This window comes from Anguilla rostrata, chromosome 8 (genome assembly GCF_018555375.3).
Source record: "Anguilla rostrata isolate EN2019 chromosome 8, ASM1855537v3, whole genome shotgun sequence".
Classification (NCBI taxonomy): domain Eukaryota; kingdom Metazoa; phylum Chordata; class Actinopteri; order Anguilliformes; family Anguillidae; genus Anguilla; species Anguilla rostrata.
Genome location: NC_057940.1, coordinates 26546557 through 26597309, shown reverse-complemented (window position 1 = coordinate 26597309; position 50753 = coordinate 26546557). Strand labels below are relative to the sequence as shown.

At 43.8% G+C, this 50753-nt stretch overlaps 5 protein-coding genes across 8 annotated transcripts; all 5 read right to left on the bottom strand.

The window, feature by feature from the left end:
• Window positions 1–10432: 10432 nt before the first annotated feature.
• On the bottom strand, window positions 10433–18214 carry LOC135261280 (uncharacterized). The gene is made up of 11 exons (XM_064347415.1): window positions 18059–18214; window positions 17909–17970; window positions 17549–17684; window positions 17306–17388; window positions 16580–16727; window positions 16183–16303; window positions 15973–16073; window positions 15467–15561; window positions 14146–14257; window positions 12937–13093; window positions 10433–11785 (listed from the first exon to the last, which is right to left on the bottom strand). The coding sequence occupies exons 1-11, from the start codon at window positions 18108–18110 to the stop codon at window positions 11029–11031; spliced, it is 1824 nt and encodes a 607-aa protein (XP_064203485.1). The 5' UTR covers window positions 18111–18214; the 3' UTR covers window positions 10433–11028.
• Window positions 18215–18864: 650 nt separating this feature from the next.
• On the bottom strand, window positions 18865–27494 carry LOC135261281 (V-type proton ATPase subunit B, brain isoform). Its single transcript, XM_064347416.1, has 14 exons — window positions 27298–27494; window positions 25901–25956; window positions 24947–25045; window positions 24490–24583; window positions 24312–24389; window positions 23937–24076; window positions 23414–23515; window positions 23100–23197; window positions 22595–22718; window positions 22334–22484; window positions 21890–21972; window positions 21671–21775; window positions 21158–21287; window positions 18865–20721 (listed from the first exon to the last, which is right to left on the bottom strand). The coding sequence occupies exons 1-14, from the start codon at window positions 27434–27436 to the stop codon at window positions 20585–20587; spliced, it is 1536 nt and encodes a 511-aa protein (XP_064203486.1). The 5' UTR covers window positions 27437–27494; the 3' UTR covers window positions 18865–20584.
• Window positions 27495–28019: 525 nt separating this feature from the next.
• On the bottom strand, window positions 28020–35021 carry stambpb (STAM binding protein b). Of its 4 annotated transcripts, XM_064347418.1 has the most exons (11): window positions 34712–35021; window positions 33769–33832; window positions 33038–33267; window positions 32745–32820; window positions 32422–32517; window positions 31410–31788; window positions 30928–31052; window positions 30546–30683; window positions 29978–30090; window positions 29567–29666; window positions 28020–29400 (listed from the first exon to the last, which is right to left on the bottom strand). In XM_064347418.1, the coding sequence occupies exons 3-11, from the start codon at window positions 33238–33240 to the stop codon at window positions 29344–29346; spliced, it is 1287 nt and encodes a 428-aa protein (XP_064203488.1). In that variant the 5' UTR covers window positions 33241–33267; window positions 33769–33832; window positions 34712–35021; the 3' UTR covers window positions 28020–29343. The 4 variants fall into 4 exon arrangements, with proteins under 4 accessions (XP_064203488.1, XP_064203489.1, XP_064203487.1 ...); XM_064347419.1 differs by lacking the exon at window positions 33769–33832 and having other exon boundaries at window positions 34697–35021; XM_064347417.1 differs by lacking the exon at window positions 33769–33832 and having other exon boundaries at window positions 34712–35020.
• Window positions 35022–37063: 2042 nt separating this feature from the next.
• LOC135260338 (RNA/RNP complex-1-interacting phosphatase-like) lies at window positions 37064–40866 on the bottom strand. Its single transcript, XM_064345577.1, has 9 exons — window positions 40233–40866; window positions 39923–39998; window positions 39637–39768; window positions 38971–39094; window positions 38505–38565; window positions 38323–38369; window positions 38120–38195; window positions 37461–37579; window positions 37064–37341 (listed from the first exon to the last, which is right to left on the bottom strand). The coding sequence occupies exons 1-9, from the start codon at window positions 40505–40507 to the stop codon at window positions 37064–37066; spliced, it is 1188 nt and encodes a 395-aa protein (XP_064201647.1). The 5' UTR covers window positions 40508–40866.
• A 1504-nt stretch (window positions 40867–42370) lies between these two features.
• Window positions 42371–45613, bottom strand: tgoln2 (trans-golgi network protein 2; the record flags this gene model as incomplete). Its single annotated transcript, XM_064345576.1, has 4 exons — window positions 42371–43865; window positions 44131–44214; window positions 44494–44720; window positions 44926–45613. Coding segments are annotated over 4 exons (1005 nt in total), but the record flags the coding sequence as incomplete, so codon positions are not given.
• Between the last annotated feature and the right edge of the window lie 5140 nt (window positions 45614–50753).

Below are 50753 nucleotides of genomic sequence, written 5' to 3'. Positions count from 1 at the left end.
TCCTGCCGGGAACTTGACGACCGGCCGACAGACAAGCAGAAAGTTTCTTTTCTTGTTACGTTAATTAACATGAGGGGCATATGCACATCGCCGGATGAACCATGGCTTGGAACGCCAGTCAGCGCTGGACGAAGCCGGCCGTATTTCACGCAAATCTCAGCTCGTTACAATCCCTATGGGGGTGTGTGAACTTGACTTCTGTGAAATCTTGCCAACAAGACTTTCTTCTGTGTTGACAGAAACCCTAAACGAGAGAAACACTAATGTTCTATTTGTGATTGTTCAGTCAATACCTACCTGAGAATGTTATGTCTAACTTGTACTTGGAGGCGATAACAAAGAAGAAAAAAGAAAAGGAAAAATCAGCTGACAATGAATCGTGTACCGGAGTGAAGTCAGCAGGCAGTAAGTCCCGACCATCCGAACAGGTGAAGGCAGGCACTGCGGCGGTAACCGAGCTGAAAATAATGTGTCTCTCCAGAGGACGGCGAGTAACGAGCGTGCATTTTCTGCTCCGGCTGCGCGCCCCTTTGTTGGAGCAGCCCGGGAACGGCACCTTTGGCGATAAGCGCTCTCCCGTTCCTCCCGTCCCTCGCCGTCATTTCGGCACAATGGAAGGGAATCGATAGCAGTTTTTTGGTTCGAGGAAAATTTGCGCCGGCAGTTATTGCCCAAACAGTGGGCAGCCTCTAATAGCCGGGAGCCTCTCGATTCAGACAGCCCAGGGGATCCACCTCGCGGGCTTTCAGTTCCGACTGCGGCCGGGTGGGGAAGGCACACCAGCCGAAGGCCCCGGCGTTCTCTCCGGTGGAAGACAGTCGGCACAGGACTCCAACGCACCTCACTCAGCAGGCCACATACCTGACGTGTTCCTATTCAATTCGTGCCAGATTACTGAGGCACTCCAAATCCCGGTGTGAGAGGGAAAGGCTCGAGGAGCCGGTAGGCAGAGAGAGGGGAGGGGGGGGGAGGAGTGGGGGAACTATACCAGCCAAGTGCTAAATGGCTCCATCTTCCCCATCTGGTACTTGAGGTCCATAACAAAGGCGGCAGAGCTCTCCAATACACGGTGGTATTAGAGGGAGGGCAAGGACGTGCTGGAGATCCAAGCACGCCATTGTGCTAAACAGGGGCAGAGAAGAACAGGAAAAAGAAGAGAATGGGCGACGGGACGGGGAACGTCACCAGGATTCCGCAAGAGAGCGATGCTGGCACTGAGCTGGAGCGCACAGACAAAGCGCCAGAAATGAAGGATCACATGACCGCCGTAATCCACACAGCTGAGGGGACATAGAGGGGGAATGCCTCACGGTGCCAGTCAATGCGCTGTAAAGCAGAGTAAAGACACGCCGCGGGTTCCCCCCCCCACGGGCCTTGCTTTGAGAAGCCTGTGGCCCGTACCCTGGTGAAAAAAATCATTTTTGGTTGATTTCTTCCTTCTATTAATAAAGACATACCGAGGGTCCCGCGGCTCGTGAGAGATCGAATGAGGAAGCAGGCAAACGCATCATCACCGGAGCTCTGGCAGCTGGAACGCGGGTCCCGGCTCGTGGGGCCGGCGGCGGGCTAACTTCCTGTCAGGGAGGGGTTTAAACGCACTCTCCACAGAGAGGCTGCGGGACCCCAGGGCTCTCTCCACTGGATCTGCAGGGGCTGGCGGAACAGCCCGGGAGCTCTTTGTCTGGGGTAGGAGGAAGGAGGGCACGGGTTGGGGGGGGAGGAGGGGAGCTGGTGTGTGTGAGCTAGTTAGCTTTATCAGCCATCTGCTTGCCCCCACCCCTCACCCCCCACCTCACCAATAGCGCTCTCCATAGCTGGGGCCTTAATCCGGCTCAGGCTAACCTAGCATGATGCTCCCGTCAGGGGCTGTGCAGAGGGCCCTGCGACGCTATCAGCTCCCTTACATGCGGACCCGCTTAATCCCCCCCCCTCCCCGCCCCCCCCCCCCTCGTCACCGCGGAAGGTTTCATTAATGAGGAGCCGCTCCGCTCCCCGCGGGACCGATTAGAAGCACGGGGGCCACGCGTCTAGACGCTGGCCTCGCACCTCTCCCTTTCTCTCCTCCCTCCCTCTCATCCCTCTCTCTCCCGCCCGCGCCGCTCTTTAATTGCCGGGCCCTTTGAAGGCCCCGCGCGCGTCGCCCCGGATTAAGAGCGGATGATCGTTAACGGCTTAGCTCCGCGACGCGGCCCCGTTCGATTCCGCTCCGTGACTTTCGCCGCTCGCTTTCGATTAATCCCGTCGCTTCGCTTGCTCGCTCGGAGACGAGCTGCGAAGAGGCAGATCTGGTGCTCGTACGACATCTTCACGGGCATTGAGCTTAGAAAAAAAGACAAGAAAACAAATGTGCGATTCACTGGGGCAGATCTGTAGATGTCAATGGTAACGCTATACAGCAGTAGCCAGTAGCAGATCTGCAGATGTCAATGGTAACGCTATACAGCAGTAGCCATGAACAGCACACAGGCTCTGAGTTACATCGTCTTCCACTGTCGTGGATGCTCAATCAGGCTCATTGTCATTAGCTTTGTTCGGCTCTACAGCTGAGTCTAATTGACTTCAGCTGGCTCTATTGTAATTCCAGCTGTGCACACTCAACCCCCCCTCAGCCACCGCCACCACCCCCGCCCCGGGTCCCAAACTGATTCACTAACTCCAGGCAAAAGCTTGACATTGACAGGCACCAAGACTTCCTGTTGAGGACACAGCGCCACAGCTTCCAGACTGACAGGTAGAAATCTAACCTTACCCTCCCCTTCTGAGATCTGAACCTCACTTTATCACAGCACCAGTGATGATCTGCAGAGTGGACTGGCCCGCTCAGTGACTGCAGAGTGAGATAGCACTGTGAGTGCGTGCGTGCGTGTGTGTGTGTGTGTGTGTGTGTGCGTGACAGACATACTCACTGTCAGCCTCGGCGTCCCTGAACATCAAAGTACGAAGGAAAGTACAATAGCGCCACGCTAGCAATCGTTCATTCATGTCAAAGAGAAATGAATTATGTATGCTGTCAATACGGGAGACAAACAAATCCGGTCCTGTCATAGACACACTGCATTGTACAACGAACAGCACAGCTGTAAAGTGCACCTGGATAGCAGCGTGTCTTGTCACTTGGAGCAGTGCATCAGGGGATGAGACGCAGGGCAAAACTCAGGGCAACACCCCTGAAACGGCAGTTAAATGCCCACGTTCCATTATGAACGAGGGAGGTGGAAAATCGAGGGAAGATGAGGAGGAATAAATGAAGGGACAGATAAATGAATGGCCGGCGCCGTTACGGGGGAGACGCCTGCTATTCAGGGCGTAATTATCCCTGCGACTGACCTTCTCATTTACGGACCGTCATCTGCAGCTGATATCGCAGCGCCTCTTTATTAATTGATATTGAACCCTTTTGTCAGCTCCGATGTCGCCCGACCCAGCACCCGTGTATTAGTGTCGTACCATTAACCGCGGCACCTGTGTCATCCCCGAGATCCGCTGCAATGACTGTCATTATCCTCTCCTTGAGCTGCATTATTGACAGCTCCCAAACCGCTCAGGAACTGATGGGGGGGGGGGGGGGGGGGACACGGTGAGGGCTCAATGAGTCTTTTCAAAAAGACCTGTGAAAACTCCCGGCCATCGCTCCACACCTGGAACTCCAGCCAGCGCGACTGGCCGACTCTTGGGCGTCTTCATTTTTTTACAGCCTGGAAATACTCAAAGCACACGAGGTGAAGAAACGTGAGCTCTGGGCAGGAAAATATGCAGGAAGACAAGGAAAGCGCAGAACAGCGACATCTAGTGGTCAAGGAGGAGAAGCTGCACCCGTAGGTCACCGAAACGGACAGCTCCCTGCTTTGTTGTTACCGACGCTTATCGACGCCGTGAAATATGTGGGGGGAGAAAAGCGCTGGCGTGTGCTGGTGCGGACGAAAGAACCGGCCCGATGCCGCTGTGAACATTAAAGCAGACACACCCGCTTATCCCCGATAAGCCTCTCCTAATGTATTCTAAGTGTTTTGATACAGCTTTACTAAGTGATGAGGGAAGCAATTAAAAAAGTAATTGTATAAAAACCCAATGACTTTGCACAAGGTCTTAACAGCCTGCCCAGGGTTGATTAGCCGGTGCAGGCTTATTTCCCCCCGCCTGTTTATTGATCTCTCCGCAGAAACTGCATTCTGTCTCGGTGTCTGCTCGGCCCTCACCTCTAAAACCATCCCTCTCAGACTGAGGAAGAGGCTGAGGGCGATCACTCCCAGGTTAACACGCAAACGCAAACGCTGGTAGTTCTGCATTTGCTCGCTGAACATGCAGCAGACTGCAATTCCCTGTGCCGCGGGGTCCTCTAATACAAAACAGGTCACGAATCAATAGACAATCGATAAGGAATGTTTTGTAAAGATTTCCAAGGCATGACAGAGGCAGTCATGCTTCCCGCGTGCGTCTCTGAGGACAGGGGGTTTCCAGCGCGGCGGGCTCTTCACACCCAGCGCCTCTGAAGCTTCGCCCCGACTGAAAATCCAATACCGCGCGCCAGACAAAGACAAACAGCCACGAATGCGCAGGACTATTAAGTGGTTTAGTGAGTCATTGTGGATAGATTTATACGGACCCCCGCCTCCCGCCATTCGATAAATAATCCAGTAACAGCTCCCTACATTTCTTATTGGCACGTATTGATTGCCGGCGCTCCGTCGCCCCGGTGAGATAATCTTCCATTACTTAAGGAGAGCGGCGCCGCGCGAATTTAAAAACGTGCGAGACCGGCGTCGGCCGCGCGGCGCGGCTCGGCTCCCTCCGCCTCGCTCCCGAAACACAAAAGGGACTCAGTCCCTCACACTGAGCGCGTGCGGCACCCTCAGCACCCATGCGGGGGGGGGGGGTCAACTCCTTGCCCTCCCACAACAGCGATGTTCCTCCACGCCAATTACCACCTCAGCGAAGGAAACGGTTAATCGGGGGGTGTAAAACAAATACGGTTCCGGCAAAAAGCGTGGCCTTTTAATATAAGGGAGGAGGGGTAAGCTAATGAGCCTCTGACAGCTGTGCTGGCCAACCCCAGGGGACGCCGATTGGCTGACATCAGAGAGGGGAGCCCGGGGAGGTATAAATCATTGGGAGACCCATTCATCACCGCGAGCGCAGCGGCCCTCTGCCACCGCTGCTAAATCAGATAATAAGGTGATTCAGCATCTGCTTCCTCAAAGTACACGGGCCTTTCTTTTCCTTCGGTGGGGGGCCGCTCATTAGCATTAGCCCCGCCCACGACGCCCCCGCACCCTCTCCTGCAGAGAGAGAGAGAGAGAGAGAGAGAGAGAGGAGCCGCTTTCGGCTTTAAAAGGCCGTCCGTCCCCGCGGGGGCCTCCGAGAAAACAAGGCCGCTCGGCTGGGCGAGACGCCTCCGACGAGCAGTTTGTTTCCGACGGCGACGGCGGCGTTCAAAACGAGCGGCGCTCGCGCGAGGTTCCGTCTCGCCGCCGGGGGGGGGGGGTGGTGGTCTGATTAATGTCCGCCGCTTTCCTTCGAGGGAAGAAAACCGCGGGGGGTTCGCATTTGCATACGCGGGCAGCTTCGCTGGAGACGCAGGTGGAGATTACGACCACGAGAACCGTAACTGCGGAAACCAAACGCAAAGGCCCGATTCAGAAACAAGCAAAAGGGCACGGCTATCAGTGATTAAGCATCGCCGTACCCTGACAAATCCACCCTGCTTAGCATTCTACTCGAGCACACCCTTCCATGCTTGCGTTTTCTCGTTTACCGCCAGAATAGCAGGCACGGCATCCGCCAAGTTACAGTTTAGCAGGACACAAATTCGAATGTACCATCCCAACCGCATTTATGTTAAATTACATCAAATTCAACGCCCACAGTCAGCGAGTGCATTCACACTGACACTCGCGCGGCAAAAGCAATCTCTTAAGCAGAACTACTCCACGCGGCTAGAGAAAATGAAGCAGAACAGGCCTCCTCCGCACACTTGTTTAATTACCTGGCCTTCTTTAACGGCACAGACCAAAATTAGAACATCACAAGGATGACGGCTCTTAAAACCGGCGAAGACACTCATTAAACGCCTTGGCTCCTCTGCAGTTACTGAAGTCTGTCGAGTGTTTTCTCCCTCCAGAGCGTTTCTCATTTGAAGGCAACAAGCGGCGCTAGTCATTTTCCGATGACAATTTTCAGAGAGAGTTCATAATTAGGCTGAGAAGGCGAGGGCAGCGGTGCCTTGACTTGACTTGAGCGGGCTAAAAGCGGAAGGCTAGATTGAATGTCCTAGTCCAGTCGAGTAATGATGGAAACGCTGCTATTCTACACGGCTGGCTCTTCAGTCTGAACGTGGAGGGAAATCGGTAGCATAAGGATTAATGAGCAGTCACTAGAATTTGTTTCAACAGTTCCAAGCCATTATTTAAATTTAAAAAAATATCATATGACAATTTATCAAGTATACAACTGTACAACTAAAATATATTTTTTAAACATTTAACTTCACGAAGTGTCAAACACCAAAATAGTGCGTGGGATTCCCATTTAAATTTTTACCCAGAATGCTCCGCGCGTGCAGAGAATACATTTTTAAATTTGATGCACCGTTGCTGCTCATCTTAGCTTCAATACAAATACCGCGCAAGGGAGTCATGAAAAAAAATCCCTAAAACTCCACCACAGATTGGGGGGTTCCCACGGTGCCCGGGTGTCCCTGTTAATTTACTGGCGCACTGCGAGTGGGGGCGCTCGTCGTAAAACAGTCGCGGTCGGGGGACAGGCCCGCGCTTCACGTCCCACACCTGGACGAGCTGGCGGGGGTTTGGAGAGCGTAAGCGGGCGGGTTCCACGCGTAATCCGCCTTACGCGGTTCCCCGTCCGCCCCCCCATGCTTAATGAGATGCTAATTTCGAGCGAGACTGACGGGAGGAGAATCTGCAGGCGGTGGGAGTCGCCGGCTCTCAGTCAGTTTTTTGTAATCCTCCTTCCCCCAGCGTTTCATTACCTCCACCGTTGTTGTTCTCTGTACGTCAGGGGAAAAAATGGCTTTCGGTTTTAAAAAGCAATTTGTCAACAGAACACCGCTAGAAGAGAAGGCCCAGGTGTCTTCCAGGTAGGCTCTGCTATCCCCCCATTTCCTTTCTGTTTTTTTTTGCTCCATTTGTCATCAGATCTGTCCATTCACTAACACTGTCATGACTCTGCCACTTAACTGTAAGAAAGATACATTAATACAATTTAAAACGATGGGTTTCTGCTGCAACACATGCGTTTCCATGGCGATCAATTACGATCCTGTTTCTTGGCATCTGCGTTAATCCGAAGCCAAAAGACAGCGGCGTCAAATTGTTTCATACGTTACACGTTAGCCTCTTATCATTGCGCCGAGCTCTTCGGCGTGAAGGTTCTTTGACCTGTTAGCTCCATCTAGTGTCCGCAGCGGGACATCGCAGCGCGCTGAAAAATCAGGAGCGGACCGACGGCAGCGGAGACCGTGACGGAAAATAAGCCCGCCGCGGGCGCGGCCACAGAGCCGTGGCGCATTTCAGGAGCGATGAGCACTTTGCGAGCCATCGATTGAGCCGCTCAGCCGCGTCCACGGCAACCCCGCTCAGCCGCGTCTCACGGCAATACGGTAATCCTGACCTTATAGGGACCTTTAATGAAAGAAACAAGCTGGCGCCGCCGCGCAGAAGCGCCGAGGACCGATCAGCACAGCCGCAAATTTCACCGTCTACTTCCAAGGGTGATTACATCGCGGCGCAGAGCTCCAATAGGACGCGCCACCTGCGGCGGCGACGGCCTCGTGACTCATTAGACGCCCGCCGCCAGCGCGCCGTTAGCCGAAACGCTCGGCGAGGGAGCGTCCGCGCGGCGTGCGAGTCGCGGGCGCATCCCGCGTCCAGCCGGGCTCAGCCAATCGCGCGGCCCGAAGGCTCGGCCAACCGAACGAGGGCTCTCGTCCAGCAGCGCACCTCCTGCCGTTAAATCTCCATGTCCGAAATTGAATTCTGAAATTATTCTCTCTCACACACACACACACACACAAAAAATCATGTTCACTGAAAGAATGAAGTCTTCACAGCAAAGGCTGAACACAAACATGTTGGAAAAAAAGAAATATATAAACATTTAAACAATACCTTTATGTATTTATCAGGCACTGTTATCCAGATCAAGTAACAAAGCTATCATGATTAATATTAACTGAAGAGCATCAAAAAAGAGGTGTGTGTTCAGGCCTGTGATTGAGTATCAGACTGAAAGCCAGTACTCTGATATAATACAATTACATACACAACCCAGTAAAACATCACCAATCCTGACTACGTAATGACAACAGGACCAGGGAAAAAGCAGATAGGACATGAATGCCCTCACTAATAATACAGGAACTGCAGCCTAAACAATGTTCAGTCAGGCCATCAAACACAAAGCACAGAGACAGCGCACTGCTGCCAACCTCAGCGAAGGCTCGGGCGAAATGATCAACTCGCTGCGATTAATACCCCGCGCACTCGCAGGAAGTTAAGCACCTTCAGGGCCTCGTTTTTCACAAAGCGCTGACGTGAAGGGTTTCGGAGCGTCGGAGAGCCTTCTGGAAACGGGGCAGCCTTTTGGCCGGAGGCCTAAATCATAGTGACAGTCGGGCTTTCAAGGCCCGCGCCCGGGAGGACGGGACGGGGCGCTCCGCGTCCCCCGGAGCACCACAGATCTGCACTTTTTTATGCCGCTCCGTGATATTCACATCCCAGTGACTTCAAATAAACCAGTGCGCTAAGCTCCTGTCAGCACTATTCCGCCGACGCGGACGCCTTTTCTGCTCAAACTGCACATTTAGACCCGGCGTAGGTATTTGACAGGAACAGCATTTATTTTCCTCTTTCCCCCCACCAAATTCGGCGTCGGAAACACAAGCCTGACGCCGCGCACACCCACACACACCCCGCCCGCCCCCGATTCTGTAATTCATGGTATTTTACCGTGTTTGCGACAAGACGCTTTCTCCTCCCTGCCACCGACGGGGCTGCTTTAGCAGCCAACCTCAATTAAAGTGTCCTTTACTATTAATAGCATAAGCTGCCACTTTCTTTTAACGGCAAGCTGAAAGGGAAAGGCTGCAAACATCAGCAGCGTGCTCCTTCTCAAATCTAAACCCGCTGTGGCAGACTCGAGTTCTCTTTACTTGCTTCATCTAGTCGCTAACAGAACTCCAGTACACTCCCCTCAGACTAGTAGTGCCAGTAATTAACAGCCAACTTGAATCCATTGCTCCATTCATAGACTTTTTAAAACATTACTTCAGTAAATACACATTGCTATGTTGGTGTACATTGCTATTATATATATATATAGTGCTATAATATACATTGTCATTTAAACTATGTAAATGTTTTTGGTCATCACTTGCCAATACTTGCCGAACTTCATACAAAAAAAGTAGTAATCGGAAAGTTTCACATTTCTAATTCTTTCTGCATGAAGTGCACACAACTACTTATAAAGGTTGATACGCCTTGGCAAATTGTTGACTATGAATATTTGGTAGGTGACTAGAAACACAGATCCTCAGTATACCATCAGGTCAGTTTCTGCATTCATGTTTTCAGTTTTCATCTTTATAGGACAAGGGTAGGCAACACCGATCCTGTAGTGTCCCCGCAGTTTCAAAGAAATTACGAAGAACCAAAAACATCTCTGGCTCCCCTGCTTCCTCCACCTTTATTAGGAAGTCCCAACACAGAGGGTACTGCAATACTAGCTGCAGATGTTCAGTCTTAAAGTCTTAACCCAAGCAACTTTGTTCATATTTATGAGTCAGCAAGCCAGAACACTTGGAAAATAGTGGATACAGAGCCTAAAATATTATCAGAGCTTACCATCTGGAAAAGGAGACAATCTGTGGCATCAGATGGCACGCAAATCACACAATGTTCTGTTCTAGATGATGGAACCAGTTTAAATGGGGTGAAGCTGAACGACTGCTGCATGAAATTATGTGGAGACCACACACTTTGAAATTCAGAATGAGGCAGTTTTTGCAGTTTTAAACCATATTTGCTGTACAAAACCTGAAAATGACTAGTTCTGTTAAAAGATCTATGACACCTCAAAGAGTTCACAGTGCCCAGGAAAGGCTTAAATGCTTTGGGAAAACTGCATTATTTTCTGAAGAAAATTTATGCATTCAAGACCAAATATGTAAAAGTCTAACTCTTTTTCAAAACTCTTTTTTTCTCCCCCCTTTTTCCAATCCCAGGCACTTCTGAATGATTAAAGTGTTTCAAAAAGATTTGTTCCCAATAGCCAGAACAACGTAGGCCTATATCCAACTCTAACATCTTTCACGAAGATGACGTTTTACATAAATCCCCTTTAAAACACTGGACAGAAGAAGCAATCAGCACAGCTTTCAAATTCATCTTGCAAAAAGTAAAACACAATCACACAATTCATAGAAAAATTCATTTATTGAAAACATTTCATCAAATTTAATAAAACGGTAATTATGTTTTAAATTACAACATCCAAAATAGAAAACAAGTATTTAACTATACATGAACTTTACAAATCAAAACAAATACAGAACATTCCAAGTTCAGCCATTTCACATTTCTAAAATCCATCAGACCATGAGTAAAAGTATGCATATTAAACTGGAGGTAAAATCTGACAGGAAAGCATATCGATTCGCTATACCTCCATACACCATACAAGCATAGTTTCTTCTTTTCCCTTTTTTTCCAGGCTCCAAACTTGGTTACATAATAAGGAAATCAAACAGAACAGAGGTGCACCGTGTGCTCAACCCACAGCTTGCAGCATAGAGACCAAGGGAAAAGGTGAAGTGCTCATCAGAAAACATTCAGCTGCTCTTCTGACATGTGCAGAGGTTTCAGATAAGAGTTGCCTGTTATTAGTAGCTCTGAGTATCAGTAGTGGAAGAACATATCTGAACAGAATATCGCTCTTCATTGACCACTGTAAGAACGGAAGGGGCTTGGAAACCGCACCAATCCACGTCCAGAGGAACTTCAAGATGGACGCTCAAAAACAGTGTGGGACCGAGCCTCTCTCTGGAGGAACGAAGGCAGGGCCTTTAAGACCGGGTTGGTTTTCGGGAAGCGGGCTGCCCAGCTCGGGCCCGTCCACGCTCTCCTCTAAAAACTCAGGATTGAGGACGCGGGCGACCTCGCTGGCGATGGCGGTGTGGGCCTGCTCTTCGCACGCTCCAGACGGGGCCGTGGGAGGCTTCAGCATGTCGTGCAGCAGGGAGAACTGCCCGTGCGCGCCCTCGGAAACGCCTTCGCCGGAATCGGCGCTTCCGAAACTCTGGCCACCGCGGTCGGACTCCAGGGCTTCCAGAGACTCGCTCCTGGGGTCCTGGGGGTTCTGCAGGGCGATTTTCTCCCCGCCGTTGCTGTTGGTCATGAACGAGACGGATTTAAAGATGGACTTGAAGGGCAAGGCGTTCTTCAGGTCTACACCGCTCCACCTGTCCCAGTTTAGGTACCGGAGCACCGGACTTTGGTCCGGCAAGTTGGGAGAGCAGTCTGATTGTAGAGAGGCATCGACCGTAACTCCATGGTCAGCTGGGAGGACCCGGTTCTCAGAGTTGGTCCTCAGATCATTTGAACCAGGTCCTTCCATGTGAGGCTGCCCACTGCTAGTGTCCGTAGCGGGTCCATCTGGGCATGGAGACGCATTGACCGAACGTACCAGGCCTTGGTCCAGTGGACTGGTGAGGGGGAGGGTGCTCGCAGTACTGCCTGCATCTCCGTCACTCTGTCCTTCATCCACTTCACTGCAAAGACCAAGAAAAACCCATCACCAATGTGCAGCAAGCAATACTGTACCTTCACCCATAGCCCTGGATAAAGTGGAATCATAAGCCATAAGCATGTTTGACTGGTAACAGTGACAGTTTAATAAAAAAGGAGTTCATTTTAAAATGGCCTGAATTTGATATTTGGGTACCATATACAGATTCAGAGTAGATCCATTACCTCTTCAGAATCATAGTTTGAGAAGGCTCAAAAATGTAGGAAACCGACAACCCAATATTTGTAGACTGCTGTAATCAGCTATTTAAAAAGGAAGCAATTTTTGCTTGCAGGTTGCAAAATTAAAATATCCCCAGAATATTGCATCGAGCATTGGGAATGCACTCATCTTGAAAAAAATTATCATGAATTTATGATTTACAGTAAGATAATGAACAGTCAAACACCAACTGAGTTCTCCATTCAGCATGGAGAAGCGACAAAACTCCAGCACAAACTAGTTTATTAAACCTTATAAGTTCTGGCACACTGACACTGCGGTTTATAGCCACAGTACTTCAGGTTTGAGTGCCAGCACTTGGCTTGGGACACACGGCCACTATGGGCTGCAATGCCTGCAATTAAATCCTTTAAAATTACTGAAACGATTACATAATGCCTCAAAGCAAAATAAAAAAGAAAATAAATAGTAACCCAACCGCAAAATAACAGTAGTTCTGTCATTTTCACCAGGGGAATGTCATAAGGCTTAGAAATACCATGTCAACACTACTGAAATTACCTTCAATGCCTTGGGGAGCCAAAGAGAAGAGCTCTAGGATTTCCACATGGATACAAAAGCAAATGCCACTAAATAATTATGAAGTCTACATATTTGTTCTAGATAAACCATTTACCCAGAGGTCTCCATTCAATGTCAATAGCAGCTGATGGAAAGGAAAAAATAGCTTAGGGCATGTTAACCGCCATACCCAAATGAGTCTGGGGAAAAAATAAAAGCGATCAATAGGCGGAGAGAAAAAAGGTAAGCCCTGATTTAAGTATTCTGTATCGTAATCCTTTCATCGATCAGATTTAAGTGCTTATTTCACAGGTCGCTGCTAAGCGCTACGTGCCACAGCAGAGCCTGGTTTATACACCGCCGGGGGTTTAGACGAAGCCGGGTCCTTACCCGTCTGCATCTCCGGTGTCCTGTGTGAGATTCTCCCGCTGGGGGGGGCTCTGGAGACTGCCCTCCCCAGGGCTGCTCCTCGGGGCGGGATCGTCCCGCTGAGGACTCGGCCCGCGCGAGCCGGGGTCCTCCTCCATAGAGCCGTCGCATGAGCCGTCTGCCAATCGGATAGCGGGAAGGGGGTGGAGCTATGAGAGACAAAGCACTAGGCCCTCCCTCCCCTCCCTTCAATTACATTTTGCTGTTTTTTTTTTGAGCAGGCCCTGCTTCACTCATTTTCCCATGTTCTTGCAAAGAGCAACATAAAAGGGGCACTATATGAACAGAACTGAGCGGAACAGCGCTGTTACCCCAGTGGCTGGATAAAGGAGAGAGAACCGCAGCTGGTTTGGAACATCACAGTTCCTTTGAAACTTTCAAAACACCTTTGTGAAAAGGAAGTGTCAAACACTCTTCAATTCACTCATTTTACAGAAACATGAGAGTTGCAGTACTTTAACAGGAAGGACTTCAGTACAAGGTGGTCACCCTGAGGCCTACACCAACACAGCTACCAGGCACTAGGAAGTTTGAATTTTACAGATGTTGCCAAGCATTGAAACCCTTACAACACACAGCTTCTCAATAAATCACAAATACCGTGCAGGAAAACAGAGAATAGGACAAATCAAACTCGTACAAGGCTTCTGTCAGCACGCATTCAGCCATAAGAGAGCACAGTGCTGACTGAGGAATTTGGGCAGCCCCTTGCTGATTATTAGCATTTTACACAAATGCTAATGACAAAGGAGGAGAGGGTTAGAACACAATGTTTTTACATTAAGCGCCAAGAAAAATGAGCCACAGCAGTAGAATTGTCAACACTAATATCTCATTACGGCATAAAAAGATGAACACAACGAGCACGAGCATCATTTATGCATTCCAAAACTGCAGAGAATTAATATTTTTACTAATTGCTAAACATTCCTCAGAGAGGACAATCTGAGAAATAGCTACACGCCAGCAAAAGCATGTGAATGGAAGTCGGAACCGACCTGCCAATCATGCGTCAAAAGAATCGACCGCTTCTATGTTTTCTTTATACGAATCGATAAACCATGTGTCCGTGCAGATGGGGATCAAGCCAATGGGACTGGCAGCGAGCAGCGGGCCCTGAACTTGAGCTGAACTGGCTGAAGAAGCCGAGCGCGCGACTCGAGGCTCTACCTGAGACGTGCTTGTCCGCGGACACCTTTCTCCTCTTCAGGATCTTCTGCAGCTCCGGCACCAGCTGACTCCCAGCAGGCTCTGCGCCGTCCTCGCCGGCTCGGAAGCTCTCCTGAAGACGAGCCGGACAGATCAAGCTTCGCAGAGCGCCCAACTCCAGAGCCCCAGGGCTAACTGGAACTCGGGTCCCCTTACACCCATATGAAAGCCGAGGGGGCAGGCGAGGCCGGCGCTTGTTTCCGAACCGCCAGCGAGAGGGTAAAGGGAAAGAGAGACCTCGGAACACCGCGGTGCAGGGGACAAAGCGGCGTCTTTCACATCGCCACATCAAGGCCAGCATCGCCACAATTAAAGGCTTAAGTCCTTCCTGTGAACGGCATGCTTGCTGGTTTACAAAGGCCTGATGTGGACCTGATCATTTTATAGCTCAAGATTAAAACGGGTAATTCAGCTACAAGCTCAATACCTGTGCCGACAGATTCTAGACGTGAAAAAACTTAATTGAATGCGTCAATTAGTCTTGGGGCTGGACGAGGATTAAAGAAATGAAGACATACATTTTCTGTGCATAGCTGTGGGCGACATGGAGTGAAAATGCCTTTGGGCCATATCAATGTCCATATTCACTTTCCTGCATTTTGCTTATGCAACAGAAAACGGTGTAACAAACAGTTAAAGGGAACAATATTTTGTGGTTTGCATCACAGCAGCCACTGCAAGAAAATCTAAACAAAAACCAACAATTTAGCAATTCGATATAAAATTGGCCATCAATAGCAAAATCATTCTACTGCCAGAAAGCATCATTTTAAAAAAAACTTCCATTATGTGAAACGTTTAATCACCATACTCAATATATATGGCAATTCTGGCTCCATCCTCTGTTTGTTTGTCAAATTAATTGCCATTGTGTCAATGCCTTATATGTTCGTTTTGTGCAAGAAAAACAAGTCTACAATGCTAGTGTGGAATGCCCTCTAGAGGCACACTTGTAATGGGAATACACAGAATGCATTTCTGCACTCTAGTAGTAACCGAAGAAATAAATCAGTTTAGTACAGGGAGCAGGGTGGAACAAAATGCACTACACGTGTTAGTGCTTACTCTCCCAGAATTTGAGATGTACAACCTGAACTGAAAACAGCACGGTATGAAAGACATCTTTTAAACCAAAGAAACCTATATACACACCACGTAACAGAAAAACAAACAGCCGACCCCACCGCAGAACCACACTGCCTAGCACAGAATATGATGGCCACCTTTAACAGGACGTTAGTTGCACTGCAGGTAAATCTTGGGCTTGAGAGCCGAGCCTCACCTTGTGCACCTGAATGACGTGTCGAAGCGAGACACCGTTGCGGATCATCTCCAAAACTTCATTCATCCCAGGACACTGGTGATTATAGGAAGCCTCTGACAGAAAAGGAAAACACCTTCAGATGCTAAGCCTGCTATATACTGACCCCTACCACATTATGCGCAGCTGCTACTATAACAAGAAGCAACTCCACAAGTTGTGGATTATTATTAGATCTCATTAACCATTACTAAGTCACCAATCATTCATACATCAAGAATAGAAACAATTCACTCCTACACAGCAGTTTTAACTGTTCCTGATCTTACGAGAAATAAATTATAATATAAATTATAACAGCAGCTTGTTGGTGGTTTCCAACTGGTATACAAACACTGCTATGCATTCAGAATGCCAATTCTAGTCCTGCATTTGCATGAAATAAAGAAAAGCTCAAGCCATGCCAGTATTTCATCTGAGGGCTTGATAAGATCTGGGCATTGTGCATGACAACAACACGACCGTACCAGTGTCCTCTGGGCTGCCAGGAAGAGGGCCCACGTCCTGCAGCGGGCAGATGTTAGGATCCCTGGAGTTTCTTCTTTTCTGGATTATTGTCAATAAAGCTCTATGGATACAAAATGCGACCATGATAAATTGTAATGTAAGAGGAGACAATTTGGCAAAATGAACGGCAGAGAGATAACTCTGGATGACAGCTGGCGAGGTGCCGTTACCGGAGAGGGTTGACGTGCGGCTGAGCTGGTGGGGGGAGTGGGGGCGGAGGAGGCGGGCAAAGGGGAGGCAGGTTTGGCAGCCGGTTCTCCGCTACCTGGAGGCGCTTCTGCAACACAGCAACTGTGGGGGGGGGGGGAACATTGCCAATCCCGCAATTAGCATAATACGCAGCAAACAAAATGAGCCACAAAGCTCCCCACCTCAACTGACGGCTCTTAAAATGTACCAAAAGCATATTTAATCACAAATGTGGGCTGAATGGCTGTTTCATTTCAACATCATAAAATCAGTTCTGCAGGAGCTGCTCGCGCAGGAAAATGCCTTTGAGTATATGGTTCCGCTCATCTCCACGACATTGGATGGTAGCACACGAGGGGCGGAAGAAATAACACCCACTTTCATGTCGAAGGTCTCGAACATTCTGATTGGCCTGGAGCACTTGAGCCTCGAGCTTTTGCTTTTCCGTCTGTGCAGTGTCCAGCTGCAGCTTGATTAGCTGGTAGTCCCTCTCGCCTTCTGACGATGGGACCACCGAGCTACCAACCTGAAAAATCATAAGGAATCAGTGGACACATCTGAACAACAAGGGTCATGTTTTAAATTGCCCACTATATAGTCACCGGTTATTAGAGCCTTCCATGAGCTAGTTGGAGGGGGGAGGGGGGGAAACAGGCCTGTGAGTAAATGTAATCAACCTTCCTTTTCCAAGAAAGACTTAAATGCAGTTATCTTAGGGGAAAACATTCGCATTTCAATATTCATGCAGTCAAACACACCAGAACACTCTCCAGTGCTGAACATGCAAATTCAGCACATTTCTGGACATGAATAAACAAATTCAATAAATTGTGTGCATGTCTGCTTTACACTGAATGTTTATAGAGAACACCAACACCCCATTCTGGTACAGCCAGAGTGTGTGTGAATTTTTATGTCCAGCACTGTGCAACTCCACCATTAAATCAACAGCTGTAAAAAATAATAACAAAATAAAGACCACTGCAAAAAAAAAGCTCTTTTTACATCTGCATACATTTATTCAACCTTAGTAAATGTATGCCTTTACAATTTTGCTTTTTGTCGTCGATCATACTGTGAGCCTGCACTCGATGGAACACTTACCTTGTCAACAAAGTCTTTCTCTTCAAACCCGTTCAAAGTTACTCCAGCTCTGATGTTTTGAGCATGTACGTGGTCTCCCCTGTCTAAAAAGTAAATGTATGCATGCAGACAGTGCATTTCTGAAAACTTCCGAGAACCAATACAAATAAAAACTAATCAGCACATCTCGCTGTGGGGTTTAATTTAGTGTCATTGGATTAAGACGGGAATTTACTAAAAGAAAGTGAATGGTGTAATTTTCACCTTTGATGCCTGTGTTTTGTTTCTGTTCAACGGGTGTACTGCTCAGAAACTCTTTAGTCGTCCTTTCCGGCTGTTCGTTTTGCCCACCACTTTCACGAAAATCGTTGACATGGTCGATATCGATACCGCTTGTACTCTGGAGACAAAACAATTGAAGGTTGTTAGCTAGCTAACAAACAACACACAATGTTAAAAATACAGGACAGAACACAAGTACAAATTTGTCCCTTAATGCATGCGGTAAGTGCAAGATACTTTGGTGTCTCGAATTAATTCACTGAACAATCCAGTATTGACTGTGCATTAGCTAGCATAGCGTTGCTATCTAGCACAAAAACGGAATGTAACGATCTTGCTTACCGGCTGAAGTGACACGCCATGAATTTCTTTGCCTTTTTGTTTTGATTTTGACAGATGTTGGCCTATTAAGAGAAAAGTGTGAAACAATTTACTAAAGCATTTGGTGTCTAAAGCCGTTATTCATTTGAGAGCTAAACATATAAAACTAACCTCGTTCTTTCTTTTTTTGACAACAACTAAAACGCCAAATCTTCCCCGACATTTTTAAAAAATCACACAGGTAACGAAGAGTGCGTGCCCGCGCCGTTCTGGTCTTCTACGTAATGCCCGTAATCAGTGACCAATCAGCGACCAATTACAGGGTTTCCGGAGTTAAGTTTTTTTTTTTTCTGCCTCATTATTTATTTTATTTTCAAAATATTTCATGCTCTGTATGTCTGATTTGAACAATGGGTTGTTATAGTCCTCAAAATACATGTTAGAGGCAACCTTATTTGCAAGTATATTTTATATGCTACACTAATTAGAACAATATGCTATTCCTTGGCCCTACATCGTACATCATATAAGCCTACCTTCTATTTAGAGTTAATGTCCTATGAAGGTACTGGTCTCACTATTTATAAAAATATGTATCTACCACAGACTTCTATCTTCTGTGGTATCTACAATCTAGTAGCCTAATACCTAGTGTCCACTACAGTATTTACGAGCACTTAGAGAGCACCGAGTTCTGCAACCAGTTTTAAAGTTTTCATCCATCATTCATCAAGTTTTCATTCCACTCGGTATAATTTTTAAGCAGGCTTCTCGTCACTATGTTAAAAATGAAGCTTCAGTTTTCCGTCCATATAATCTAGTCCGTCAACATTTATCCCCTACTTCGAACTGACGCCAAGGTGGCCTCAAAATATTTGTAAGCCAATTTCATTAAACCATGTGAAAAATGAAAATGTAGGTTTTGGCGCCCTCCAGTGTGTCTCACAACAAATGATCGCAACAAATTCCAAACTCTATTTCATTGTCAGAAGTCTTATTTATTCCACAAATAAATTCAGACTACCGATGGCAGGTTTACAGACGGTTTGACGAAGCAATATCATTTAAAGCAACAATGATAACCAATTCATATATCCCTGTTGTCACTACAAAATGTGGAATGAACAAATGGCACTCGGACACTTATTTTACAACAGGACTTCTAAGGAAGCATGCTTTAAAGCATCGATAAGACAGGAAATTAATGTAATACTAATGGCAACACTGAAAATTCAAAGTCTTCCCACACTCTTTAAGGGTGTACATTTTCAATCACCCTTATTTGTAAACAATGTTATGATTCTTCACATGAAAGGTGTATATCATGAAGTTTTTGAAAAAGCAGGTAAACAAGTCTGTTCTTGTGTGTCTGTTTATGAATGAAACATGCATTTCCTAATCTTTGAATCATCTGCATGGCTCATCCGTTTCAATGTGGCCACTAAATTAACCAATTTTCTTACTCCAAAATAGTGAAACTAGAAAAATGAACAATTCTGCAAAACATTCTTTTACATTGTCTCATAAAGGTGTTGACCTTTATTATGCACAAGCAAGTTTGATGATGTGCACATAGCATTCATCCCTCTCCATAACTATTGGTGATGATAATATTTAACTTCCTGAAAGCCAATAATATAAATAGAAAAGGCATCCACAATTAATGATTCCTGTAATCTGGCATCAGGAAACAACACTGCCTTCACTTGCTGTAGTAGAAATGAAAAAAGTGCTTAATTTCACATTTTTTGCCATACTATTGTCATTATTTCACAAAAAATGTTACTGTGTGCATTTGTATGAACATTCCTTGTTTCTGAAATGGCTTGTGTACTTCGGCCATTTTGAATTTAGTCTCGATCAAAATAGTACATTTTTTCCCCCACAAGTATCTTGGCCTGACATCTGCTGTTAGTGGAGCGTTTTCTTACAGATGCAATACGCATCTCTATGTTAAGTTATGAACAGCCAACATATGGCTTACATTCTCATTCAATTAATTGGCAAAACATAACCTTCACTGATAAACAAATAGTCACTACTGGTATGATATCATTTAGCTTCATTCTTCTATAACAGAAAAACATAATTTGTGCTTTGTGCACTGGTGTTTACCCATTGCCACAATCCATAAATTATCAGAAAAATGTAAAAGTCAAATGTGGCTTTTGACATCTTTGGTCATATTCATTCACCACTTATTGTATTTAATTCACTGCCCACTTCACACAGGTCTTCCCAGTTAAGGATACTGAGCAGAGCATACCTTTGACCAAGGTATGGCAGCAACAATTGTTTGTGTGTTTATGTGGATTTTGCCAAATTCATGGGTGTCTTCTTCAATTTTAACCTTTTAAATTCCTTCTGTTGTCTTGTGTTTGTGTGGCTGCACAGCAAAATTACATTTCTCACAGGATATAGCTTTACTGACTGATAAACTGACCTTTGGGCACAACACATGCACAACACAAAAGGCTCTGGCCTGGCCTACATGTTCCAGTTGCCTTTGAAAGCACCTACTGTCTAACAATCAACGTCTAACAATTGCCTGCCTTTCTCACTAGATATATACACCATAGCACAGGTACTATGAACTCTGTTGAGGCACAACCAAGTAGAAACACCAGTTACTTGCGCTATATTTTTAAAGTTGCTTAAATAACACAATGAAGGCGTGACAGACGAAAAGGGGAGGGGCTAGTGTTTGGAGTCTCGTGGGTAGAACTCGGCCAAGGTGCTCTGAGGGATTCTCTTCAGCATCTCCTTAGGGAAAATTCTCAAAAGCTGCCAGCCTATGTCCAGGGTCTCAAACACGGTGCGGTTCTCATAAGCACCTGTAGGTCACAGGAGAGAAGACGCACAGTAAGAAGGTACCAAACATTGAGCCACAGAACCACAGTTAATAATTTTCTCAATGAAGCATGACTGCACAATTATGCTTGTGTTTTAAGAACAATCACAGAAACATAAGCTGGGAATTTACTGAAAGGGTCAAGGAAAAAAAACTAATGAAATAACATTTTCTCTAAAAATACTGGGCTCTACTATATCTGAAGTGCAATACAATCTCCCCTTTGAGAAATTAAGTAACATGTATTGCTCTTACTTTTACATATCATATCAGACACTGACAAACAGGCAAATTAATAAGGAAAAAAACACTTTAATTTCCTCCAAGGTGTAAGGTCGAAATGCACTGCTGTCGGAACGAAGGGCCTTAATCTAAAAGAAAACAATTCTCTTCACTCTCACTTCACAACTGTTACTTACCCTGAGCAATGAAGTTTTTCTCAAACTTCTGCAGGAACTCCAGGTATAGCAGGTCATCAGATGTCAGAGCTTCTTCTCCCACTACAGCTTTCATGGCCTGCACATCCTTCCCGATGGCATAGCAGGCATACTTCCCAAACAGAAAGGCAAGCTTTACAAGCAGATCAGCAACCAACTGCCTACAAAGTGACTACCCTACAAAATCATTCCGAACATGGAGACTAAAATATCCAGGGACACTTGAAAACGATCACTGTTGGCCCTTCCCAGAATTAACTCCCACAAGTGAAATTGACAGGCACAGACACAGACGTGAGAGGAAACCCTGTAGAACTTCTTTGGAACCTTTCATTTGGTAAAAGTCAAAGGCAAAACTCATGGTGAACATTCAGGCACAAAATGGCTGCCATTCATCACTCAGGTAGAAGTAGCTCAAGTCCACCCTAAAGCGCTGAGATGTTGAAAGGCTCCATCAAAATGCAATCCACTGACATTATCATTATTAATACCCACCAGCTGGTTGGACACATCGGCATGGTCCTTCCGAGTCATCCCTTCTCCGATGGCGGACTTCATCAGCCGGGACAGAGAGGGCAGCACATTGATAGGGGGGTAGATCTGGATGGGAAACACACAGCGAAGGTAAGTTCTGACCACAACATGCAAACAACCACTCAGAAAGCATTACACAGAATGGTCAAGACAAATATTGATACTTTAGTAATGCTGTACCTGTCGGTTATGCAGTTGTCTTTCCACATAGATCTGGCCCTCTGTGATGTAGCCAGTCAGATCTGGGATAGGGTGAGTGATATCTGGAGAGGAGGACAGGGAAACATAGCTTTCAGAGACAAAAACTAAACCAGAAGGCTAACCCACACATCAGAGGCCTGGCATATCACAGGTGTCAAATCCTATCTATGAAGAGCTGGTGAAGTTTGTCATTTTACCCCAGCACTGAAACGCTTGATACAGCACTTCATGGTCTTCAATCAAGATGCTGATTAGATTAATGTTTTCATGCTGGGACAGGACAAAAGCATAGAGCACATCAGTGCCTCTGAGCTAAGACCGGGCATCCCAGATATAAATCCAAAGATAAATTAGGAGTAATGACTGGCCACAGGGGAACACTGCTGGAGTGAGTGAGAACAAAAACAAGCCAAAAGGCCTGACCGTCGTTGGGCATGGTGAGGATGGGGATCTGGGTAATGGAGCCATTGCGACCCTCCACGCGGCCGGCTCTCTCGTAGATGGTGGCCAGGTCTGTGTACATGTAGCCTGGGAAACCACGTCGGCCGGGCACCTCCTCCCTGGCCGCAGACACCTGAGGAGGGGCAGGCGGCAAGAGGGTCAGGGAACAAGTTTTCTCCCTTTTCTCCCTTCCAGGATGTGGAATAAACACACTGCAGGGGGGTGAAGGTCGCGGGGCCTAACCTCTCGGAGAGCCTCGGCGTAGGAGCTCATGTCGGTGAGAATGACCAGCACGTGCTTCTCACACTGGTAGGCCAGGAACTCGGCAGTAGTGAGGGCTAGACGAGGGGTGATGATTCGCTCAATCCTGCAGGTGGAATGACATCATCATACAGCATCTCGCCTACCTGCCTTCTAGCACTCCTCTTACCTGCTTTTAAAAATTACCCATAACAATAGATAGCCCTTCTGACTTCAGAAACGCTGTTTCCTCTTTTGTAAGATGCCCCAGTTACATCACTCACAAGTACACCACTGCTAAGACACAGTACAGTAAAAATGGTAACTACTTTTTTAAATTAGATTGTTGAATTAGATTCCTACACCACAAAATTATAGAAACATTGTTGTATGACAGTGTTTGAACAAGAAAAAAATAACTCACAAATTTAGAGTAAAAATAATATGATTTTAAGATATGAAGGGCATCCCTAAGCAGGTTTAACCGAAACAGATGTTGATCACTTACGTGGGGTCATTGGCCAAGTTAAGGAAGAGACACACATTGTCCATAGATCCATTCTCCTCAAAGTCAGACTTGAAGAACCTAGCAGTTTCCATGTTAACCTAAGAAAGCAAGCTGAGACATGAGTCTACTTCTCCGTTTTCCCACTTACTACATCAAAACTTTATTTTGTAGTAGTTTTTAATCTTATTGGTTTCTGCAAACCAATGCTCTCTTAAAAAATCAATAGTTCAGACTCAACAAAAAATGGTTAGACTGTATGAAGTGTGCATGTCTCCCAAAGGGGTATATTCAGTTGTACTGGAAAGTCTACTCACCCCCATAGCGGCAAACACAATGGCAAAGTTGTCTGCACTGTAATCCATCACATCTTTGGATTTCTTCACCAGACCAGCCTGGCGGCAGATCTGTGCAGCAATCTGTAATACAGACAGAGAAACTCTGCAATGGCCAAGTAAGGGAATGCTACAGGAAAACAAAAGCTAATCGTCGAGTTATTGGTTTTCTAAAACCTTCAAATGCATTATATTTAACCACTGTGCTATTCATCAATGTTCCTGCTTTGAATACTATTGAATATATCTGCTCAATTTAAAGAAGCTCACAAATGAGAGTTTCATAAAAGACTAAAAATCTATTTTTAGAAAATGAGGCAGACAAGCCACAATGTAAAAGAATCTGACCATTTGGGGTTTGGGTTCCAGAAAACCAAAATGGCTAACCACAGAGCAATATTACCTTATCCCATAACAGGCAAGGAACGCTGAACACTGAGAGACCCAACGTCCCTAATCTTATAGTATCCCTAAGAATAGAATGGGAAGGGGCTGGTCATGTTACCTCATTGTGTGGCAAACCAGCAGCAGAGAAGATGGGGATCTTTTGTCCTCTGGCGATGCTGTTCATGCCATCAATGGCGGATATGCCGGTCTGGATCATCTCCTCTGGGTATATTCGGCACTGTGGGTTAATAGGCTGCCCTGTGGGATATGAATGGAAAAACCCCCAACCCCAGCAGTGAGACATCTCATTTCCATTTGTGTATGAACTTAAAATACTAAACTTAAAATATGCTGCAGTCAACATTACCACACAGTCAACCATGCATCAGCTCACTAGTGCAGACTGTGCCTTTAAGGAATGCTCTAAATTGCGAAATCCCAAAGATGTTTACTGTGTACTGGGTGTTGTGGTTAGCTATGCCTAGTTCCATACCCATGATGTCCAGATAGTCTTCGGCCAAGACCATGGGCCCCCTGTCGATGGGTTTTCCTGACCCGTTGAAAACACGACCTGAAAGGCACAGTTTGTGTTAAGAGAACAAAAGTACTGCCAGACCAGCTCATACATGTTGAAACAGGACATAATCTTACCACAGCTCAGGTGTACATACCCAGCATGTCTTCTGATACAGGTGTGCGCAAGATATCACCGGTAAATTCACAGCTTGTCTTTTGGGCATCAATACCAGAGGTTCCTTCAAAGACCTTCAAAGGTAGATCACAGAACAGATTATACTGGTACCATTCTCTTTATGGTAATAGGAAATAGGTAATATAATACTGCAGTTCAGGGTGAACTACCAAGCCAGCACTACCACAGCTTATTTGAGAGTAAAGAACTGGTTAGGTAACTGCCCGGACCAGAAAAGCTGCTGGTTCAACTCACTGCTTGAGTGACCTTGAGCAGGACCCTGAACCTAATTGCTTCAGGAAAATATTCATGCTTTTTTATGCTTAAGATGTTTAAAAACAACATGGTAAATCACCCTGTATTTGGGCATTCACAAAGCCAAAAAATAATATGATGTGGCAGTGCAAAAGGTAGCACAAGCCACGTACTCATCTCACCTGCACCACTGCCTTGGACCCGCTGACCTCCAGTACCTGTCCACTTCTTTTTGTGCCATCAGGAAGGGTCAGGTGGACAATCTCTGCATACCTGGGGAACTGGAGCACACAGACAGTGGCTTTAAACTCACTGATGAAAAAGTTATGCCTATTGGCCTTAATCTCATTGGTGGGAAACGAGTATTGTCCTGTTGTTTACCCATACTGACAACATACAGGGCCCTTCTCCTTTTTTATGCATGTGAGTTATCCTCAAGAGTGATGAAAGAGTGGCTTGGGTCCCTTGTGTTTAATTTGTGAAAAAACTTGAGAAACTTGTGGTCGGACTAATGTTCTTGCAAGTTTTCCTGTGCCAGAATAAATGAGAAATCAGCCCATTTTAAACATTAACTGTCATTTGAATTACAAAATGTGTGAGAAACGGGAACAGGTCATTTAGCTGCAAAGGTGCATGTAGTCAGCCTGTTTCTTCCCTTGACTGCAGTGCGCAAACATTGCTTGCAGTGACTGTTAAGCAGCTGAACAGTCATGTTGTGCTGAGGCATACACATGAGCCACGTGACTAGGGAAAATTGTGTGTGTGACTGCAGCTCTTTTTAGTCATGGAGCATTCTGGTATTATTCACTGGTGAACACCATCATAACAATCTGAATGGGCAAAAATAACTGAGCAAAAAATGTAGTCAATATTGCAAAAACCCAAGCTGGCCTCTGTCACTTTGTATAATTTAAATTAAAAAAAAACATTTAATAAAAGTGATTGTAAGTGCAATGTGCCTTGTTCTTCACTTTGAGAAATTAAATAGCCTAGCACAATATTATGGAGGTCTGGAGGTCTCTGTAATTAGCATAAAAGTTCATATGAAATGTATCAATCTTGCTGGAAGATAGTACTAAGATGTAAAAACAATGCTCAGTGCAAAAAACAGAGAATGTTGAACAAACTTCACTGACCTTCACATGATCCAAAATAACCAGAGGACCATTGACACCAGACACTGTTTTATAAGCTGTAAGACAAGGAAAAGCAGTCAGTTGGGCTTTAGATAACATGGAATAGAAAAATGCATATCAGTGCTTAATTGCAGGAAACACACAACAGTAACAAAATAATGATTTCTATGCTGAATTTTAAGTCGAGTCATGACTATGTGAGAATGATTTCAACTCCTACACTCTGCATTGCGCCAATACTTACTGCCATCCCACTGATTCCTCAGAAATTTCCACTATGCTTAGAAAACTGGATGACTAGATTTACCCAATGAATACACTCATTTACAAACAATGAAAATTACAAGAGTGCCCTCAAACCAAGAGTGTGTGACCAAGGTAGATCTGATGGTCGAAAACAGGAGAAAGGTCTGGGCTATATGATCCATCTGCAAGTGGTGTGAACACTTGATGCAGTCTTCTTTTTTCCACGTCTCCTACAGAACTATACTTAGTAACATGCTGTTAAGTCTGATATTGCTTGGAGAAAGAGTTGCCTCTCCATCTGCTGACATCAGATCAAACCAGAATGAAGGGGGAACTGCGGTTTTAAATCTTCTGCATGCAATGGACTCAAACAGCATGATTTATGCAGCCAGTCACCTCCTCTACCAGGCATAGAGAAGACTGTTTGTCTCAAAATACCATCTGCGCCTTCTAATTAGTCATGTCCACCGTGAAACGATAGTATTAGCAAAACCTGTGCATCACGTCGCACCTTGCTGACAAACGCTGTGTGTGTTCGGGGGGGGGGGGGGGGTTCTCATGTTTTAACTGCAGTCTAAAATAGTGATTTCATGATCATTCTAATAACCATATTTAATACAGTGCCTGATCAGATAGCTGAAGGATACTTCCCAAACATGCATGAACATGCACGTATGTGAACGCTGCCACAGCATACGGCAAGCGAAGAAGTGCACAAAACAAATGGCCCCTGACAACAGGCGGTTGAGTTTCAGTGCAGGTATATAGTACGTTGACGTTATGTACTGCAGACTGTCAACACAGTGGGAACTATAGGGGCACAAGTCACCATCAAACAAGCCAAGCGCCAAACCTACTGTTTAATTTACAATTTGCATATATTACGGCGGAGATGCCTGATTCTAGTAATACCAGCTGGAGCTAGCAATAATCTTAGCAAGCATGCCGTCACCTAAACTGCGGCTAGATGTATAGTGAGCCAGGTCTACTTAAAGTAGCAACCAGCACACCACTCATTAAAAAGTCAAATGATTTCGTTCTCTCTAATGTAGGTGGATAGAAGTGAGACATCAACGTCACATCTAGCTAGCAGTTAAAGCTAGCTAGCCAACTACTTTACTGCAAACCAACAAACAACATGCCCAACTCACTGAGTCGCGGCTGTGATATGTAGTCTCGGCTGACGGCTTGTACGTGTTCACGAGTCATGGCAGCTTTAGTCCCACTGACAGCTGAAGAAAGCTCGGTCATGGCTCCGTCGACTATTCCTCTGATCGCCTTCATTGCCATCTTTACTACACTTAACGGAGTTCCTGCTTGAGGACCACGAGCAAGGCGCACGCGCGGCTTCAGCGACCCGGGTGTTGCCCGCTTACGTACACCACGCGTCCAAAACGAAGATAAGTGCTGAACAATGAACAATTCATTGGTGCTGATGATTGAACTTCTCTGAAGTAGGAAGTCATATATTTGCCTCGTTACATCAGTGTTCACGGCCCATCGGTCCCGACCACAGAACTGTTCTCTGGTCCAAACATGGTATGTACATGTTTACGTGAAGTATGTAGTTGTTCTCCTTAATTATATTTTGCATGATATAAAAATATTATACACTCTCAATCCAAAGAAGCAGTCAGTAGTAGCCACAATATCCGTTAAGAATTCTGATGATTGCATTGGCACAGAATAAAATATGTTTGATTCCATGAATCTATCCTGTGCCTCACTCACAGGGTCTCTGTATGTCCATGGCTTCTCTTCAATGATGTTACTGTCCATGGCGTGCATCTGCTTACTATAGGTTCTTAATCAATACAAAAACAGCATAAAATAACTGCAGAAAGTAAAACATTTCAAAGGACCACACAAAAAATAAAGATAGATATGTTGTATTTGGATGGTTACCATAGGTCCCAACTTCTCAGTTAAACATTACTATATACAGTATACTCCTTCACTTCAGCACACCTGCATTAACACCTGTATCTACCTGCCCAGAAGTGTAAGAGTTGGATATAATTTAACTTTTAATACATTTTTAGCCAGAGGGGAGAAAGGACAATTTGCTGAAATGTAAGGTATCATTATTACCAAGGGTCTTCTACAGTGGGCATGTTGTTTTACTACAAAATGAAAAAGTCAGGAGTACGCCCATTTGACAACCTCAACATCACAGTCACTACTAAACAATATAATATACAGACATATGCTCACACATCTACCATGTATAGTAAGTATAATACATGTCTGCATAGGCCACAAATTAAAGTTGAATGCTTTCTTGAGTGCTTGGTTTTCAGTGCTTATAGTATGAAAATGAAACAGAGTAACCAAAGATGCAGGTAGTGCTGAGGTTTCATAGTCACCCTACTGAGACTACATCTACTCAAAAAAATTAATTACTATGAATGATGCCTAATGCAAAGTAAATTAATCAGTTAAGGTCATGGGGATTTAAAACAAATCAATGTCTTTTGTGGGTAGTAATTAAAACAAGACACTCCATAATGTTTTTTCATAACAGTCTTACATTTATGTTGTTCAAGCGGAACATTAAACTGCAGAAGATATTTTGCAGAATGTTAGTGTCTCAAACGAACAAAAACTTAAAGAAAGCTTTTAAATACATTGATTCACCCTTTTTCCTTGAAGATAATGCTTAGAAATAAAAAAAACCCATTTGACAAACAAGCGGTATTGAGAAGAACCCCCTGAAGCAGAGATTCACAAGATCATGTGAATCGGATCTTGTGGGACTTGAGCAGACACCCTGATACATAACGGCTCTTATACAGGTCCAGGTGTTCGTGGGCACAAGCTAGTAGTTCATCTAGCTTTCTGACCATATGGCGGAGGGGGGGGGGGGGTGCTTAGAGTGCATTAAGACAACCAGAGAAGGCATAAGAGTTTCAAGATGGTCCCTGGAATCAGGCTCTCGTATCTCTGTACCTCTGGGCCCATTTCTTCTGCATGAGCCGTAGGGTGCGATTTATTTATTATTTATTATTTCTTTTTTCTGTTTTTGAGAACGTTTTTTCGAAGGCTGAGCCCTCGGCCTGACAAGCTGCCGAACCCGTCCGAGAAAAGAAGACACGGCTGTTATATGGCAAATAAAATCACTTGGTTTTGCAGTGGGGCCAGTCCCCACGTTGCGGTGGACTGGACGTAAAAAGGCACAGGGAGGGTGTGGCTATGGATCACCGCAGGTCCAGTACAGTCACACTGCTGTCCGTGATGTCCACGTGTCCTCCAGCCTGGGGACAAACAGAGGGTTGGGTCAGGGACATCTGGGATATAAGATGCAGGGCTGAATTCAGAAAGGGTAAGATTGCTGTGTAAAATGCTGGGAGTTTGAAAGTTAATTCAGTACATTGACACCATAAAACTACAAGACAGCAGTTGACGTGCTATTCTACTCACAGAGAACAGTGGGGGTTCTTTGGGGTGGGGGTGGAAGCCTTTCTGCTTGCAGGACGAGATCTCATCCATTCCATAGTCTGTGAGCCGGAAGTATCCAGTCCTAGAACACACACAAATGGAAACAAAAAGCTTACAAACGAGGTTGTGACATAATGTAACGCATACACACACGCACGCACACATGCTCACACCAACAAAGCAATGGTAATGACACAATGACGGATCAAGTAACAGATCTTTTTTTATCTTTAGAGGTCATGAATACCCTAAACATAAAATTGAAACTGAAATAGCATACTTAAAATTTCAGACAAAATAAGGTTTCATGCGGTTGCTTTCACAATGTAATAATCACAGTCAAACATCAAAAAAATGACCCTTTAAGTTGCAAGAACCCCTGATGGGACTCACTCGTTGAACTTTGGGGAGCAAACGATTGCAATGGATTCCGGCAGCATCATCTGGTAGGAACAGTGAGTGTGCAGGTCCACACTGGACAGGAAGGCAGTCTGTGTGGGGTGTGTCTACACACAAAAAAGGAAGTGTGTGGTCATCTTCACTGTCCTATTACATGGACAGACCTCACACTGTGTCATCTCCCATTCAAAGAGCCAGAAAGCACAAGGTGGGCACTGTATTTCAGAGTTTAATTTGTATTTCAGATTAGTATATAAGTGTACACTATATTTAATAAATTATAGGGTATCTTTAAAGTGTGAGTACGGTTTTGTATTGCATGTTCCAATACCACAAACTAAGGTAACAGATGTTTAATATTTTCAAAGGGTGGAAATGCTTGAAGAAGCTTTGAGTGAAATATCTGCTATGGTAGATAGTAGATATGGTAGATCATATGGTAGATATTCCACTAACACATGACCTAAATCAGGGATATAACTCCAGTCCATCTAAAAACTTCTAGGACCAGAGCTGCACAGCCCTGCCCGAATGCAAAGTAGAGAGCTGCACGGGGGCTCACATGGATCCAGCCCAGGGTGATGAGATTGTACTGATCCTGGATCAGGAAGAGCTCCTCTTCGTTCTCCGTGTCGCAGAAATCAGGCCCTCCACACTGTTTGGGCACGATCACGTGGGTCACCGTGAAGGCATTCTGAGTCTGAAACACGCACACACACACGCACACACACACGCACGCACACACCCACCCACACACCCACACACCCACACACACACACACACACACACACACACACACACACACACACACACACACACACACACAAAACTTAATGTTCAGTTCAGTCAGGCCTTTAAATGCACACATGCGCACACATTCTCTGAAGCCCAAAATACTTATTACTTGCAGGAAAGGGTGTGACTAAGAGACTTTAAATGCGTACCAGTTTACCGCAGAGGATGCCGCAAGTCTCCACTGCCCGTATTGTGTTGGCATCCGCCAGCTTAAGGAACTTCTGACAGAGCTCAGCGGGTACCACCAACTGCCGCAGTCCATCCACCATAACATCTGGAAGCAAGTGAACACACACACACACCGGTATGAGGCCCAGGTTTCAGTCAGTGGGACTGTTCTATAAACACCTGTTCTCTGTAATTTGCAACACAGCATCACCATTCAACAAATCCCTTCACCTCAGTCAACCCAGCAATGTAAATGTCCAAATAAAAGAATACAGTTACTGTACACATAGCCCACAGTTGTTAAAAACATGATTGCTATAATTAGGTTTTCCAAAACTGGACTTAAGCATGTCAGTTTCATCGTTAGTGTGATTGTGGTCAATTTAATTTTTTTTTTAATTGTGGACATTTGTAATGTGAGTCTAATTTGCACTAATGACAAACCCAAAATCAGCGTGCTTACTGTTTCCAGTGCTACCCAGTGACCCGGGCTTGAGAGAGCGGTCGAATATGGGGGGCGCTGCAGGGAGAGCCGAGGGGCTGGTTTTGGTGGGAGTGTTTTCTGGGCTCTGTGGGGGGGTGGGCGTGGCCACGATGGACTGCGGGGGTCCCTGGACACCCGGGAGGAGGGGGCCATCGATCGGGGGGGCGCCGGGGCCCTTGAACTCCTGGACGATCCGCTGGCGCTCCTTCTCCAACTCCTGCCGCCGGATCATCTCCTCGAAGGCGGTGAACTGCTCCTGCTCCTTCTGCCGCTTCTGCATCTCAGCCACCCGCTGCCTTTCAGCGTCCAGCTCCCTCTGCCGCGACAGCTCTCGAGCCAGGGCCGCCTCCTCCGCTTTCTATTACACACACGCGTGCACACAGACACACACACACACAGGTACAGAGACACGCACACACAGACACACACAGATACACACAGACACACACAGACACACACAGGTACAGAGGTACAGAGACAGACACACACACACACAGGTACAGAGACACGCACACACAGACACACACAGATACACACACACACACAGGTACAGAGACAGACACACACACACACAAACATACACACAGGTGCAGACACATACATACACGTGCATACGCACAGACACACACACACACATATACACACAGGTACAGACACACACATACACGTGCATACGCACAGACACATGCACAGACACACACACACACACACACGTGTTCAGGTTACAACAGGTTTGGCTCAGGACTTGCTGCCACTTTCTGCACGACTCTGCATTAACTCACATGTGCACTGATTTTTAGACTTGGCTGAAGGGGTTTGCTCTTAAATAATGTAATGTCTTCTATTGCAATGTAATCCACTATTACCCATCAATGTGCCCAGTACGTAAACTGTAGACCTGTCCACGAGAACAATATTGATAACCGCAGCAAAAAAAACAAGACTACTTCAATTGAGCTGAATATCTCCGCTCTGTGCCACGAGTACATACCCTTTTAATAAGATACTCTGCATACTCCTTCTCATACTGCTTCAAAAGGCCTTTCTTCAGCTCCTCAGCTTGGGGAAAGGCTACTTCTTTCAGCTTCTGTGAAGCGATAGAGTAAAACAAATAGAGCACATGTTGACCAAGAAACGTTTGCATATTTAGCGCACATACACTTTTTACTGTTCACTCGTTGATAAGAGACTAAGCACATTTCATTATGCAACATCTATTCCCATATCTTAATCGCTTTCTTGATGCACAAACGAAACACTGTGCATTTTGAGAGTGAAAATGTGCAGTGATGTAGGCACACTTGTTCCGCCCACCTTCATCGTGTCCTTCTTCTCTGGAATGTTGGCGGTTTTGTAGTCCCGATGCTTAGGAAGTTTCTCAAAGAAAAGCCTGGAAACAGAAGTCAAATCATTTTACACCGCATGATGGAAGTCACATTTTTTCTAGGGTCTCTTGTGGAAAAAAAAAATATATATTATCACCATGGCACTACCTGATAACACTAATTATAAATAAACTAATACAAAAAACATAACCGTAAAAAGACCCAAGTTGTTGGCGTACCTTGGTCATTTCTGCTAGAAAGCGGACGCAGGCAGTTACTTACGTGATGTACTTGTTGTAAAGCACAAAGGCGTGCTCTGCGTTCCCCTCCTCAGTGTACACGTTCGCCATGCGGATCATTTCCATGCCCGAGCGGAAGTAACGGCGAGGGGGCACGTCCTCGTTGATGTCTACCGAGCTGCCCTTCTTGGTGAGGGCACGCACCCGCTCCACTGGCAGCAAACTCACGTCGTTGTGGTCTGCCATGGTGGAAACCGATCCCTCGGTGACACCCTTTCGACATGGAACAAACAGAACTATAGTTTGAGCTGCATTAATAAACACCAAAGCAAGAACAGCAAAACAAGCGACCCACCAATGACCAACTAATATTATTCGCACTTGAACTTTCTACAGTTTGGGGAGAATTGAGGAGATCATGGAAGATGCGGAAGGAACATTTGTCACTATTGGACAGCTGCACAAGAGCCAATTAGTTTGGCAGTGGCTTTGTGACACTGGTGAGACTTGCTGATTAAAACACATCATGCAAATCAGAAATATTTTAGTTCTTATGCTTATATCATAACAATGGTATTTATGCATGTGTTAAAACTACCATGAGCCATATTTCTTGAATGTTTCTCACGTTTTAAAAAAAAGGACATTTCTACATAGTAATCCAACTTTTCCAGTACGGATTGACTGAGAGGCAGATATCAGATTGAGTGTACGAAGGACCGTGTATAACCAAGACAGACACACATTTCTACCGCAGGTGTTGAGTTGGCCTACCTGAACTATATGTTGCCACCTTGCCCACGTACTACTATTTATTCCTACTCATCCTCGAACACTTCTAAAGTAACAATATTAAAATGGTGCAATAGAATAGAGTGAAGGGTAGCAATTATCATACATTAACATTTTCACACAAATTCATAATGTAATCTAGTCTAATGGTGGGGTCTTACTCAACTTGTTTTACACTTAAATGAATCTGGTTGGTCGATGAAGTCAGCAATAGAAGGAAAGGAGATTTAACGATATAACTAAACGGAATGAGTCTCGAAACACACACCAGAAACGTGTTCGTTTAAACAAATTAAAGGAAATTTCAGAAGGATCAGTATCTCGTTGAAGAAAAGCACGATACTGCTATTCGGTCTTATTTTGGAAAAGCATGCATTTTCTGAGATAAAGCCGCGTTAGCAGCATCTCTTGCCCATGAAACAAATTTCACATGTATATAATGTCCGTTGAATCCGTGTAAACTAGCGAAAGTTAACAGCCATCTACAGTTAACAAACCAACTACAAGCCTGTACAGTAACTGTAGATCTAGCGCCAAATGATTACTAGCTGACGTTAGACTGCCTAACCAATGATTATTTTGACTAAATTAAGTCGATAATGTAAAAATGAACAACGGACTTCCTTAAATTATGACAAGTCCATTGCAGGATTTCCATTAGCTAAGCGTGCGAATATTATCTACACTACACAGCTACCTATCTATATACATATGCTAACGTTAGCCAAGCGTCATCAAACAGCAGGCTAGCTACCACTAGTCCAATCCCCACTATGCACCCCCGCCACCGCAGATCCTTGAGATAGCTAGTTAACATTACACGACTGTCTTGGAAAAGCCCGAATTAGAGCTAGCTAAATTTATTAGCCAGTTTAAAACTGAATGGCTATTTTTCTAGTTAGCTAGTTACCTTGAATGGGCTTACCTGCGAACTGTCAGTATCAGTTGTAATTTAACTCGCAAGCTAGCCGAGCTAGCAAACTAGCTATGTTTCCCTATTGCTATGGTGTCAAGTAGCTAGCGAGCTAGCTAATTTGAGATAATAAAGTTAGCTAGCTGGCTAACTAATTTAGCCGAACACTGTAATGCATTCCATGTGAATTTTCATTCAGCGTCCAGTTAGCTAACAAGAGAAAGAAAACGGAAAATCAGTTCGCAAGGTAACGACCTAAAAATGTAGTCTATTTACTGCTAAACAGCAATTCCTGTTCCTGTTTCGCAGCCTATCGAAAGCTTCTAGAAATCAGATGAGTGTGACGCAAAACTTATCTAGACGCAACTACCACTAGAGGGCGCGCCTTGTCTTTAAGGTGCATTTAGTCCAAGAAGTCAAAACTTGCATTTTCATTAGCTGGGTGTGGGTCGTGAATTTTATTTTTAGGTGTCAGGTGTGGCACTGTACTTCCCTTGCAATACTTCGTGTGACTCTGAATAGAAGGACATGTAATTTCAGAACGGGCTTTATTACTAGAATCACGGAATATGGATTCCAGGCGCAACAAGGAATTGTTTAACAGTTGCCAAAGCTGAGGAATGTTCCACAGACATTCCAATCATTTTAGCTATAACTGCTGTATTGTTTGACATTGAGGACATTTTTGTAATCCAGATGTCAGTAAAGATTACACATTGCAGGAGTTCAATTGGGTTTCAAGTGTTTATTATTATTATTGGTTACAAATATAATTTCTGATACGACATTTCTTGTGTACTTCATAGGGCTATCATAATAATGCCCCAATTTAAAACTAATGTATTTCATGCCTGTATGTATTCTTACAAGGGCACATACTTACCCTGGTACAGTGGGTATTTCATTTGACACTGAACCACTCAAAAATTGAACTTAATAGGATAAATGCTTTGTGGTAATGTTCTGCCGTTTTCTAGATTTTTGTCGGGCAAAATGTTTCCAGCATTGATAATTCTACATTGTATGCCATGGCACACAGAAACACACAGAAAGGCTGATCACATTGTATTATGTAAAAAATTTTTTATTTCTAAATCACATGATCTGATTATCATTACATTAGTGCAGTAGCGATATATATTAGACATTTTAACCTAAAAGCATAATGATGTATATATTTAACACATAAGAACCATGCCTTCACTATTCTTTCTTCCTCTAAATATATTCATTCTTACCTACAACTGATTATTGCACAGTATTACCAGTATCTGACTAAAAAGAACACTTTACTATCTGGTCAGACGACCACATGTTATTCCAGATCAGGTTATCTAGACCTTCTAGGGTCATGGCATCACAGTTTGATCAACTGTCTCTGTTCATTATCTCTTATGCAAGATAGACTGGGGTAGTGCTCCACACTCAAGGCTATGGCAAGGACACATGCTTCCTTTTTGAATATTTTAGGAAAAAAAAAATTCTTAGCACGGTCTTGGTATTGGACGCCCACCACAGGAGTTTAGAAAACAATGGGAACAAAGAAATACAGTGGTAACTGAAAACATGGGGGAAGCAGGTGAGGTGAGGCTTTTATAAAATATGTAGACAAGTCTATGTAAGGCTGGTACAGATAAAGTTATTCTATTTTACTATTCGATGGTATTGGTTTAAATCATATACACAGTACAGAAATTAATATGTTGATAAACATGTCTATACTATCTCACAGTCAGTAGAAATTTACTTTCGTACTTGTGTACTTTTAACAAAGTGAAATTTTGGGAAGCTGTGAAACCTATTGTTTAATATAAATATAAAATTAATGCTCAGGCGCCGTTAATGTGTGTAATAACTTGTAAGAAAAATAAATAAAAGTAATGCAGCACAGCAGGGAAATACAGTGATAACAACCTGACCTCCATTGGTCACATTGTATCTTCCATGGTTAAGACTGTGCAGTGCACTACAGTCAAAATGGGCAATAAAGAATGAAACATATCCCCAATATTTGCTATATAGGCTCAGTTAAAATGCAAAAAAATGTATAAATCTGATTTTTTTTTTTAACTATAGTTAAGACCGAAGTCTAAAATTTTAAAAATAGCCATTTCCCTAAAGCATCCAAACACAGCCAGCAAATAAAAGAATACTGGCTAGTTATAATGATCAGCTAGTTTCCCCAGGCCAAAAATTTAGACAGATTACTTTTTCAGCTTTTGAACCAAACCAAAATGACACGCCACGTTCTACGGCCATGTTTTACACTGCAACAATCTCGTCTGTCAATCTGTCAAACTGCCCATAAAAGAGGATTACTTATGCGTTCTGAAGCTGTGAGCTGTGCAGACTGGGACTATAGAGTTACGGTGTGAGAGAAAGGGCTCCAGTCTCTTCCGGTTTAGACCGGTTCCCCTTGTTCTTTCTGTGGCGCTGCTTGCGAGGCTTCCCCTGGGCTGGCTGTGGTTTCTCTGGAGGGCCGTGCGGACAGCACGGGGAGCGCTCGCCCAAGGCTGCTCCACCGCTGGGGTCCTGCTCTGCCCCAGAACAGCCTGGCAGCGCGGGGCAAGGAGGGGGACCGGGGTGCTGAGGCCTGCCGCGGTCCAGCTCGCTCAGTGAGGAGGCTCGCGACAGGACTGACTCTGATTTAATGACGATGAAGACACATGGAACAAAGGAATACTACTTCATGGACATTTCAATTTACGGCTCAGAACACCAATGGTAAGAAAGAAATACTAAGCATCATGTACATGCTCACTTGGATGAAAAGATAAAACATTGTCAAAGTGTGAGCATCTACAGACAGGAGGGCCAACTTGACTACAGCCAGCACTGCCCCAAATAGGATCCTGGTCTGGCTCCTCCATGCCCTTGTTGCTGGGTGAAATGGAATCATTCTGTTCACATCACTGCACCATCACACTTTTCTGTTTTTCAGTAAATTCCAGAACAATGAACAGGGGACCTTTCATTGATATAACAGTACCAAGCACATACATACCAGCAACAAAATGGAGGATAACGTTATTTTGTCGTCTCCATCACTGAAAATTATACACATATGCACCACAAACCCTTTCCTTTGACACAAAACTCAAATATTTTATAACACAGAGTTTTTGCCATCTTGCATCAAAGTGCAATACATTTGTTTTTCAATATGCAGGTCTAATGCTTTTTACTAATTAAGCCTCCAGGAAAGTATTGATATGGACTTTTTTAACCTCTTGCCGAATTCACTGTAACCTGCAGAAAACTTTAAAACATCTGACAAAATTTCTGTACGACAATTTGGTAGGAACAATGATTGCGGTCATCTGTGATCTATGGTCAAATGAAAATAAAAATGTTCTTCAGAACAAAGTGTTCTACACTTCTTCTAAAGGTTAAAGTGTATGATTTAACGCTCAGTCTTACCTCCGCTCTCGCCTAGAGAACAGGTCGTCAAGGTAGTTCTTTCTCTCTATGCGATGGCCCCTCGACCTGTTGAACACTGAAGGAAGAGTAGGAAAGACTAAAGCGGCCTCTCGCAGTTAACCATATCTTTTCTTCCACAACTCAGTTTACAAAAAAAAATATATCCCTCTGGATTATTTATTTGTTTAAAACTCCATACTCACATGCGACCGCTTTACTTGGAATCATCCCTTCAACATCAATTAGATACCTTCATATGGAAACCCAAAGAGAAACCCAAAAAGGTAAAGCAAAAAAAATCAGAAAAATTATCAGCAAAGTTATAAAAGTTAGATCATTTTCCAAACCAGTCTGAATTTGACTGCAGAAGCACTCCAACACCAACCTGCACACAAGATAACCAGTGCGATTCAACCCATGGGTACAATGTACACCAATCAGCTTGTCTGAAAAGAAAAGAACACTTATTACCAACCTTCTGCTTCAGAGTCACTTACACATTTAAATTAGCATAATTGACTAGAGGGAATGCCTACAACATTTAATAAACAAATGCGCATAAACAACCATCATGGAACATGTTCAAATATTGGGGGAAAAAAAGATTTGCATAGTTTATTGAACCAGCAGGTGTCCGAAATGAATCTGTATCAAGTCCTTTATCAGAGTTGGTCTATAAACTATTTGCAACCCAACAAGTTGTGAACCAAAGCAATTTTTCCAGACACAATACTTAATCTTTGGGAATGTAACGGTTAATTTCAAGTGCAAGCATGTAGCACAGAAAAAACTGATGCACCACTGAAATGTCCTGGCTTCAAATCTGTCCTGTTCTGTAGTACAATACTAACCGTTGTTTTCATTTTCCTGCAGAAATCTGTACACAGCCTTTTTAAAACTCAGGATAGTTGGGTCACTTGGCACTCGATGTCCAGCAGTGAGTATCTTCAGATACTGCACACTGTCTGGCAAATCCTTCAGTGAAAATGAAGAGTCTGAGATGAGAATAAGCATTTAAGATACGCTATGAGCTAATAACTGCAGAATCAAATTTAAATGCACATAGCCTACCAGGTTTGTATTACTATAACTGTAAAACAGGGATGCCAAACCTTATGAGAAAATGGCCAGTGTGGGTGCAGGTTTTTGTTTTAGCCTTGATTGAAGACCATGATTAGTTAATGAACTGAATCAGGTGTCGTAGGACTGGGCTAAAACAAAAGTCTGCACCCACATCAGTGCTTTTTTGGATAAAACTTGGCACCCCTGCAGTAAAATCAAATGCAGCTAGATGCCAAACTGGCTTTTTAGTTAATCAATTCTCTTTGTCAAAAAGACACCTTTACTTAATGCTTAACCACACTGGTAACTGATATTATTGACCATTTATAAATGTATATGTAAAAAAAAACCTGCAGTTTATACAATATCTACATTGAGGACTGTTATACAATAGAGAAGTGCATCATGTGCTCATGTGGTGATTCTCAGTGACCGTGTTCAGCAACGGTCCTCACCGTGACATTGTAGTAGCGCGTTGTGAAAGTGAGGTCAATGATGAGGCCCAGCTCTTCCTTCTCTTCCTCTAGCAAATGCACCAGGTCAAAGGGGCCAAAGGCCTCAGAAGGAGGCAAGCAGCTCCTGAGTGACTGCAAAAGGTATTCCTGTTCAGTGACAATATTACCACATACCTGGGTGACACTTGCATGATAAACGCCTTTACTGCAAGCGTTTGGCAGCTGTCAATGTTTTAAACATCCATATTACTCTGCTTTAGAGTTAATTCCGGGGTGCAGCTCTTACCTGTTTTAGGGGAACTTTAAATGCAATGAATCGTGTTCCAGGGATTCTCTTTCCCAATGCTTGGTAATCCATCCATCTGCAGATATTACACATTATAATAAATATAATAAGACTCACGATATATTGACTGATTTCTTTGTGTGCAAAAATGCCAGTCAATCAACATTTACGCAGCGTGGACGATAATCAAGCAGAAAATCAAGCATTCGGTGCGTGACTACTACGCAATCTAGTAATGTTACAAATGGTACTAGTCTATAGCAGGTTTTGTCATAAGAGGACAAAAAGTTAACGGAAACGTCCATGTTACCCGTCAGGAATTTTGTTGTTCTTTTTAGACGACATTTCCCTTGTGCTTGAAACAGAAGTACTCCTCTTATGAAACTCCAATATTGAAGTTGTTGCTGTACTCGGAACTCCGACCAATCTCAGTTCATTAAACCCAGCTAAACTCTGCGAGATGCACAGCCTTAGCGAGCGCCTATCATTTAACTTTCTCGCTAATGAAATGAAAACGTGTTTTGTTCGAAAGGCTCTATAAGTAGTACCTACAAATAAGTTTCCACATTGTGTCAAACAAAACATGGAGGCAATGGCTGGTTGGCGGACTAATGATTCCTGTAAGAGATCGTTTAAAAAGGAGCTAAACTATCAAACAACACTAGCTAACAAACTTGAACGACAATATCAAGGCAAACTTAGCTAAAGCTCGCAAGATGGCTCGCTAGAAATGGAAGCTAAATAAACTATAAAGTCGCCTAGCAAGAACTTATTGACTATGCCTTACAATTGAGTAAGTTATCAGGAACACAAGTAGTGTTATGTCATTTCGTAAGTTTAATTCTATCACGTCTAGGGAGGCATTTAATGAACGAAACAGAAAGGAACCCAAAACCTAGAACCACATCACGATAATACTTTGCAGCATAGTGATGACGTTAAAACTGCCAAACGGAAACCACAGCCTTGATAAGCAGAGGCAGTCATCTTAAAGTTACACGCACGGTCAAAAGATGATATGAATATACAAGACAGAGAAACAAGTTATTGTATGTTAATGATACTTTATTTTAAGTTGAGAGAACATTTTTAAAAGTTTGTATTCACATAGTAAGTACAAGCTTGCCTTTTCCGTTGTTTAACGAACTTGTATTTATAATGCAGTATCATAATTCTGTAACTGCTGGAGGACTCAGCAGTACAATAATATACGCTTCAGATACCACTGATTTCTCATCTTCAATACGTCTGACCCTGAAAATTCACAAATACACAAATTGGTGTTATCAGTTGGTTACTTGGTGTGACTGTACTCAGTTCCTTGAAATTAATGGCGCATTAAATACTAAAAACAAACAGGGTGATGTCCCTTCTCTAAACACATATAAGTGTTTGCAGGATTCACCTGACTGTGTATTGCCATGACATCAGAGTTTAAGATTAAAAGTGAACAAAAGGGGAAAAGGATCCATAAAGAAAAGACTGGAACAAGATTATGTTTCACTGTGCCTCTATAATACAACAAAGAATTGCTCTTGTGAAATTGCCACATGGTTTAAGATATTCACTAATCCGGAACACTATAAGCTCATTAATTTTCTTTGGCAAATGTAGCAAATGCTTTTCCTCTGAAAGTCAAATCATCAGTAGTATAGACTGATGATTATCAATTTTTCACACTAATTAAAAATCAGTATTTTGTGTTTTTCACATTTGTCCACAAGCTTAGTAAATACACTGTGATGGATATGCCACTCCTCCACATTGCTTCAGCTAATATGGGTTACTGAGACTTTCTAAACTGTCCTAGCAGGATATTCAGGTGTAACTGGTTAGAGCACATTTCGTAACACTACACCCCCATCTAAGAAATCTGTAGAAATACCATCATTTTACAGCACCTGTTATGGAACTGTTCCTCTGGGCAATACCACATTTGTACCAGTATGTCCTCTTTCAAAACCTGGGATAAATAAACCTGTGTTCTAATTGGCAAGGAAGATACTGAGAAACAAAGTTAGGAAAGACAGTTTCCTTCCTGGCACCAATGCAGCATTCATTACAATGAAATGACTACTTAAAATTAACAGAGAACCCTTTTCAATTCATTTTAATCATTGATGAATAAAATGTACATTTTAAAGGGAAATGTATACCCCAGGAAATATATACCTTCTTATATATTCTTTTTTAAGAAAATACAATGTATGGATTGTTGACCATTCTGAGCATGGACATGAAAAGGTCTTGTTCTCTTAGCTGTATTTCTATATTGCATGTCTGCCAAAGGCCAGTGAGAGGATGTTGTAAATGTCTAGTGTACATGGTCTGTCTCAACAATGACTGTTGTCCACATTTTTAAATAAATATTCAATACTCCTGTGTTCTCCCGAAGTATTTTCAGTGACCAACAGTCAACTTGTTGGAATAATAGCATTTAACACAAAATTGAATAATTAGATTTATTCAAATTGGTCTCCCACCACAGAAAGAAAACTGACAGATAGTGAACAGTGTTCTTGAAATATTACATAACAGAAGTGACAAAAGTGGCAAAAACCATAGCACGATCAGCTGTATAAAAGCATTCAATTTAAGGTACACATTTGACCCAACATCAGTCCAGTGTTCCAAAAACTTCTGTCCATGTAAATCCCCAATTGCCATTTTCCCCATTTGAATTACACATTCTGACCTACAGCAGAACACATTGATCGGTTTCAAATTTTTATTTATTTACTAAAAGAAAATTTTTTTTTTTTAAAAGGTTAGCTTGGTATACATCATGTACCAATAAAAGCAGACACTGGAACATAATTTAAGTGGATTAATTGGACCAATAAAAGAACAACCACTGCAGGAAGAACCTTGAGATCATCTTAATTTTCACTGAAACTTTACATTAACATACTTCTCGTAATACCTGAAATTCTCAAGTCAAATACCCTTCTTTAAGCATAAAGTGCTGGGCACGAATAAAGCTGAGCACTGTCACATTTTCACTACATTTGGCACACCACAGCAGCATCCAGTACGCCATGTGCTGTCCTACAATTGAAACATTCAAAGACATAACAGAACCAAAATGCTCTCAAATTTTACATCCGCTTGTCCCTAAACCATAAATTGAAACCAGGGTTAATTAGGACATTACGCATTAAACAGTATTTACTCTTCCACAAATATTCCGATAATACCGTAATGTTAGTCCTGAAATCTCATAAATTGTTTCTTAGCATCACTCCACTAACCAGACACTTTACACATTCCACAGGTCATGAAGTAAGAAATTATGAATGAAAAATGACCCCTACCACACCATCCAAAAAAAAGAAAGAAAAATCATTAAAAAAACGAACACCTGTGCCTCAAACACATTTTGTTTTCACTTTCATTACAGTTAACATGGCTTTGTAGTGGCTTTTGAGATCTCTCCAAAGTGAGAACCCCCACCTTACATTCATCAACCTCAGGCATCTTGGTCAAAGTCCATGATTTCCTCCGGAGTTTAAAAAGTATCCTGAGTCAGTGTCTTCAGGTAGAGTCGGTCATTTCCACCAACGGTAAAGTGACAAGCTGCAGAGGCCTCTTACAGTGGCACATTAAAATGTGAAGTGCAAGCAGAGGCATGCTTCTTTTTCCTTCTTAAAATTCTCTTATGTGAGTCTGTTTTACTCTCTGAATAGCCATGCAACAAGCTTCCAGGAACAAAAAAATAATAAGATGTTCTTTTTTAAAAGATTGTCTTAAAAAGAAACAAAAAAAAAATGCAGCACAGGCACATTTTGCAGAAAAAGACAGGGATAAAAAGAATCATCAATATATTATTTAAAAAATAAAATCAATATGTTCAAAGGCAAATCTGATCTTCATGTTTGTTTCTTGATTCTTCCTCTGCATTGTCAATGTTGTGTGCATTTCATTCAAGGCAAATCTTTCAGATCTGAAAGAGAGAAAAAAAACCTCAAATTTACACCTATTAAGGAAAACGATTTTGAACGGTAAGTCCACCTGTAGGGATTTTGCGGCCTGCAAAAAGACACCTGAAAACTTACACTTGGTGCAACAAACAACCACTAGCAACCACTTACCTGTAAAAACTGAAATGGTCAACCCATATGCCTATACTGTAATGGGAGGGGTGCCCCTAGTTTGAAGATGTGCACAAGAAAGCAAATGAAGTGTTGGCAAAAGAATGTTTCTCTTACGTTCTGCTCCAACTTCTGGTACTCTGCAGCTTTGGGCCTACGTGAAGCTCTTGCCCTCCTTCCCTCCACAACATAGGCAATTATCTGACAAGAAACACAACACACAGATATGATGCTTCTAACAATCACAGATATGGGCAGTTTCTCATCAGTTTTTCTTCAGTGAGAGTTATGTGACACGTCACACTGAGTAGCAAAGAACAAATCTTTGACCCGGGAAGGAAAGGCAACAAATAAAAGGAGAGACAGCAAAGTAAACAAATGTATACATTAACAAATAGGAAAATTCCAGTACAATGAAGAGATGAAGACCAAGACCCATGTTTCAGAAGGTAGTGATCTGTTTTTAGAGGGCTGGCTGACCTTGCGTTTGTTGTGATATCCAATGTAGAGCACAGCCACCAACATAGCGGTGGACACCAGGTAGGCAAAGAAGTGGCTGCTTTCTGCTTCGTCTCGATGGAGGGTTGGGATTTCCAGTCTGGGCCTTGGTACCTCCTTGGGGGAGTCCAATTTTCCTTTATCTTCATCAGCGGTATCCTCATCATCATCAGCAAATTCTTCATCGTCATCATCTGTAATTTTACCTCCTCCAGGTAATAATAACAAAACCAGAATTATTATGTGCTGTACATTACATAAACAATCTCAAAGTACTATATGAATGAATTAAAAAATAATACAAACAAATTAGCATATAAACTGAAATTACTCCACCAGTTTTGGCATTTACTGTTGGTTCCTTGGGCACAGACTTAGTTTCTGTTCTTGTTCATTTTGTACAGGTTGGCATACCTTTATCCCCGGCCGGCTGGTTTGCGTCCTCTTCTGACTGTCCAGTGCCCCCGTCCGTCTTGTCTCCACCCCCGTCCGGCTTGTCTGCGCCCCCGTCCGTCTTGTCTCCGCCCTCCTCCGTCTTGCCTGCGCCCTCGTCCGTCTTGTCTCCGCCCCCGTCCGTCTTGTCTGCGCCCCCGTCCGTCTTGTCTCCGCCCCCGTCCGTCTTGTCTCCGCCCCCGTCCGTCTCGTCTCCGCCCTCGTCCGTCTTGCCTGCGCCCCCGTCCGTCTTGCCTGCGCCCCCGTCCGTCTTGCCTGCGCCCCCGTCCGTCTTGCCTGCGCCCTCGTCCGTCTTGTCTGCGCCCCCGTCCGTCTTGCTCTGCGCCCTCGTCCGTCTTGCCTGCGCCCTCGTCCGTCTTGCCTGCGCCCCCGTCCGTCTTGCCTGCGCCCTCGTCCGTCTTGCCTGCGCCCCCGTCCGTCTTGTCTCCGCCCCCGTCCGTCTTGCCTGCGCCCTCGTCCGTCTTGCCTGCGCCCTCGTCTGTCTTGCCTGTGTCCCCGTCCGTCTTGCCAGCGCCCTCGTCCGTCTTGCTTGCGCCCTCGTCCGTCTTGTCTCCGCCCCCGTCCGTCTTGCCTGCGCCCTCGTCCGTCTTGTCTGCGCCCCCGTCCGTCTTGCCCGCGCCCCGTCGTCTTGCCGCGCCCCGTCGTCTTGCCTCGCCCCTCGTCCGTCTTGCCGCGCCCCGTCCGTCTTGCCCGCCCCCGTCCGTCTTGCTCGCGCCCTCGTCCGTCTTGTCCGCGCCCCCGTCCGTCTTGCCTCGCCCCTCGTCCGTCTTGCCTCGCGCCCCGTCCGTCTTGCCGCCCCCCGTCCGTCTTGCCTCGCCCTCGTCCGTCTTGCCTCGCCTGCCGTCTTGCCTCGCCCCGTCCGTCTTGTCTCCGCCCCCGTCCGTCTTGCCTGCGCCCCCGTCCGTCTTGCCTGCGCCCCCGTCCGTCTTGCCTGCGCCCTTGTCTGAGTCAACCGGCTTGGATAACCCGTCGGCCGGCTTGAGCGAGCCGTCGGTCAACTCATTGTTTGGCTTGGTTGCGCCCCCCTCCGATTGGGCTGTGTCCACAGTCCAAAAAATAACAAAAAAGGTCATGACATTAGAAGGATTATTGCACATATATGTAAAACCACAAATACTTCACAAGATCAATGGCTAAATTAGCTAGTTCCCTGCATTGCATTTGAGTTTTCCCCTTAATAATGTTTTGTCGCTAGCCAAATTGTTCTAGTGTAACGATGTGCAAAATCGTTACAGTATTATCATGACAGTGACCTAAAACTCTCAGTAAAACTGCAGTACAGATTTACGTTGCTCTTTAAGCATTAACAAGCCAAACAACATCAGCTAGCTAGATTACATTTTTTCTGAATTTGTTCAGCACAGTGACAATAGTGAACTACTTGACAACAATAAATAAAACCAGTCAAATTTTGCAATCACTCATTCACAGCTAATGACAGCACCACCAGTGGCATGTCGGCCATCTCTTATCCCACAAAACTTGGAACGTTCACAGATGTGTCAGGTTCGCTTACATTTTTCCCCACACATTCCGTGACCATTTGAATAAATATGAATTTTAGCCACAGTATTCTCAATAGTAAATAAAATATAGGGGTTAAATTTAGGTCCAATATGGCCACCATCATTGCAAGCAAAATTTTCAGATCCCAACAACACAGTAAATAATTATAGAAGTCTGCATGTTTTGTGGTAACTGACATTGTCACACAGAACTATGGATTAAGTCTTCCATATAAATATTGTTGGTGTATCTTCCCTGGAGAAATTTCAGGTGAATTAGCCAGCACAATAAACACAATAAATTAAACAATTTGCATAAATTAGGAAATAGAAGAAACAGAACTACAGAAATAACTCATTTAAATATTTTTTCCCTGTGAAAGTAGTTCGTGTGATTTGTTCTGTCCCAGACCAACTAATTAAGGAATCTAAGAGAAGTTACTTTCTGCCAAATTTCAAATACAGCCTACATTTTGTATTTGTAAGGTCTGTGCGATACTATTAGATAACTAATAGACATCGTTATTAACTCACTTTCGTCGAGCATTGGGACGTGAAAATATTACCCTCAAAGCGATCGACCCCTTTGGACCAAAACTGTAATTTACACCTTTATTCTACCAGAATACGGAGCCCCAAACCATCCAATTATTGATATGTCTGATTACGCAATAACAATCGTATTGATTCCGAGACTGTCATCCCAGAGCATCGTTTGGTTTGAGGAGTGACAAAAAAAATAAAACCTGCTGAACCTGCACGCCGTCCATCAGCTTAACATAAGCAAACTGGTTTGGCAGCATATTTTTGATACGACGGAGTGAAAACGTTGTGTGTGTTTATGGAGGCGGTCGTCAGTATTCTGCAGTCATTAGCGCTAACTAAGCACACTACGTTACTAAATGTAACGTTACCCAACTCAAATCAGTTGGCAAGCAAGAAATGTAAACATTCTAAACGTCAAAGTATACAAATAACTAGGTCTAGCTATTTGAAAAGATGTAATACAAATCAAAAGTGCGCTAATCTATCTAATAATACTCTTGACTTCAGACCTACATTAGCCACCTAAATACAGAAGCTAGTACAAAATTAGCCAGCAAGTTAAATATTAGCTAACTGACTACATATGATGTGTCAATACAGACATCCTTTTCAGAAAGCCAAGTTAACATTATTAGCCAATGAAATGGCTGAACTAACGTTACCAATATAACGTTAAGATAGTGACTTAAATTACAAACTAGCCTTAAACGAAATGGCTATCTGGCAAAACGACCATATAGCAAATAACCACCAGTCAACAAAATCAACTGATTGGACGAGCTAACGTGAGCAAGAATTCATGCTAGATAGACTTGCTAGCTAAATTATGCGTTACAGAGTGTTTTGTACCAAGCCAAGATCATGCGGATGTTCAGACGTTGACTAACGACAATAAAATAATTAACCAGCTTTTCTGAAAATGCTTATCGGTAATGAGGTGTGTTGGTTATGGCAGACAACTTAACATTAGCTAGCAGCAAGAAACTAATAGACCCATGCACTTCTCACTGACGTAATATAGCGACACATCGCTAACGTTACTTACCACGGACGCAAACGAGACAGGCCAAAGTAAAAACAATGAATGTTGTCCGCATCATGGCGTTGTAAAGAGGCATCAGAAAAACATATTAATCTGACCTTAGCTAGAAAACGAAATTGACGAACTGTTTAGACTTCCGTCTCATTCGTATTGAAGTTACTATTAGGTAGCTAACGTCATCAGAAATGTGCCGCAAGGGGAAGAGGGTGACATACGCAATAAAAAAAAGACTTTTGGGCCGATTCGATTGGCTGTTACATATCAAGACAGGGTTTTTATGTTCCGCATACGCCTATCGGGAGCTGGCGTTTTTGACGTAGTCTAGCATATATGCATATCCCGGCCTTATACAATTAGATGATATTGTAAGCGATTTTGCAGTTTTAGGAGTCGTAGTGAAATATTTCCAGTCTTACCCCAGTCGGTGCTGAGTTTCTGACAATCTTGTTCTCGTCTTGACCGTTCCGACAAAATCAAACGTTTAATATTATCGTAAATATTTAGTATTGAATCAAAAGGTTTGGATTGTCAGTGACGTGATTTGTAACCATATGCCATCTGTCAATATTTGCGCTGTCTTTAGCCATGTCCAAATGGGATTAGTGTTGCAGGACAACGTCGGTAATGTAATGTACCCTACATATTTTTATCAGTGATGTCAGTGGGCGATCCGGACCGGAAAACCCTTTCCCTTTATTACTACCCATATTAAATGAGGGGTTTGGCTGTTCCCCGTCACACATTCCTACCAGGGAGGAAAAGAAATACAACACACGCATAACGTTATAAGAAACAAGCAAAAACTAGCTACTAGGTGGCACTACTGAGTTTGTCCACTTCTGTCTGTGCACCCCAGGGCCTCTAGCCGAAGATATATTTGACATTCATTGTGATATTAAAAAGCATTCAGGAATTACACCTCACTTCAGCTCTATTTTTTTTTTTACTGAGAGGACGATAACAAGCCCTGTTTCATTTGTACAAGCAAAACTGGATATGAGATTTGGCCATTTGAAAAGTGTGCATGAGTGGCACTGTAGAGCAGTGGGTCCTAACCTCAGTCCTGAAGTACCCCTGTGTATGCTGGTTTACGTTCCAGCCACAAATGCAATTTCAGAATTGTAACTAGTTGTTAATTTTTCTTAATTAGGCGCTTTTCGTGTTTAGAGGGATTATTTATCCTCTTCAACCACATTATGTCAGGAATAGCTGAGTATTCCATGAAGACTTAAATTCCCATGTCCATACTGTGCATATTGTGCTACATTGCAGAAATTACATTAAAAGGTAAATTATTTTTAACGGATCAAATTAAAGACTGAGGTGAGTCAATAGGCTTCTAAAGTCAAAGTGTGGACACCTGGCCACTAAAACTAATCATCTGGAAGATAATGAAGAATTCAAAGACAAAGCAAATGAAAATGAGCCAAACCTGCATTGTGTCAATAAATTTCAGGAAATTAAACATGTTCCGCTACATGTTCAGGGGTCTATTGATTAATCTTGGTCTTTCAATTGGTCCAAAAAGTTTGTTACCTCTTCTATGTAATTTTTTGCAATTAAGCACAATATGAACAAGGGAACTTTATTGTTCATGGCTATCTTTGACATGATGTTGCTTAAGTGGGTTAATAATCCCTCTAAACATGAAAAGCACCTAATTAAGAAAAATGAAAAAACCAGCATACACAGGGGTACTCCAGGACTGAGGTTGGGAACCACTGCTGTAGAGGACTACCAGATGAGCTGTAAAACTCTTGGGGCATAGGTCCTGTGTGATCCAAAGGCTCTGGGGGGGAGCAGGGCGTGTGTTGGGGGGGGGGTTAGGTTGAGTTGCTGGTATTTTTTCTTTAATCGTTAGGTTGGTCTCTCTCCTTCCTAGGCATGGTTTTTGTTTGTTATTTTGGAGTTGGTTAATCCTGAAGTCAATTTTATTCTGTGTTAAAAATTTATATTAAAGAAAATAAATAATATTATTGTGGCCAGTTCAAACTGTGTCAGCTGGGTTCAGTTCTGGTCTGTTGGCTTGTGAGAGAGTTGTTCTTATAACGTTGCATCCCTAACCCTAGATTAGGGACATAAAATGACCTAAATTATTATTATTATATTTATTATTAGCATTATTACATTAGTTATTATGTGTATATTTGTACTGGTAAAATAAATAAATATAATTATTAATCATTTTTGTTATTATCAAGCACTACACATTTTTTACATAATTTTATCTGTTCATCATGACTTACAAAAAAGAAATTTATTTTACAATCCACAACTAAATCCACAATTAAAACAACATCCCAGGTTTCATCATCCAATTGATATAATATAGAGTGTTTAAGAAGTTGACGGAGATTCCTGCACACACGGAACTTTTTTGTAGCAGTTCATGACAGCTGTGATCACTATAGCAGTGCAACATGATTTAAAATCAGCTACAAATCTACACCTCGTTCCCTATCTACATTGGATGATATGCATCCGGATAAAACGTGTGTCCATATAAATTACATTATGTAAGCAAGTTTTTATTTGGTATATAATGAATATTAGAAAATTTAAAGCAGATTTAAAGTCCAATGAGAACATTCCCTTGTTTTTTCCCCCAGTTGTTATTTTTTTCTTCCCTCACTAGCATTGCACAAAGATTTCAAACTTTGAGAGAGAAGAAACAGAATAGCAAAAAAAGGTATCAG

Bases quoted from the DNA above. Each gene is read 5' to 3' on its own strand.
- LOC135261280 (XM_064347415.1), bottom strand. From the start codon at position 18,110: ATGTCGGGGAAGATTTGGCGTTTTAGTTGTTGTCAAAAAAAGAAAGAA. The intron at 17,685-17,908 runs GTAAGCAAGATC...TTTTGTCTCCAG, and splicing joins ATGGCGTGTCACTTCAGCCG to AGTACAAGCGGTATCGATAT. The intron at 15,562-15,972 runs GTACGGTCGTGT...CTTTTCTGTCAG, and splicing joins TGGCAGCCCAGAGGACACTG to AGGCTTCCTATAATCACCAG.
- LOC135261281 (XM_064347416.1), bottom strand. From the start codon at position 27,436: ATGGCAATGAAGGCGATCAGAGGAATAGTCGACGGAGCCATGACCGAG. The intron at 24,077-24,311 runs GTATGGAACTAG...CATATCCCACAG, and splicing joins AGACTATCTGGACATCATGG to GGCAGCCTATTAACCCACAG. The intron at 21,288-21,670 runs GTGGGTATTAAT...CTGTTTGGGAAG, and splicing joins CCGATGTGTCCAACCAGCTG to TATGCCTGCTATGCCATCGG.
- stambpb (XM_064347419.1), bottom strand. From the start codon at position 33,240: ATGGCAGACCACAACGACGTGAGTTTGCTGCCAGTGGAGCGGGTGCGT. The intron at 30,684-30,927 runs GTACGCATTTAA...TGCGTGTTTCAG, and splicing joins GCATCCTCTGCGGTAAACTG to ACTCAGAATGCCTTCACGGT. The intron at 30,091-30,545 runs GTGAGCCCCCGT...TTTTGTGTGTAG, and splicing joins TCACCCTGGGCTGGATCCAT to ACACACCCCACACAGACTGC.
- LOC135260338 (XM_064345577.1), bottom strand. From the start codon at position 40,507: ATGTTTTGTTTGACACAATGTGGAAACTTATTTGTAGGTACTACTTAT. The intron at 38,196-38,322 runs GTGAGTATGGAG...CTCTTCCTTCAG, and splicing joins TCCAAGTAAAGCGGTCGCAT to TGTTCAACAGGTCGAGGGGC. The intron at 37,342-37,460 runs GTGAGCATGTAC...TCATTAAATCAG, and splicing joins TGTTTTATCTTTTCATCCAA to AGTCAGTCCTGTCGCGAGCC.